Source organism: Myotis myotis, unplaced genomic scaffold, assembly GCF_014108235.1.
Source record: "Myotis myotis isolate mMyoMyo1 unplaced genomic scaffold, mMyoMyo1.p scaffold_m19_p_2, whole genome shotgun sequence".
In the NCBI taxonomy this organism is placed as follows: Eukaryota; Metazoa; Chordata; class Mammalia; order Chiroptera; family Vespertilionidae; genus Myotis; species Myotis myotis.
This window is the reverse complement of record NW_023416324.1, coordinates 66,564,081-66,624,130: the sequence shown is the minus strand read 5'-3', so window position 1 is coordinate 66,624,130 and position 60,050 is coordinate 66,564,081. Positions and strand designations below refer to the sequence as shown.

Sequence of the window (60,050 nt, the reverse complement as noted above, 5' to 3'; positions counted from 1 at the left end):
AAGTGAAATAAGTCAGAACAGAGAAAGATGAATACCATATGATCTCACTTACATGTGGACTCAAAAAACCCAGCCATTTTTTCTTAAAACATATATTATTGATTTTTTACAGAGAGGAAGGCAGAGGGATAGAGAGTTAGAAGCATTGATGAGAGAGAAACATCAATCAGCTGCCTACAGCACACTCCCTACTGGGTATGTGCCCACAACCAAGGTACATGCCCTTAACCGGAATCTAACCTGGGACACTTTAGTCCACAGGTCGATGCTCTATCCACTGAGCTAAACCGGTTAGGGCCCCAGCCAATTTATTAATAGAATAGATTGTGGGTTGCCAGAGGCAGGGGGTAAAGACTAGCAGAAATGTGTAAAGTAAGTCAAAATTTCCCGGCCATCATGGCTCAGCGGTTGAGCATCGGCATATGAACTAGGAGGTCATGGTTTGATTCCTGGCCAGAGTACATGCCTGGGTTGCGGGCTCCATCCCCAGTGTCGGGTGTGCAGAAGGTGGCCAATCAATGATTCTTTCTCATCACTGATGTTTCTATCTCTCTTTCACACTCCCTTCCTCTCTGAAATCAATAAAAATATTTTTAAATGATTTTTAAAAAATAATTCATTAATTCAACAATTTTCAACCTTATTTTCTAAAGAGATACATAAACTAATAACTAAGAGTGCTCTTTTAGTAATTAGTTTATGTGTGCCATGAGAAAAGAAAGATGAAAACCACTGCCTTGCCTCGCTGGTATGACTCAGGGGTTGAGCATTGACCAATGACCAGGAGGACATGGTTTGATTCCAGGTCAGGATACATGCCAGGGTTGTGGGCTCAATTCTCAGTGTGGGCATGCAGGAAGCAGCCAATCAATGATTCTCTTTCTATCTCTTTCTCCTTCTCCCTTTCTCTCTTAAATCGATAAAAATATTTTTTAAATAAATAATAAAATCATTGCCTTAAATCTATCTCGCATACTGAAACTTTATGCCCTTAAATAATACCTCAGTCAACCCACCAGCCCCTGGAAACCACCAATTTAATCTCTACTCCATTGACTTTCATTGTTTCTAATTCCTCATTTAAGTGGTATCATGTAGTATATGCATCTGGCATATTTTATTTAACATAATATGAACCAGGTTCATGTATATTTCCACAAATTGCAGTATTTATTTTTTTTAGGCTGAATTACATTCCATTGTATTTAAATACCAGGTTTTCTTTATCCAGTCATCCTTCAAAAGATGTTGAGGTTACCTCCAAGTCTTGGTCCTTGTGCACAATGCCTCAGCAAACATGGGAGTGCAGATCTCTCTTTGATGTTTTCATTTTCTTATATACATATCAAGAAGTGGGCTCACTGGATCATATGGTAGTTCTATATTTTTTTAATTATTTGTTGGTAAAACTCCATACTGTTTTCTATAGTGACTGCACCAATAATCAATCCCACCAAGAGTGTACAAGGATTTGCTTTTCTCCACATTCTTGCCAGGGTTTGTTTTCTTTTTGTTTTATAATGCATGTCTGGAAAGTGTGAGGTGATATCTCATTGTGGTTTTCATTTGTATTTCCCTGGTGATTACTGATGTTCAATGCCTTTTCACATACCTGTTGGTCATTTGTATGTCTTCTTTGGAGAAATGTCTATTCAGTTACTTTGTTCATTTTTAAAACTGGTATATTTGTTTTTTTGCTATGGAGTTGTAGAAGTTCATGTATTTTGTATATGAACCTTTTATCAGATAAATAGTTTGCAAATACTTTCTCCCATTCCAGAGGCTGCATGTTCATTTATTGACTGTATCTTATCGTGTGAAAAAAACTTTTATTTTTATAATCCTAATTGTCTACTTTGCTTTTGTTGTCTGTGCTATTGCTGTCAGATCCAAAATGGCATTTCCAAGGCCAATTTCAAGAAGCTTTTTCCCTGAGTTTTCTTCTAGCAGTTTTAAGATTCAAATTTTACATTTAAGTATTTGATCCATTTTGGGTAGTTTTGGGGTATGGTGTAAGGTAAGGGTCCAATTTATTCTGTGACATGCAGATATCCAGTTTTCCCAGCACTGTTTGCTGAAGAGGCTACTTTCCCCCATTGTGTATTCTTGACACCCTTGTCAAAGATCAGTAGACCATATATGTATGGATGCATTTCTGGGCTCTCTATTCTGCTCCGTTGGTCTATTTGTCAATTTTCATGCAAGCATCACACTGTTTTGATTACCATCATTTTGTAATATATTTTGAAATCAGTAAGTGTGATGCCTCAAGCATTGTTCTTCTTGCTCAAAGTATCGTTGGCTATTTAGGGTCTTTTGTGGATCTATATGAATTGTAGAATTTCTTTTTATGGCTGTAAAAAAATATCATTAGGATTCTGAGAAAAACTACATCAAATCTTTAGGTTGCTTTGTGTAGTAAGACTATTTTAACAATATTCATTCTTGAACACAAAATGTTCTTTCATTTATTTGTGTCTGCTTTAATTTCTTTCATCAGTGTTTTAGTTTTTATTGTACAAATCTTATATCTCCTTGGTTAAATTTAATTCTAAGTATTTTATTCTTTATGATGCCACTGTAAATGGGATTCTTTGCTTAATTTCTCTTTTGCATAATTTGTTAGTGTATAGATATGTAACTGTGTTTTTTGTATGTCTTTTTTTATTTTATATCCTGAAAAATTAATGAATTCATTTATTAGTTCTAACAATTTTATGTTGAGTTTTTAGGATTTTCTACATATACTGCCATGGGCTTCCATTCTCTTAATTGGTAATTAATATTCACAACTCTCTCTCATGTGCTAGTTCATGATGGACATACTTTGCTGGAATCATATATTCAAAGAAAAACATTTCTCTAACTGAAACATTGTGGGAAACTGTTTATTGCCTTCACTATCTGATAAGCATAGACAGAGAACTCCCTGAAACCCCCCCCCCCCCCCCAAGGCTGGGTGCCTTTGAAGCCCTAGCAAAGCCCGGAGCTAGGCGCCACCTCTGTTTGTCCAGAGAGTGGTAGCTGAAACTACTCCCCCATTTATTATTATGTAAATCCTTGCTGATGGGCTAGTCTGTTTGTTACTAGGGGGTCACCTGCCTAAGGGCTACTCCAGATCAATAAAAGATTGGAGCAGCCTGAGCATGGGTGGAAGTCCCTCTCCTTGAGTTGGACTTGCCCGCCTGGACCTCCAATATTGCAAAATTATCTCGTGTCTTTTTCTCTCATTTGTTGTGCGGCTCCTCTTTCAGGTACAGAACCCTACTCCACGTGGGTCGTGGAAGGAAACACTCAACAAACATGACATCTAAACTACTTGTTCTCCCCAAACAGAAATGCAGGAATGATTCTCATGGTTTCTCTGTTACATTTGAGTGGTTTTCAAGGGCTAGCTGAGACCATGCTGGGTCATTGACTTGTGAAGTCATGGCAAGGTGATTTCTCAATTTGGGGATGACAATGCATTTGAGATAGAGCTGGATATAAAACCTCCTATAACACCCATGTGCCAATGCAAGACAATCCAAAAAGCACTTGTGAGTGTAGTAGATTTTACTGAAGATATAGGAGGCAGAAGATACCATTGTTAGTGCATCTTTGAGGTGAACCACAAGTCATTAACTCCACAGTAACCCAGTCCAGCCTATTTCTACCTTCTCTCTCTTCTCTAGTATTCTATTTTATTTATTTTGTGACAACTTTGCTTTTTAAATCAAACAAAATTTCTTTAACAAATAAATTGAGTGCTTTCTATTGCTTGTGTGTGTGTGTGTGTGTTTGTTTTATAATGTGAAATAAGCTAGTCAGAGAAAGACAAATAACATATGATTTCACTTATATGTGGAATATAATGAACAAAATAACCAAAGAAGAAAATCAAAACAGACACATAGGTACAGAGAATAGACTGACAGTGGACAGTGGGGAGCAGGGAGAAGGGCTGCGTGAAAAAGGTGAAGGGATTCAGCACAAAAAAAGCAAGCTCACAGACATAAACAACAGTATGGTAATTACTAGACGCAAAGAGGGGTGGGGGAAGGAAGAAGATGGTAAAGGGGGAATAGATGGTGATGGAAGGAGACTTGACCTTGGGTAGTGAACACACATTACAATATACAGATGATGTCTTATAGAGCCAGACATTTGAAACCTATATAATTTAATTAACCAACTAGTGTGGCTCTTCCACAAAATACCACATGCGGGCATGCACATACAGTGTGACTGAAACTTCGTGGCCCATGCACAGAAGTCAGTATTTTGTGGAAGAGCCCCACTCAAGGGGCCAAAGAGCCGCATGTGTCTCACAAGCCGCAGTTTGCTGACCACTGAACTAGAGGCATGGTGCACAAAAATTTGTGCACTCAGGGGGGTCCTTCAGCCCGGCTTGTGCCCTTTTGCAGTCTGGGGCTGCTCGGAGGATGTCCACCTGCTTTCTGGGGGATCAGGCCTAAGCTGGCAATCAGACATCCCTCTGCCAGCCTGGGAGCGCTCAGGGGATGTCCACTTGCCAGCGGGGAGCAGGCCTAAGCTGCAGTCAGACATCCTTAGCACTGATGAAGAGGCTGGAGAGACTCCTGCCACCACCGCTGTGCTGGCAGCTGTCAGCCTGGCTTGTGGCTGAGCAGAGCTCCCCTTGTGGGAGCGCACTGACCACCAGGGAGCATCTCCTGCATTAAGCATCTTCCCCCTGGTGGTCAGTGTGTATCATAGTGACCAGTCATTCCCAGTTGTTCTGCTGTTAGGGTCAATTTGCATATTAGCCTTTTACTGTATAGAATAGAGGCCTGGTGCATGGGTGAGGGCCGGCTGGTTTGCCCTGAAGGGTGTCCCGGAACAGGGCGGGGTGCTGCTGGGGTGCCTGGCCAGCCTGGGTGAGGGGCTGATGGCTGTTTGCAGGCTGGCCAAACCCCCCAGCAGGGACCCTCACCCCATGGGGGTGTGGCCTGCCTCAGTGAGGGGATGAGGGCTGTTTTCAGGCTGCACACAGCCCCTTCAGGGTGGGGGGTCCTGCTGGGGTGCCTGGCCAGCCTGGGTGAGGGGCTGAGGGTCGTTTTCAGGCTGGCCATGCCCCCTGGTGACCCAAGCTTCCAGCCCCTCCTTTTTTTCTTTTTTCTTTTTTTTCAGTGCCTCCTTTAGTGGAGGCCAGGCCAGCTGGAAGCAGGTATCTGGGAGTTATTTATCTTCTATAATTGAAACTTTATCGCCTTGAACGGAGCCCAGGGCCAGTCAGGGCAGGCGGGAAGCTTGGCTTCCTCCATCGCCAGGGGCAACCCAAGCCTCCTGCTCGCTCCAGCTCCGTGGCTGCAACGATCTTAGTTGGGTTAATTTGCATACTCACTCCTGATTGGCTGGTGGGCATGGCTTATGGGTGTAGCAGAGTGGTGGAGTGATGGAGTGATGTTTAATTTGCATCTTTCTCTTTTATTAGTGTACATGTCACTTCAATAAGTTCATTATTTTTAAAGAAAACAGACAACATAAATAAATAGTAAGAATGAATAAAAAATTGATCATTTAATTTCACTATAAGTTTTTGCAGAGTCAATTTTAACATTTAAATTATAAATTTGTCAAAGACAACTTTCTGATGAAAGTGTGATTGGTAGTATCAGCTCACATATCAAAGGAAGAAAAGAGGATTCAAAGTTTTCAAAATGAAATTTCATTTTCTGACGTTATTTTATTTAACACATTGTATGCGGGAAACGTATTTATACATTTTACGTTGACTGGTAGTAGAGCGCGGGACACGTATTAATACGTTTTTTATAGACTAGCGGTAGAATGCGGGTAACGTATAAATACGTAAACTAAAGTTATCATAATTTTACTGAACGTTGCCATTTGCACAAAAAATTAGCAAAAATGGCCCATGCCACCTGTTAGCGCGCGATAAAAACTACCCGCAAACAATGTGTTAACAGTCTCCTTTATGTAACATAATATAAATCTATTTTTGTTAGTGTTGTAAAAATTAAGGCTCCATAATCTGTTTTTGGTATTTATCACTGTTATTATCAAAGAGACCATATCACAGAAATATACTGACTAAAATGAAATTGACACTCAAAGAATTGATACAATTATTGTTCTATAGTCAGTACCATGGAATGCTTTTTTTTTTTTTAAGGTAAATAAAAGTTTCCTTGATATTCAACTAAAATATATAAGCCAGCATTCTAGCTCATACCAAAATTCAAATATGGTAAGAGTACCTTAACCGAAAGGAACAACCTGATGAGACTAAATGTTTGTAACATTTGTCAGCTTTATAAAAATATTAATACATCCTTCTGGTCGTTTTTTGGATTTTGTTGTTGTTTTTTAAATATGTTTTTATTGTTTTTTAGAGAGAGACGAAGGGAGCGAGAGAAACATGAATGAGAGAAAAACATTATTGGCTGCCTCCTGCATGCCCCATACTGACGGGCAATCCAAGTATGTGCCCTGACCTGGAATCTAACAAGTGACTTCTAGGTGCTTGGGTCCAAACACTGGGTTGCTGGCCAGACTGAATATTTCCTTTTCATTTGTGTTTTTCTGTTGCTTTATTTGAAACAGACTCTCAAATTATACTGTCCTCACTCCCTCCCCCACCAAATCTGGATCCACCCTTGTATAAGCAAGAAACCAACTATATGTAACAGAAGAATAGTGAGCTCGACTGGGTTATAAAATCAAGAATTTTGTACACAGTGTTTTTTATGTTTTTGCTTGTTGTTGTTGTTGTCTTGCTAATGAAACAAAATTATGTTGAACAAAAATAATTGAACAAGTGAAATATTTTAAGAAAAAGAGATTAAAAAACAAGCCTCTTTCCTCACAAAACTACCCCTGCTGTCCCATGGCTCACATTCAGCCTGCTGTTCTGTATTGCTTGTGGGTTCAGGAAACACAAGCCACCTGAGGTGAGACCAACCTGGAATTCTGAGGACAGGTGTGGAGGAACTTCAACTTTCTTCTCAGGTCACCTGCTCTCCTGCCTCAGTTAAAAAAAAAGGGGGGGGGGGTGAGGTCAGGGAGGGCCAGGGGAGACCCAATGATTCAGTTCTCAAAGAAGCACATGGCCTTTAGATTTGGGTTCTTATCAGCCCAACCCTTAGCTTCTTGGCTGTAACATCTGGCATGACTTTCAGCTTTTAAAGAGAACAGTCAGTATCTGGAAGAGCCAGACGCAGGAGGAACACGCGAGGAAAGAGCTAGGACAGCTGAGAACTTGTCCCCTGTCGGCTGCACAGGAGTCACGGAGACAAGTAAGTTCACCCCTAGACTTGCTCTTCCAGGCCTATATTCCTTAATATCAACAACAGGTGCCTAGATGCACACCCCACACAGGCATCCCGGGCTTGGCACTGAAGGGCAGGGGACAGTGGGAAGCTAGTACTGGGCCTGGCTACCAGCACCTCAGGGTCTCTGTTTGGATCAGAGACCTCTCTGTGAAGCAACCAGCCCCCATCCACCTAGTCTCCAGGGTGAGCTGCCCCTCTGGCATCCTCCCAGGGCTACACAAACAGCCCTTCATGGGGGGGGGGGGGAGGAGGAAAGCATCCTCCCTCAAATGCGAAAAGGGCTTAAATCCTTCCTGGGATGGATGGAGTAAATCCCATCCACTTGCAGAGGCTCCTGGTGTAGTCTCTCTCCATCCATCTCCCTGTCCCTCCTCAGACTGTCCCTGACCACCACCACACCACCTCCCCCGTTCATTCCCCACCTCCAGGCATTGGAGAAACTGAGAGAAATGGTGGTCCTTAATTTACAGACAATTTAAATCTTAAGAGATTGACACAGATTCTTTTTGTATTAGCAATACTTAATATCCCAAAGGTAGCACAAAGCTCTGTTATATAGACTAATTCAATGTCATGCTCACTGATCAACTGTTAGAAATACCTATAAGATCTAATAGTGCTTGTTTACCAGGCACTGTTTCTAACATGTGTGTGGTCCATACAAGAACCATCTCAGAACATCCTGTCACACTTGCTGAGAAGTCAAGGCTTGGGGTAGTTTTCACCATCACTTCAGGTGACTGACTCTCCTGAGGAATAAACTTTGGAAACCAACTAATGCCACACAGGAGACCTATTTCATTTTACTTCTTTATTTGAACTTACCAGCTTTTTGATTGGGTATTCCAGTTTACTTGCATTTAAAAAAATTTTTTTTATGAAGTGATCTATTCTGACCAATTTTTTAAATATTCAGTTCAAGAAATAAATTCTGTAATTCTTCCTGCTTATACCCACTATGATGAAAACAGTAAAGTAGGGACTCACCAGCTGTGGGACTCTGGCAGATTTGGGCACACCGTAAAACATGCTGGCTACTGCCTCTCTTCCTTGTCAGCCTAAAAGTAAAGAATAATGTCCTTTGATTCCAATTAAATGAATTCCTGCACCCATTAATTTATCTGGCTTCTGTAATGCTTTGGCCTATTGTGTGTTTTTTAATCTTTATTGTTGAAAGTATTACATAGGTCCCTCTTTTTCCCCATTGATCCCTTCTAGCGTGCACCTCCCCCTCCCCCAGGCCTTCACCACATGTCTGTGTCTACTGGTTACACATATATGCAGACAAGTTATTTGGTCAATCCTTTCCCATCCACCCACCTCCACCTTCCTCTGATATTCTATAGTTTATTCTGTTTACATGTTTCTGGATATATTTTGTTCATCAGTTTATTATGTTCTTTAGATTCCACATATGAGTGAGATCATGTGATACTTGTCTTTCTCTGTCATATTGTGTGCTTTTAAAATATATTTTTATTGATTTCAGATAGGAAAAGAGAAGGAGAGATAAAAACATCAATGATGAGAGAGAATATTGATTGGGTGCTTCCTGCATGCCCCCACTAGGGATTAAACCCATAACCCAGGCATGTGACATTGACTGGAATCAAACCCAGGACCCTTCAGTCTGCAGGCTGATGCTCTATTTACTGTGCCAAACTGGCTAGGGTTGTCCCATTGTATTTTGAGAAGGAGCCACATTCTTCATCTCTTCCTCTTCCTTTCAATGTCTCCCCTCTTCCAGCCCTCTCCTGCTCTGGGATTCACTAAACCTGTCCTCTTCAAGGTCAAAGATCACATCTATTTCTCTTTCTCAGAGAGGCAGACTTTCCCTGACCACCCTCTATATAAACTCATCTAATATACATATACTATGCATGTTGCTTATTTGCTTTCTGTATTGTCTGTCTCCTTCCACTAGGATAGAGTTTCATGAGGCAGGAATTGGTATCCATTTTGTTCATCACTTGATACTGAGCATATAGACCAGTGCCCAGCATATGGTAGTTACTCAGAGAATATATTCAGTTAACAAGAAAACAAATCACCCTGGAACTCCTGGTATCTTCTCTGGTCACTCCTCATCTCCTGCCATGTCCCATTCTGCCTCAACTTGCTCCCATTATGTTAACCTTCTAAAGGCTCCATCATTAGTGGTTTGTTTTTCTCATTATAATCCTCTTATGCATCACATGGGCAAGGTTGTTTTAAGGTTCATTTATAGATCAATATAATAATGTACATAAGGAATCTGTAGCAGGCCATGACACACTAGGCTAAATACGTATCTTTTAGAAACATACAAAATGTAGGAATCTGATATATACTCTCCAGGAGTGTAAAGATGATATGCAAATGACCTCTGTAACCATTTGATAATGACTTCAGGATCTTGTGTTGTACTGAGTTGTTCCTCTGGGTTACAGCGCACCATGGCCTCTGAATGTATCCTGATGGACCCCATCTGTCTGGTGGAAAATCAGAATAATCAGCTGACAGTAAACCCAATAGCACTGGAGATTCTAGACAAGATCTCTCAGCCTGTGGTGGTGGTGGCTATTGCAGGTCTGTATCGGACAGGAAAATCCTACCTGATGAACCGCCTGGCAGGACAGAACCAGGGTGAGTATTGTTTTGGGGCAGCGCCATTTGCTTGGAGACAGTGATAACAGAGGCTGATCATGCCTCTCTCGTGGTCATCCTTAAAAAAGGCCTAATTCCTCCCAGTGAAGAAAACTTTTAAGTTTAATTGCTAGATTTATAACTTCAACCACATCTGTCCACAAAATGTCACTCGTTTCTTCAGTAATAAAGAGTTCCCTATCAAAGATGCACCCATTAGTCAGCTCAGCTCCAGAAAGTATTCCCTTCCTTTCTCTTACATTACTTCTGCTCTAAACTCTAGCATACAAATATTGTTCAATAGTTGCTTTTTTTAAAAAAGGGATAGGAAGTAAACAAATAGTAGTGTATTCTGTATTCCCATATTTCAATGGGGCTACCATCCAATTGTTTGCTTCATTTCATAGCAAAACTTTGATGAATTAGAGCCTTCTCTCTCTCTTTCTCGCTCTCTCTCTCTCTCTCTCTCTCTGAACTCTCTTTCTTTGTTGACAACTTGTTTTACCTCCCAAAGCTGAGACCAATGACCTCCAATTATACCCTGCCTTTCTTTGCTGGGGTAATGGGAACTTCAGATTACTATGGATTAGTCAGAAAGCAACCAAACACTATCACATGTAGAAGAATGCAGACCACCTCAGGCTTTATATCCTATCTGTCTAGGGAATATAATCTGGATGTAGAAATTGAATGGCTTCAGGCATGCTGACTCAACCTCCCCTAGGTATTTTATTGGTTTATTTCCATTCTTCATTGAAGGAGACATTGGAAGATGGCAGAGGGTCAAATTCCTGGACTGTGGGACAAGATATGTCATCAGTGGGTTCCTTAGCATATACCTCACACCCTCTCCCACTGTGTGTTTAATTTCTGCCTTTGGAAAGAGGATCTAGGAAATCTCACAGGTTCTTTCTATTTTCCCCTCCATTTTGTCATCAAGTGAAGCAGTGAGCAAAGAACTCATCATTTTTTAGAAGAGAAAAAAAAATTGAGGAAAATACAGGGATGAAGGGGAGGTAAAAATCCAATAAAAGCTGCTGTATTATCCAGGTCCTGGCAGGACTCAGATGACTTACTTGGGGGTACTGATGAGCATTTAATGAGGGATGATTTACAACGGCATAACCACAGCACAAAGAACCAATGTGGGATGAGGATGCATACACAGAGTGGCAATAGCAATGGCCAGGTAGACTCTAAAACTACTATTGCAGATGTGGCAAGCAAAAGTGGTTAACAGAATGTGGCAAAGACCAGAGATATGGCATGGAAGGGGGAGTGGCCGAAGGTAAAGGAACAGAGGCACTAGGACACCATGGCTCACTAGGAGGAAATTGAGGAGAACGCATGTCTGACCTCTGATCTCCTTTTGATGCCTCCCACTGGTTGAAATCCACCAGAACCTGAAGGACAAGGGAGCTCTTCAGTGTCAGAAAATAATATAAAAGTCAAGCCATGGCTGGGGGGGGGGGGGGGGGGGGCGCAGTTGGTTGGAGCATTGTCCTGTACACCAAAAGGTCACAGGTTTGATTCTGGGTGAGGGTACATACCTAGGTTGCAGGTTCAGTCCCAGGTTGGAGCGTGTACAAGGGGCAGCAAATCAATGTTTCCCTCTCTCATGTCAAATTTTATCTCTCAATCTATCTACCTGCCTATCTATCTCCCTTCCTCACTCTAAAATCAATAAACATGTCCTTGGATGAAGAATATATATATATCAGTAGAGGTTATATTAATTCTGTAATGTTACATAGCTTGAACTATTACTGATAGTATGAGGTAAATAGAGGACATAAAGTGTTTCTTGAGAAGGTTCTTAATATGTATAAATATTTGGATAGGCTGTTCTTGATGAAATGAAAGCAACCTTTCTCCCAGCCTGGCACTCACATTCTGACAAGTTTAACCAATGTAACCTATGGGCAGCCTGGACTATCTGCTGTTACTCTATACGCTTTCTCCTCTTTCTTTGCAGGTTTTCCTCTGGGCTCCACAGTGCAGTCTGAAACCAAAGGCATCTGGATGTGGTGTGTACCCCACCCTTCCAAGCCCAACCACACTCTGGTCCTTCTGGACACTGAGGGCCTGGGCCATGTGGAAAAGGTAAGGCAAAGAATTTTTTGTTCTTGATACTCCACTTACATTTTAATTTGCCACCTCAACTTTCACGATGTATTTCTCTAAGCTACAAATTCATTTAGGAATAATGAAGCAAACTTCTATTTTGTAGAACTTACTTTCTTGGTAAACTCAATACTTTGATTAAGAATAGATATTTTTATTTTTACACTGGGGCAACAAGTACAAGTTAAATACTTATTGGACAGCTGCATTCAGGGATTTGTGTTATGTACTACATATATGGCAGTGAATGAAGCAAAGACCAAGAGCATAGTTGAGAATTAAGTAATATGCAGTGCTATCAGGGATATAAAAATTGGGATCCTAACCCAGTCATTCCCAGAGGAAACTATAATCCATGGGACCTACTAGTTAAGTTGTAAGAGATTAATGGGGTTGGAGGTAGGACCCATTAAAATGGGTTACAGTGAAATAATCTACTTAAAAATCTCCAGAAAAGCTTCAGCTACCAGGAGTATGTATTCGTTAAAGATGAATTTTGAACTGACTTCTCTAAAAACACGAATTAGACCTACCAAAAGCACTATTATGGGATAATATAAGTATTTTGTATTTATAGTGTGACTTGCAATTCAATATTTTCTCCTTATTTATGTTAGCATGAGTCAAAGTTGAAAGTAGCACTAATGCACCTTTGGTTTCCATTACTGAGAAGGGAAAAAAAAAAGATGTGGAGGGAGAATGAATTTAGAAAATCTAAATTTAAAAAGCCTCTAGTTCTGTGGATAGTTTTCTTTCCTCAAGGGCTAACAGTCCTGCCCCTCTGGTTTACATAAGCATATTTCTAATTTACTATAATTTTATTGGTGAGCTCACTGACTCACTCAGTCCTACAACACTGGGGAAGGCTTGATCCAGTCCATCTTTCATGATGGCTTCTGCAGTTCAGGTAAAAAGCTACAGTGACCACATTTCAAATGTGTTAGCTCTTGCCATCTGGGGTGATTTTCTTGGTGTGATTTACAAAGTGCTGTCAGTAAAGGAGCGCTTGAGTTGAAGAGGAATCTGATTCAAGGACACATCCTGTGTAACTTAAGCTTTGACCAATAAATACTTTATTGATCTCTACTTCCCAGTATAGTAAGTACTTGAGTCCGTCATCCATGTACTGGGAATTAGGTGAGAAAAACCTTTGATTTAAGCTGGCTGGGTTACTAATCTTGGATTGTAAGAGATGGTTTTGAGTGTACAATTTATAATATACAAACCTAACTTTTAAAACAGTTTTTGAACTAGGCAGTTGTAGTTGTAGCTCACTACCCTTGTTCTGTTAATTTTAAAGGAAGTAGTAGACCTGGGGAAATCCAAATTTGATGTATTACTACAGAGTTAGAAGAGGGTACAAGGGCACTCTTTGACACCAAGTTCTTTTGATAAATGAGGTTTTATCACATTTCTTCAAGAACTACAGTTTTCAATTGTGCATTCCAATTCCCCACATACTAAATGCTGAATAGTTTTTAAACAAGCTCTTCACTGACATATTTCTTATGGCCTTCTATGTTCCAGGTTTGCTTATAAATGAGAGCCCTCCTTTGCATTATAAAACAACAATATTTGCCATGTTATTTTCCCAAAGTAATCCAGTGAAACTACAAAATGGTACTGGAAAATATTCAGTAGGTCAAGGAAAAAAATGACAAAAGGTTTTACTCAAATGTTTTAATCACATTTAGCATTGACATCCCTTTGAAGAAACATGAAATTTGTTTTATACCTAAATGATGAAGATTTTTGGTTTTTAAAAAATAGATAATATTTAAAACTAGAGGCCTGGTGCATGAAATGTATGCACTTGGGCGGGGGGAAGGGGGCAGGGTGGTGTTCCTCAGCCTGGCCTGCACCCTCTTGCAGTCTGGGAGCCCTTGGGGGATGTCCAACTGACAGCTTAGACCCAGAAGTGAGCCTAAGCTGGCAGTCAGGCATCCTTAGTGTTGCCATGAAAGTGGGAATGCTCCCGCCACCGCCACTGTGCTCACCAGCCATGAACCCACCTACTGGCTGAGCAACGCTCCCCTTGTTGGAGTGCACTGACCACCAGGGGGCAGCTCCTGCATTGAGCATCTTCCCCCTTGGTGGTCAGTGTGTGTCATAGCAACCGGTCATTCCACTGTTTGGTCGATTTGCATATTAGCCTTTTATTATATAGGATGGCATTATGATAATTCTGTACATGAACTTGTACTTTTAACAGATCTGGATTGTTATCCTTGGCTTACTGTGTAACTAGTATTGTATAGTTCACCTATGACTTTGAATAACTAAGGGTTCCATTAAGTTAGCATTTTATTTGGTTTAAAAAAAATTAGCCAGTCTCTGTTTTTCTTCCATGCTTAATTAGAAGTGAAGGGTAGAGGCCCTCCAGAGTCAGCAGTTCATTTAAAGGTCCCTTTCTTAAAGGATGTCTCATGCTCTCAGGTTTTTCATGCATTTATTTTTAAGTACCTCTCAGTCACTTGAGGTGAAATGCTTGGAGTAGCTTTTCCACATTGGAGTTCCTCAAACTTAAAGTTTTTACTAGTTCCTAGTGTTTGGAACACTAAGGCTGTTGCAGAGAGAGTACAATTCGTACATCGCAAGCCCGAGAAGGCTTCATGGTTTCCGACTGAAACACAAGTCAGCTTTTGTAGCTTAAGGTTTCATTTCCCACCATTGCTCCACTTGTTTTAGATCACTTATTACACTGGGCTCCCTTCCGGTTTTATTTTCGTTGTTGTTTATGTGATGAAAAACATAATCCTGTAATTTGACCTGAGCCATAATCCACAATTTAATATTAGCTCGTCTTATAGCTATCAAGCTTGTTTTGTGGGGAAAAAAAAACAAACAGACAGACTAAAACCTAAGTAAGTCTAGATTTAGCTAGTTTAGGTGTAATTTGAATGTTAATGATGGATTATATTGTAAGATGAGAGATAAATTGGGAAAATGTGCCTGTTGAGGGAAAGATCAGTGCATTTATACACTTAAACTTTTCATTGCTGTGTTTCCATCTTAGAATATAGGCATCATTAACAGTTTGGTTTTGGGAATGTTTCTTTCATTAAGTTTATAGTAAGTGTATTTTTTAAAAGAAAAACACACTAACATTTTTATTTTATTTTTACGTCTTTAAAGTAAAAGTTTTATTAAAATGGTAATTTTTTGCCATGGCTGATGTGACTCAGTGGTTAGAGCATTGGCCTGCACACTGAAGGATTGAGGTCTCAATTTCCTGTCAAGGGCATGTACCTGGGTTGCAAGCTCAATCCCAATGCTGATTAAGGTGGGAGCGGGTGGCAACCAATGGCTCTGTCTCTCTCACATCTGTGTCTCTCTCACATCTATGTCTCTCTCTCTCTCTCTTCCTCTCTCCCTCCTTCCCTCCCTCCATTTCACTCATTCCACTCTCTCTAAAAAATCAATGGGAAAAATATCCTCAAGTGAGCATTAGCCAAAAAAAGGACTTTTTTAATTTTTAGTTTTCATTTTATTTTCTAAAAATCAAAACAAACAAACAAAAACAATCGACACCTAAGTCCCCTACTGTAATGCACTTTCTAGGGCAACCTTAAGAATGACTTGTGGATCTTTGCCCTGGCCGTGCTTCTGAGCAGCATGTTTGTCTACAACAGCATGGGCAGCATCAACCACCAGGCCCTGGAGCAGCTGCAGTATCCTTCCAGGAAACAAACCTCCATGTGCCATGGAGGCTATGGGAAAATAACTGAGACTATTTTTGACATTGTGGTTTCCTCATGTCAATCATCATGGTTGAAGTAAAAAGAACACAGGATTAATAGGAATTTTAATAAAAATTGTTTCTGGGTGAGATCTAGAAATTTTGGTGGGGAACATTTCTCATTCCTTAACTAAGATCCCAGCTATGTGACTGAACTAACAAAGCTAATCAGGACAAAGTCATCTCCTAGCTCTGGTGAAGTAGATGACTCAGCCGAGTTTGCAAGTTTCTTTCCAGACTTTGTTTGGGTTGTACGGGATTTCACGCTGGACTTGAAGTTAGATGGACGCACCATCACTGAAGATGAGTACCTGGAGAATGCCTTGAAGTTGGTTCCAGGTAACAATCAGAGGATGGTCTGAGTGGCAGAGGGTTTAGTGGGAGGTGTGATTAACTGAGCCCTGTTTCTCAGCACTTAAGGTCAATCTTTATTTTTTATCAATTGAAGCCCGTGCTAATGGTGATATGTGTATGACAGGTGGGTATGGTTTCAGTTGTTATTATTACTGAAAAATACTCAAGTGACAAGAATTTAAGCTGGCTGAGAAAGTGTAGAATACATTGTTGGACAAAATGATTTTTTTTTAATTAAATCTTTATTGTTCAGATTATTACATTTGTTCCTCTTTTTTTCCCCCCCATAACTCCCCTCCTCCCAGTTCCCGCCCCACCCTCCACCCTCACTCCCCACCCACTGTCCTCATCCATAGGTGCACAATTTTTGTCCAGTCTCTTCCCGCATCTCCCATACCCCTTTCCCCCCCAGGAATAGTCAGTCCATTCCCTTTCTATGTCCCTGATTCTATTATAATCAACAGTTCATTCTGCTCATCAGATTATTTATTCACTTGATTCTTAGATTCACTTGTTGATAGATGCATATTTGTTGTTCATAATTTGTATCTTTACCTTTTTCTTCCTCTTCCTCTTCCTCTTCTTAAAGGATACCTTTCAGCATTTGATATAATACTGGTTTGGTGGTGATGAACTCCTTTAGCTTTTCCTTATCTGTGAAGCTCTTTATCTGACCTTCAATTCTGAATGATAGCTTTGCTGGATAAAGTAATCTTGGTTGTAGGTTCTTGGTATTCATCACTTTGAATATTTCTTGCCACTCCCTTCTGGCCTGCAAAGTTTCTGTTGAGAAATCAGCTGACAGTCGTATGGGTATTCCCTTGTAGGTAACTGAGTTTCTTTCTCTTGCTGTTTTTAAGATTCTCTCTTTATCTTTTGCTCTTGGCATTTTAATTATGATGTGTCTTGGTGTGGTCCTCTTTGGATTCCTTTTGTTTGGGGTTCTCCGCGCTTCTTGGACCTGTAAGTCCATTTCTTTCACCAGGTGGGGGAAGTTTTCTGTCATTATTTCTTCAAATAGGTTTTCAATATCTTGGTCTCTCTCATCTTCTGGCACCCCTATAATTCTGATGTTGGTACGCTTGAAGCTGTCCCAGAGGCTCCTTACACTATCCTCGCATTTTTGGAATCTTTTTTCATTTTGCTTTTCCGGTTGGGTGTTTTTTGCTTCCTCGCATTTCAAATCATTGACTTGATTCTTGCGCTCCTCTGGTCTGCTGTCGGGAGTCTGTATAATATTCGTTATTTCAGTCCGTGTATGCTTAATTTCTAGTTGGTTCCCCAATATAAGATCGAGGGTCTCATTAGTTTTCTTGTAGATCTCATTAAGTTTATCGGCGGCTTCTAAACAGTTCTTGAGAGACCTTAAAAGTGTGGTTCTGAACTCTATATCTTCCATTGACAATTTTGTCCTGTTTCTTTGTCTCCGCATTTTGTTATGCTTCCTTGGTGCACCCCCTAGTGGTCTTTGTTCGCAGTCTTGTAGTTAAGCCTTGATTGTTGTAGCTAATACCAGGGAGGGTTTGATCTCCAGGCCAAGTGGCTGTGAGAATCAGCTGTGTCTGCAGTGAGAGAACTTCTGTCCTCTAGGGAGGTGCTAATCTAGCCTTTGCCTGAGGCTATCCGGCAAATGCCTGTGTGCAGGGCTTGGGCGGGGCGGGTCGCACAGGATCAACAGGGTGGGCCGGAGAGAGCAGTTATGGCGGCTCTCAGTCCTGTCCCCAGGGGCTCTGCCTCTCTGAGTCCCAGCACCCGCTGCAAAGCTCAGAGAGAAAGCTGCACTCGGTCTGACCGAAGCCAGACAGTCCCGCTTCTCCCGTTTGAGTCTGGGTCCCTAAAGACTCGCCCGGATCTGGAGCTCAGAGTCTGTGACTCCCTCCTGATTGAAAACGCCAACCGCGCCCTTAGCCGCCAGCCCGCTCCGCGCACTCCGCACCTCAGAATTTGACTTTAGCACTGCCTCCTCTGAGTGTCCGTATGCGTTTCTCTTTCCTCCTAGTTGTAGGACTTCCACTCAGCCAGCGTTCCTGTGGTTCTGAGTGATGTCCCTTCCATTTTTTGGTTTCACTTTTGAAGTAGTTGTTCAAGGCAGCAAACTCCGGCGTTAACCTATGCTGCCATCTTGGTTCTCCCCTCTGGACAAAATGATTTTAGAAAAATTGACACCATGAAAAATAACTTAGAGGATTATAACCAGTGCTAAAACTTTTTAAGACTAAAATATTTGTGTTACTTACTAAGTTCAGAGCTCATCTACTAGTATTTCTATTTAGCAAAAAATGCTCATTAGTATGAAAGATTATAAACACAGAATCACAAACATATCAGATGACTTTATTTTTGAAATACATTTCATGTTGTGTATTTTAATAGCTTGCATGATTACATTCTCCATATAAAGGATATTTATATGAATGTTCCCCCCCCCCAAAAAAAATCATTGACATGTCATTTCTATAAGACTTTCAAATCCTTTGTTATTTGTTTTTCATAACATCGCTCTCTTCATTCTATAGCCTCATACAATATTTTGAAATATTAAACTCCTAACACTGAGTACATTTAGCAGGGAGAATAATAGGTAATACTTAAGAACAGATTCATTTTTGCTTATTTAATAATTTATTTATTCATTCAAGAATCATTTATTAAATAGCTGATATATGCCTAGAATAACACTGTGTGACATTGTCACATTCAATATAAACAGATACAGGAAACAGGTGAGGTCTTCAAGTGGCATTAGGTTAACATTACTTTTTGATGATGTCTGCTAAAAAAATCTATGAATGTATCTATATTGCTTGTATTTTTTTTAACTCTTATTTTTAGTAGTTTTTCTTTACTGTTCTGAGTATTGTCTATCCTTCACATGAAACTTTTCCCAGAAGTATCATAAATATCCTTATTTCTACCAGAAAACAATTCACTGTTACTTTTGGGCCCACATTTTATTTCTGGCATGAGGACTATAATACCAAAAGTATTTCTGACCATTTAGGAGATTAATCTATCATTCAAAAATAATAAGCAGTTAAACCATTGGACACCATGGAAGGGCTAAGGAAAATAACCATAAGTTTCTTCACTTGGGATAGATGCCTTCCTCCTGTCTTCTCCAGAAGTACTTTCTATGCTCCTGGCTCTGGAAATAATAAATAAACAAACAAAAAAATAAATAAATAAGTAAATAAATAATAAATAAATGTAAAATTTCTATGCTTTGGTAGATTATTAGCATTAGGGTGATTTGCATGATTAAATAAAAGGAGACTTACAGGAACCAGTGTTACAGTGATGCAAAAATCCCTGGAAATGAATGTTTTCATCTCCTTGCCTGAAGACTGCCTCATCAGTGATTAGTGTTTTTCTTTTTTTAGGCGAGGATCCCCAAACCCAGAAATCCAACATGCCTAGAGAGTATATCAGGAAGTTCTTTCCAAGGCGGAAGTGCTTTGTCTTTGACCAGCCTACAAATGACAAAAAAGTATTACACTATATGGAGGAGATGTCAGAAAGCCAACTAGAATGGAATTTTCAGGAGCAATCCAAAAATTTCTGTCAATATATCCTTACACATGCAAAAACAAAGACTCTAAGAGAAGAAATCATTGTCACTGGAATCGGTGAGTAGGTTGTTACAGCAAGTTTCTCAGCAGTTCAGTGTGTGTGACTGTACTTTGAATTTGTTGGTAATTTTGTTTCCTTCTCTATGTGATGTGGAAAACCAGACATTCATGCCACATATAGACATGCATGTCTTTTCATTAAAGTTACCCTATATGAGGGATTATTAAAGCCTACTGTATCTCATGGAATTAATACCCTAATGACATAAGCACAAGCTACTGTTAAGGAGAGGAATCTGCATGATGATGATAAGACCAATGAGATGGGTGTGTCTTGTTGAGGATACACAAGATATTTTGAGAATTTACACCAGTAAGAAAAAATATATAACAGAGCATAAGCCTCTGAAATCTCATTAGCGTTTGAGGTGAAATTTTTACTATAGCCTTATGTGCAGGCTAGATTCACAGATATGCCAACTGGGCAGACACACAGTGCCCTATGCTGAGATGGTCCCAGGCTTGGTTTAATGTTTGTGTCACTGTCCTGAAATTCTTGATTTTTTTTTAAAGGGGCCCCACATTCAGTTTGAAATAGTGCCCTTTACTTACTTATAACATAAACTCATTTTATAACTTCAATGGGAAATTATTCTAGGAAATTCTTGAATGTGTTGGATGAGATTATTTTCATACTAGAATGTGATGAATCCACAAATCAAAAAAAGAGTGAATAGAATAAACAATAATGTCATTATTAGAAAGTAGACACATAAAAGTAAAAGGAGGAATGTGGGGAGAGAAAAAGAAAAAAGAACCCTTCATCTCAATAAAATTGCTGGGATTTTTAGAATGCTGATCTTGAACGCTTGTAAAACAGTGAGTGAGAATTCATTTTAATTTCTTAAATATAATGTGTCATTCAGGGCTGGGGACTCTGGCAAAAGCCTATGTGGATGCTATCAACAGTGGAGCAGTGCCTTGTTTGGAGAACACAGTGACAACTCTGGCTGAGCAAGAGAACTCAGTGGCTCTACAGATGGCAACCGACCACTACAGTGAGCAGATGGCCCAGAGGGTGAGCTTCCCCACAGACACGCTGCAGGAGCTGCTGGACCTGCACACAACCTCTGAGAGGGAAGCCATTGCAATCTTCATGGAGCACTCCTTCAAGGATGACAACCAGGTGTTCCAGAAGAAGCTTATGGTAAGATATCTTAGCATACATCCTCCCTGAAAACTGCCCTTCTATAGTGATGCCTACATTCCCTTTTTGTGACTCCCGAGTTCACGTGTTTCTAACTGTAGAATGAGCCTGGATTGTTGTGAGTGACTGACCTCTATATAGAATACTGTACACGCTTTTTCTAAAAAATTATTTTTTTATGTTCTATTGTTGCAAAACACATAGTTCTTCAGGTCAGATTCCAGAACAAGATATGGGTGCCCTGATAAGTGTACCACATGCTGAAAACAAGGTTCAAATGGGTTTATATGATCAAATGAAGGTTCTGGGAAACTCCCCCCATCTTCAAGCCAGCAATGATTCATCATATCTTTTTGTATTGTTTCTAATTTCTGTGACTACCTACTCTGCCATCAACTGGAGAAATCTTCTTTTAAAGGGCTCATGTAGTTAGGTAATGCCCACCAGAAATTTTCCATCTTAAAGTCAAGCTGGGCTGTATAACATAATCTAATCATAGGATTAATACTCACCATACCCATGGGTCCAAGGAGTATGTAGGGAGTGGACACCAGGGGAGAGAACTCTTAGAAGACATCAAAATTCTACTCACTATCAGAACCTTCACTGAAAGTTTGTCTTTGAGTGTGCCTTTGACTATTTTATAGGTTACAAAAACCTCTCAGTTCATATAGAATAAAACCAACTTCTTTAAAATGTCAAAGTCCAGCAAATACATTTTCTTTCTATATTTTTGCACGACCAAACCCTCATTGAAAAAAATTTTGAGTTGCTTAAAACTCTGTTCAGAGACTGTTGAACTCATTAGTGGGCAATTTATTTGCGTTGTATATATTTTATCCATAGCAACCCAAGTTTGTAGAGGAAAGTCATATTGAACTCTCCATTGCTCATTGTTGGTCAACCCTACTACTGATAAAGGAACCATGCATAAAACTGGGGTGCATATTTGAATGATAATAAGGAGTAAATCCTACAACTTCACATCCAAAGAAAAATAAATGTTTATAACTATACTAGTGGCCCAGTGCATGAATTTGTGCACATTGAAAGAAAATTAATTAGAAGAAATAAATCAGTATTCGCCCTTTCTCTATAATAGATGTGTCAACCAAATTCATGATCAACAGTGACAGAGCAAAACACACACATGTGATTGATTGGCACCAGCAAGAGCTTTATATGTATCGCACATGTGCAAGTCAACTTGACCATATATATGTATATAGTGTTTAATTAGACCTGCTTTCTGATGTAGCTAAATTTTTTCCAGCCCAGTGAAGCTCCCCAACTTCTCTTTCAGGTAATTGTCAGCAACACAGCAGTAAATATCAACATGAAGTAGATTATTGTTGTAGATTTTGCAGGGAGAACAAAGGGTAAGGAAATGATTTAACTGCAGCAGTGTTCTGTGCAGTGAGAAAACCTGAAGTCATTTTCAAGGTCCACCATTTCTTACTTCTTTTCAGTTGGGTCAAGTTACTAAGCTTTCTAAATTTCCATTTTCTGGCTAATGAAAAGAAAATAGGATTCCACCAAGTCTCCTATCTACCTACTATAGGACTTCTGGGTGGATCAAATTAAATAAAGCATGGGAAAACACTTCACAGACATTTCTTTAAAGTGTAAAATGTTTCCACCTAGCTGTAAAGCCTGGGCTGAAGAAACTGCATGGAGATTAGTCGTTGCTAGGGAGAGGAAGCCGGGTATTGCTAAGTGATGTCGTTACCTGGATGGACACTTAGCATATTAGCCTTTTATATAAATAGATAAAGCGAGGATGTTAATGACTTATTGTGGTGATCACTTCACAATGTATACAAATAATGATTCACTAATTTGCATACCTAAAACTATTATAATGTCATGTGTCAATTATATATCAATTTGGGGGGAAGCCACCATGTCTACTGACTTCATTATTTCACAGGGGTTGTACCTGAGCCAAAGTGAATAAGGGACTTTCCATATGATGCCTGGATTCCAATTCCCAGTCCACCCTGATGCCATCACACTGCTTCTTTTAGTTTTCTTTTTAATTTTTTCAATTACAGTTGACATACATTATATTAGTTTCAGGTATACAATACAGTGATTAGAAATTTATATAACTGACAGAGTTATCACCCCAATAAGTATAGTACCCTTCTAGCACCAAAGTTATTACAGTATTATTGGCTTTATTCCCAATGCTGTACTTTAAATCCCTGCGACTGTTTTTATAACTGATAATTTGTACTTCATAATCCCCTTTCCTATTTCCCCCATCACCCCAAACTGCTTCCCATCTGGCAATCACCAACTTGCTCTCTATATTTATAAGTTTGTTTCCATTATGTTTTTACATTTCCTTTGTTTTTTAGATTCTACATAAAGTGAAATCATATGGTACTTGTCTTTCTCTGTCTGCCTTCTTTCATTTATTATAATACCCTCTCAGTCCATCCATGTTGTCACAAATGGCAACATTTCATTCTTTTATATGGCTGAATAATATTCATTGTATGTATGTACCATTTCTATGCCAATTACCTATTGATAGACACTTAAATTACTTTAATATCTAGGCTACTGTAAATAATCCTGCAATAATGTGGGGTGCATATATCTTTTCAAATTAGTGTTCTGGATGTCTTCAGATAAATTACCAGCAGTTGAATTCCTGGGTCATGCAGAAGTTCTATTTTTAATTGTTTGAAGAGTCTCTGCACTGTTTTCCATGGTGGCTGCACCCACTTAAAATCCTACCAACAGTGCATGATGGTTCCCTTTTCTCCACGTCCTTGCCAACACTTGTTTGTTGATTCATTGATGATAGCCATTCTGACAGGTGTGAGGTGATATCTCATTGGGGTTCTAATTTGCATTTTCCTGATGACTAGTGATATTGAGCATCTTTTTATGTCTTTTGGTCCTCTTTGGAAAAGTGTCTATTCAGGTCCCCTTTCGATATATTAATTGGATGTGTGTGTGTGTGAGTGTGTGTGTGAAATTGTATGAGTTCCTTCAAAATTTTGTGTACTGACCCCTTATCAAATCTATTATGTGTTATTGGCAAATATCTTCTCCTGTTCACTAAGGTGTTTTGTTCATTTTTGTAGATGGTTTTAAACAATTTAGTTTGATGTATACACATTTCTCTTTTTTTTTGTTTTGTTTTCCCTGCTTAAAGAGACATATGCAAAAATACATATATTACTAAGAGTGATGTCAAAGACTTTACTGCCTATGATTTCTTTTAGGTTTCATGTCTTACATTTTAGTCGGTAATCCATTTTGTGTTCATTTTTTTGTATGGATCTGTTCAGTTTTCTTAATACTGTTTACTGAAGAGACTGTCTTTACCCCATTGCATATTCTTGCTTCCTTTTTCATACATTAATTGACCCATATAGGGGGAGGTTTATATCTGGTATCTCTATTTTCTTCCATTGACCTTATGTGTCTGTTTTTATGTCTGTACCATGCTGTTTGGGTTACTATAATTTACTGTATAGTTTCATATCAAGTAGCATGATATGAAACTTTTGTTCTTCTTTCTTAAGATTGCTTTGCCTATTCAGGTCACTGCTTCTACCAGACTTAGAGTTGCTTGGCAAGAGGTACAGGGAATGCCAAGGCCAACCACTGCTTTGTGGGGGTTTCTAGGCCTTTCAAAGATTTTAAGACAGTGTCAGTGTGAGCTAAGGCTGGCCACTTGTGTGGAAAACCTACTGGAAGTAATTGGACCAGGTAAAAACTGGAGTAGTGTCTCAAGAAATTTCCATTGTAATCTGCATATATAAAAGCTCAGTGACTAAAGAGTAGAATGACCATAATGACCAGAACGACTAGTTGCTATGAGTTCCACTGCAGCAGCCAACTGGCCCTATCTAGGACCTGATCAGCCTCCCCAACTGCCTGTGACCACTCTCCCTGGCCACCCTGCCCCTGATCAGGCCCCTCATCACCAATTAGGGGAGGGGCTGTCTGGCCCCATCCTTGATTGCCCCCCCCCAACCCAATCAGGGACCAGGCTGGCCGGCCAACTGCCTGCAGCCCCTTCCCCTGGCTGGCAAACCTCCTGGGGTCCCTCCCCCCAGGGCCAGCCCCTGCTAGGCCTTGATTGCTGGCCAGGCTGAGGAGCCCCACCTGTGTACAAATTCGTGCACTGGGCCTCTAGTATAAATTATGTTAGCCATGTTATTAGAGAGCTCAAATTTGGTGCCCACTTGTGCCTGCCATCTGGGTGGGGAGAGTGCTTATCAAAGGTGCCATGGGCACTTGCCCCCACTTTTCCCCAGAGAGAGCCACCCTGACCTCTGCCCCTGCACAATAGCCCTGACACTAGTCAATTACATTTCTCCCTGTATAGCCCTGGAGCCTTTCAAGGTGCTGCCCTTGCAAGACTAGGGCAAGTGAGTCATTTCCTAAGCCCCTCAAAGGGAACACCTGAGACTCCCAAAGCCCTCCTCATTCATTCACAATCCCTCCAGGTTTTCACAGACAGACATTGGAGGAATTTCTCTTTCTCGTACTGGTTTCTTGAAGTGGGAAACCAAGTGTGGGCTGGGACCCATCATTCCACAGGAGGACACTCAGCCACTGAGATATCCCTCCTATTCTTAATTGCTACACATAAGTGTGAGACCTGCGGGCTCCACATCTCTGGCCTCCTACCAGTTTTATTGTGGTGTCTCTTTATATTTTTCATTACAGAACTTCTTTTCAGCTAGTCTACAGATGGTTCTTGATGGTTGTTCTATAATTTAGTTGTAAATTTAATGTGGTCCTGGAAGAGATGAGCACAGCAGTTACCTACTTCACTATCTTGACCTCAAGTAAGACAGCTTCTTACAAAAAGATCACAGTTGGACCTTCCCTTCTAACAACTTCTCTCCTTTGGGTTTCTCCACATTTCCCTGCCAGGAAACCATAGCCATGAAGAAGGAATATTTCTTGCTGCAGAATGAAGAGGCATCTGGAAAATATTGCCAGGCCCAGCTTAAGCAGCTTTCAGAGCCCTTGATGGAAAGTATTTCAAGAGGGACTTTCACTGTGCCTGATGGATACAAGCTCTACTTAGAAGCAATAGACAAACTTGAACAGTCCTATAACATGGTGCCCAGGAAAGGAGTGAAGGTGAGATATAAAAAGAGGGGAGAAGGGTAGGGTTTTGGTGTCAGAGTGTCTTTGTGGACGCTTTCTTAAAATCTAAGACCCCACCACACCATTTATGGAGAAAAAGCAGAGCATGGAAAACCTACATTTTTGTCTTTTATATCCATAATAAGTTAGAGGCTTTTACATAAACCAGAAATATTTCTTCCTAAATATGGGATTTATTATTATCCCAAATCTAGATGAAATAAAACATTTGTTTTATTTAATAAACAGTGTAATAGTTTTGTGCTAAGTATAGGAGATATATAATTAAAGAAACAACATTCTCAAAAACCTTATGACCTTACTGAAAAGGGACATATAAATATTCAATTGGATATGATGGGATATGGTCATCATACAAGTATATACTGATAGTGATGCTGCTGCTGCTGATGATAATGATAGTGACACCTAACATATATTGAGCACTCACTTTCTATTACACATATCATCTTAGGTGCTATGTTTGGATTATCAATTTATTAGAATAATATCATCTCCATTATACACTTGAGGAATTAGATGCACTGAGAAGCTAATAAGTTACCCAAGAGCAGACAGACAGCAAGTGGTAGAGCTGGTAGACCAGGTCTGTGTACCTGGCAGCCATTCAAATCTCAGAAGGAAGTTTAGCAAAGCTTCCTGGAAGAGGAGGGAGAAGCTACAAGTTGAAGTATCAATACATGCTACCTGAGTAAAGAAAGGGTAGCTGAGCATTCAGTCAGAAGAAAAAGAATGTGCGGACATTGCAAACAATGCAGGATGAGTGTAGAACTGTATATAAGCCTGGATGTCTGTGACCTGGGGTGGATGGTGGCTGGCATATTAGGATAGGAAGCCGGAGAGATAGGAAAGAGGTTGCTATTGAGGGCTTTATTCTAACTGAAGAGGTTTGATTTTTTAATGGCTTTTTTAAAAAAATTTAAGAGAGAGAGACATCAGTTGGTTTCCTCCCACACATGCACGGACTGGGGATAGAACCCACAACCTGGGTATGTGTACTGACTGGGAATCAATCCCACAACCATTTGGAGTAAGAGCCAAAGCTCCAAACAACTGAACCATATGGGCCAGGGCTGGGTTTTTTATTGTGACTGTGGAAGAAAGGGGACCACTGTGGGATCCTAAGAATGATGAAGAATTTACAGGGTCAAGTTTGTAGTTTTATTGAACAAGACTCCTTGCTCCTCCTTTTTTTTTTTTTTTTTTTTTTTTTCAGGCACATGAGGTCCTCCAGAGTTTTATACAATCACAGGCTGCAACAAAGGAATCCATCCTGCAGGCAGACAAAGCTCTCACTGATGGGGAGAAGGCTCTAGCAGGTATAGGACAGGGCTCTGATCACAGAGGGGAGGGGAGGTTCCTGCAGTGCCTGCAACAGGTGTGAGAGCAAAACCCTCCTGAAACAAGGCGCTTCTGGTCCTGTTAAACAAGTCAACTAAACTGAAACTAACCCGGGGGTTCTGGTAGCTCAATCAGCCAATTAATGCCTTTCTATCACATTCTCCTTACCATTTTAAAATCCCTTTAGTCTCTGAGCTCAGGAGGGCACAGCTGACATAAATTATTTTCTTTCCTCTGTGAAACCCACGGGGAACAGCTGAGCATGCCAAGAATTGGGAAGCTGAGAAGGAATAGGAGCTACTAAGACAGAAACAGAAGGAACAGCAGGAAAAAATGAATGCTCAAGATAAAAGCTTCCAGGAACACCTAGTCCAACTGAATGAGAAGATTAGGAGACAAAGTGAAAGCCGCCTGAAGGAGCAGGAAAGGATGCTGGAGCACAAGCAGAAGGTAAGTCCGGGTGCGGTCTGGGCAGTGGATAGAGGACAATCAATAACCTGGGTCCTCGTGAAGGGGAGGACAAAACATTTAACTGAAGTCATAAACCCTGAAGGAAACCCAAAGGCATATGAGTCAGGGAAATGCCAAATTAATCGGGTCATTCTAAAGCCCTAAATCTATGATTCGGCACCTTCTGTGGCATGAGAGTCTGCAGGGTGCAAATGACATGTTCCAGACTCCTGAACTGGCTCATTGTGCCCCCGAGTGAATAGGACCTTAGTCCTGTAGGCTTTAGGATGTTTGCTACAACCATCAAAGAGACTTCATGTAGATCCATCTGGTGGAAGATGTCAGATTGTGCCTGATATGCTAGATAGGATGCAGAAAGCTCTAATGTTTGCTGCATTCGTTTCCAGATCTGCCTGATTTATTCTCTGCACCCAGAGTAAAATGCATGCTCTGTCGTAATCAGGAGTTTGATAAACAGTGTACTATAGAGAGTCAGAAATTCCCATTATGTGTTGCATGTGTTACATGAGTGTAGTCATCCTACTTCAGTGGAATCAAGAAATCATTTGAATTGAACCTCCAACCTTCCCAAAGAACATCCTCAGGGCTGGAACAGTTCTCAAGCATAGTTGTCAGGCCTGACCCAACTCAGCTCTTCCCCACCACAGTGAAATCACCCTGAGGGATCTTAGAAAGGCTTAAAGAATGGATACTCCCACTATGAGGCCCAAATATTTGGAAATTTTTGGTCAAATGTATCAAAGAGCATCTAAGTTAGTAGAAAAATAGAACATGTGCTTAGCTGTTACAGTTGTTAAAAACAAAGTGCTGCTAATTGGGATTTTCAAAAGGGAATTCTCTCCTCTTCTACAGATTCAAGAAGAACTACTTATTGAGGGATTTGAAAACGAATCTGAGAAGATGAGGAAAGAGATAAATCAATTAAAAGAAGAGATTCAAGAAACTGAAAACATCTGGCCTTCAATATTTGTAGAGCTCTTTTATATGGCAGCCAGCGTACTACTCGAGCACTCCCTGGTCCAATGAAGAAAATAGGCCAGTTTTCTTTTTTAGACAGGCTGAGAATGTTTAGGAGAGATATTATACAGGGCTCCTTATGTTATAATAGCATAACACTGTGGCTCATTTTATTAGTATGTGTGCCATGGTAGTTTTGCCCAAGAAAAGTTTACAAATAAAGAGTGATTACCAAAAAATACCAGGGTCTGATGTACAAAACAAAACAAGCTCACTTTTGATTGAATTAATTAATTTAAAGAAATGAGAAACAAGTTAAAGGATGATTTTTTCATAGTAAATGTTTAAGTAAGGCAGAAAGACAAATGGTGTGATGAGGAACATATTGGCAATCTGTATAATTATTATTTCTTTTATTTCTTCAGCTATAATGATCCTTATGAATGTGAGAGCAAAGAGCAACAAAGATATTTTTTAAATGGGCAAAAGTATAAGAAATAAAACATTTAACTTTACTGATTATAAAGATATGCAAAGTAAAAGTAGAAGGTACTTGTGTCATCTGTCAGAAGGACATTTTGATAGGACATTAGGTTGGCAAAGGTTTCGGGAACCTGGCAGTCTCTCCTATTTGCTAGGGACCATGCAAACTGTGGCCAATACGCATCAAAATTTTAAGTGCTCAACAGAAAGAGTGTACTTATTACAGCAAGAAGCAGAAGTTACAAGATGTGCATCTTAACTTTGTTGTCCTTTGGGCCTCACAATAGGTCCTGGAATTTCTCCCTAATTTATGTTCAGATATAAAGTCTACTGGGATGTCCATTGGAATCATCTCCAAGTTTCTGCCCCACATTTATAAAGATGGTGAATTAGAAGGAAAAAATTTTTTCAGGGTCAGCTCAATACTTTAAGAATTCTTTTCAGGGGTGTAGGGCGTAAGACCTTTGTGGTTAGAATGAACTGCTTGTAATTCCACACGCGGTATGTAGTCTCTTGACTCTGGGCCTTTGCACACAGGACACAGACTTCTTAAGGACCCGGCTGCTCATCCTGCTCCCTTTATTTGCCAGCTTCTGTCCCTCCTCACCACTGCTATTTCCTGGTTTCTGGAAATTGCATCAGGTTTCTCCTTTGGGGTAAACATTGTGCTGATCTCCCAGCTACCACAGCACTTTCATATAATTGCAAAATTAAAATGACCTGTTTACAGCTGTCTCCGCTACTACCTCATGATCTCATCTACTTGATAATCTTCATCATTGTATATTTGGCTCCCACCACATACACACCAGGTGTTTAAAAAATAGGAGTTATTCTATGAGCTGACATCCAACAGGGCCCCAAGCATTTTCTTACTATATTTACTGCTCTCTAGGTTCTCAGAATAAAAGACACAGCTTTAGGAACTAGTGAAGTATGGACTTAATGAGGCAGAAAGGATATGCACACCTGTCTGAACTTGCTGCCCTGCTCTCTCTGGGTTCTGGTTTCTTCAAGCTTCTCTCCCATGACAATTACCCAGCAATGAGGTCACCACCTTTGACTCAAAGTGCAATTATGACATTTAAAATAGTAAAGAAAGAGGCAGTATTTTGTAATCTCATTTGCACCATAATTCTTGTGTGCCTTTAAGGTGCTTCTGTTGAAACAAAACTATGCTTTTGTTATGAAGATCAATTTCTCATTGAATATGATGCCCACAGCTGGCAGAGGGATGGAATCTACAAGCACAGCTCTGCTTTCTTGAGGGTTGTGAGATCATGCTCAGTAGCCTTTCATTTTCCCCATTCAAAGCCACTGGAATCAGAAGCCCTGCACTGGATCCAGCTCCCAGACACATTGGTGTCACCATAGGAATGCTCTGAATGCTGCACATCTGGATGGTGGGTAAAAGGATAAGGGGCAGTGATGAGTTCTGCTTCCCGATCAAATCTCCCCAACACACATGACCAACAACACAAATTGTAAACAGTTAACAGGAGAATTGTGATATGAAATAATCCTACTTAGAAAAAGGAAGGATCAGAAGTGAGGTGAAGGACAGCAAAAGCAGAGAAGAAGAAATCTTTAAGCATAAGTCAAAAATTGGCATACCTTGGAATAAGTTTACACAAATCTTAAGAATAGGCTTCAGGGAAAGGCCTCTGCCATACTTGAAAATTAATAAGTAAGTGTTAAGTTATTGAAAAGATCAAAGTGATACCATTGTAATTAACTAGTTATTAATAATAGAAAAGGGGCAAAGGAAAGGGCAGATATTATAGGTATGTTCCCTGCAAAACATTCAGGGAAGGCGACTGAACAAAGGGAAAATGGACACATGCCCAGTGAAGTTAGGATGACATAGGAAAGGTACTTATCTGTCAGTCACACCTGGGAACAAAAGTCATTGGCCAGAATGGATGTGATGGTTGCAAGGGTGCAAAGATTTGGGATATATAACCCCCTAAACCAGAGGTTACTCAACCTGTGGGTCGAGACCCCTTTGGGGCTCGAATGACCCTTTCACAGGGGTAGCCTAAATACATCCTGCATATCAGATATTTACATTACGATTCATAACAGTGTCAAAATTACAGTTATGAAGTAGCAACGAAAATAATTTTATGGTTGGAGGTCACAACATGAGGAACTGTATTAAACAGTCTCGGCATTAGGAAGGTTGAGAACCACTGCTCTAAACAAAGGAGTTCTCTCTCTCTCATTCTCTCTTGGTTGCTCCTGGCACACTTGGCTCACGGCTTATGCTTGGCTTCCCAATATCTACTCACATGCCCCACTGCCAGGTGAACCCGCACACACAGTGGACTAATGGACTGCAGCTAACCTGATGCTGTACCGGGCCCTGCTCCAACATGGAACAGAAACTCTGGACACTGGCTTTGCTTCTAGCATGATGCTGTACTGAAACCCCATGTACACTTCTGACTGGACTAAGGGAAATGGGACTTTAGAAACACATGGATTTAATTCCAAGCAAATCATAATCACTTGTTCTTTGCAAGTCTCAGAAAATTCTTTTTCTCTGTATATCTTAAGAACTCTACCTCCAGCAGCACCCAGTGTGGAAGAGGAGCCCCCACTTGATCAGAAATCAAAAGATCCATACAAGAATGTTTTCAGCAATTTTGGGGGGAAGGCAGTTCACAGCCATGCTTTTCATTGTGAGAAGTGAGCCACTTTGTACATTTCTACATTCCTTTCACTAATTCCTCAGATGTGGCTATAGCCTGCCTCACTAGTGATCTCATCTCCTACTGCTGTTGTCTAGTCCTCACAGCATTTATTTATTATGGTAATTCTTCAGTGGTACAGAGGGGACAAGATGCAGGAACTCTTTAGAAATACAAATAATAATAATAATATCAATTGTAGGAGACTTTTCTCCTACAATATAGGAAAAAGCTTAACAAAGCAGGAGGACTGACAAAACAGTGCCAGATGCCTTCCTTTTCATTGTGTAGTCTCAGGTTAAATGCTGCCAATTATGACTATACTAGAGGCCTGGTGCACAGGATTAATGCATTGGTGGAGGCATTGCCTGTGGGGATTGGCCACTGTGGGAACGCTACTCATCACAGTCAATGGAGTGGCACTCCCCCTGTGGGAGCACACTTACCACCAGGAGGCATGTCACTGCGACCGGTCATTCCGCCATTTGGTCTATTTGCATATTAGGCTTTTATTATATAGGACTAGAGGCCCAGTGCACAAAAATATGTGTACTTGATGGGGGGGCGGCCCTCAGCCTGGCCTGTGCCCTCTTGCAGTCTGGGACTCCTCGGGGGATGTCCACCTGCTGGCTTAGGCCCGCTCCCTGGGGGGGATTGGGCCTAAGCTGGCAGTCAGACATCCCTCTGGCAGCCCAGGAACCCTTGGGGGATGTCCACTTGCCAGCAGGGAGCAGGCCTAAGTTGCAGTTGGACATCCTTAGCACTGATGAGGAGGCGGGAGTGGCTCCCGCCACCACCACTGTACTGGCAGCCATCAGCCTGGCTTGTGGCTGAGCAGAGCTCTCCCTGTGTGAGCACACTGATCACCAGGGGGCAGCTCCTGCATTGAGCGTCCGCCCCCTGGTGGTCAGTGTGTGTCATAGTGACCAGTCATTCCCAGTTGTTCAGCTGTTAGGGTCAATTTGCATATTGCCCTTTTATTATATAGGATAGAGGCCTGGTGCATGGGTGGGGGCTGGCTGGTTTTCCCTGAAGAGTGTCCCAGATCAGGGTGGGGGTCCCCGCTGGGGTGCCTGGCCAGCCTGCGTGAGGGGCTGATGGCTGTTTGCAGGCTGTCCACAGCCCTTTCAGAGTGGGGGTCCCAACTGGGGTGCCTGGCCAGTCTGGGTGAGGGACTAATGGCTGTTTGCAAGCTGGCCAAGCTCCCAATGGAGGCTGGCTGGAAGCAGGTATCTGGGATTTATTTATCTTCTATAATTGAAATTTTGTTGCCTTGAGCAGAGCCTACAGCCGGCCCAGGCAGGTGGGAAGCTTTGCTTCCTCCATCGCCGGGGCAACCAAGCCTCCTGCTTGCTCCAGCTCTGTGGCTTCCGGCCGCCATTTGGTAGGGTTAATTTGCATATAGTCACTCTGTTTGGCTGGTGGGTGTGGCTTGTGAGTATAGCGAAGGTATGGTCAATTTGCATGTTTCTCTTTTATTAGATAAGATTGGATATAACAAAGAGCAAGATCATGTAAACAATGTCTGCAGCCTGGGGATGTTCCTTTCAATAAAACAAAGTGTCACTCATGGTGGATGTAGGAGCATCCATGGCAGGTTCTCTGGCCTTGAACTTATTATATCAGGGGTTAGTTCCTCTCTGGAGTACAGAGAAGCAGGACAATACATGAAAGCCCTGGAACATGCACAACTGGCACAAGCTATGGGGCCTGCCATAAGTATATCTTCTTTATACTAAGGTATTAGGAACAGATCAATTCTCCTAACCCATCACATAGTCTAAGCCCTACTGACTTCATTATTTCAACTGACTCTTATGCCAATTAACAAGCTCTTTGTTATTAATTTAGAATATAATTCCCCCTATACTAAATCACCAAGTGCAAGGTGTTATTCGATATTTGGTCATTTCATATACCTATTCACGCAGGGCTGCAACTAAAGTCAGCATGCAAACATACACAGCACAGTGTTTTTCCTGCATTATTTTAAATGTAACTACTTCCTGGATAAAATAATTTTCTCCAGCTCCATACTGCTATTCTCCTGAGCTTTGTCTCCTTATTTGCTCTACAGGATAAAACACTTTTATTGGACACTGCATCTTTATCAATTGCCCTTGATTTCTGTCCACACCAAGAAAACTACTAAAATTTCTTATTTCAAGCCTCCTTTCCTATCTGTTATACTTTAATCTAATAACTCATCTGTGCACATTGGAACATTAATATATGAAAGACTTTATATATCATCATTGATTACCAAATACTTTCCTAAAAAGATCAATGAACAATAAATGACAATACACAATATGTAACAAAAAATGTTTCCCGATAAATAACTTTTGTGTTGGTTTTTTTCATAAGGTATTTTTATTTTTATTTTTTTATCTTCAATTTCTTTATTGGTTAAGGTATTACAAATGTCTCCTCATTCCCCCAGTAGCCCCCAACCTCCACCCCCCCCCCATGCTCTCATCCCACTGTTGTCTGTGTCCATTGGTTTGGCTTATATGAATGCATACAAGTCCTTTGGTTGATCTCTTCCCCTAACCCCCACCCTCCCCTACTTTCCCTCCAGGAATTGACAGGCTGAACGCTGGATCTGTCCCTGTTCATCAGTCTATGTTGTTCTCTATATTCCACAAATGAATATTTATCTTTCTCTGACTGGCTTATTTCACTTAGCATAATGCTCTCCAGTTCCATCCATGTTGTTGCAAATGGCAAGGATTCCTTTTTTAGCACAGCGTAGCATTCCATTCTGTAGATGTACCACAGTTTTTTAATCCACTCATCTGCTGATGGGCACTTAAGCTGTTTCCAAATCTTAGCTATGGTGAATTGTGCTGCTATGAACATAGGGGTGAATATATCCTTTCAGATTGGTGTTTCTGGCTTCTTGGGATATATTCCTAGAAGTGGGATCACTGGGTCAAATGGGAGTTCCATTTTTCGTTTTTTGAGGAAACTCCATAATGTTCTCCACAGTGGCTGCACCAATCTGCATTCCTACCAGCAGTGCAGAAGGGTTCCTTTTTCTCCACATCCTCTCCAACACTTGTTGTTTGTTGATTTGTTGATGATAGCCATTCTGACAGGTGTGAGATGACACCACATTGTCGTTTTGATTTGCATCTCTCTTATAATTAGTGACTTTGAGCATGTTTTCATATTTCTTTCAGCCTTCTGTATGTCCTCTTTTGAAAAGTGTCTATTTAGGTCCTTTGCCCAGTTTTTGATTGGATTGTTTATCTTCCTTTTGTTAAGTTGTATAAGTTCCCTGTAAATGTTGGAGATTAAACCCTTATTGGTTTAATAACATTGGCAAATATGTTCTCCCATACAGTGAGCTTTCTTGTTTTGTTGATGGTTTCCTTTGCTGTGCAAAAGGTTTTTATTTTGATGTAGTCCCATTTCTTTATTTTCTCTTTAGTTTCCATTGCCCTAGGAGCAGTATCATAGAAGAAATTCCTTCGGCATATGTTTACAATTTCACTGCCTATGGATTCCTCTAGTATTTTGATAGTTTCCCATCTTACGTTTAAGTCTTTTATACATTTTGAGTTTATTTTTGTGTATGGTGTAAGTTGGTGGTCTACTTTCATCTTTTTGCATGTATCCATCCAATTTTCCCAACACCATTTATTGAAGAGACTGTCTTGACTCCATTGTATGCTCTTGCCTCCTTTGTCGAATATGAATTGGGCATAGTGGTTTGAGTCGATTTCTGGGTTCTCTATTCTATTCCATTGATCTATATGGCTGTTCTTGTGCCAGTACCAAACTGTTTTAAGAACAGTGGCTTTAGAACAGTGGCTTTGTTATATAGCTTGATATCTGGTATTAAGACCCCACCTACTTTGCTCTTCTTTCTCAGGATTACTGCACCTATTTGAGGTGTTTTTTTATTCCAGATGAATTTTTGGAACGTTCATTCTAGATCTGTGAAATATGCCATTGGTATTTTAATGGAGATTGCATTGAATCTATAGATTTCTTTGGGTAGTATGGACATTTTAATTATGTTGAATCTACCAATCCATGAACATGGTATGTTCTTCCATCTGTTTATGTCTTCCTCTATCTTTTTTTTTTTCAGTGTCCTGTAGTTTTTCGCATATAAGCTTTTTACCTCCTTAGTTAAGTTTATTCCTAGGTATCTTAATATTTTTGGTGCCATGGTAAATGGGATTGCTTTTTTAGTCTCTCTTTCTGTAAGTTCACTATTGGTGTAAAGAAATGCCTTAGATTTCTTGGCATTAATTTTGTATTCTGCTACATTGCCAAATTCATTTATTAAGTCTAATAGTTTTTTGATGAAGTCTTTAGGGTTTTATATGTATAGTATCATGTCATCTGCAAATAAAGACAGTTTCACTTCTTCTTTTCCAATGTGGATGCCTTTTATTTCTTTTTCTTCTCTGATCGCAATGGCTAGTACTTCCAGTACTATGTTGAACAGGAATCTTGAGAGGGGGCATCCCTGTCTTGTTCCTGTTCTTAGGGGAAATGGTTTTAGTTTTTGCCCATTGAGTATGATGTTGGCTGTGGGTTTGTCATATATGGCTTTTATTATGTTGAGGTATGATCCTTCTATTCCCACCTTGCTGAGACTTTTTATCAAGAAAGGGTGTTGGGATTAGCAACGGCGCTGGCTCAGCGTACAGACATGCCTCTAGCTTTGTTGTTTCTCCAGCGGCGGCAGTTCTCACTACAGCACCAGGACGAGTCCGGTTCGCCTGCCACCGCAGAGATCTCTCTCATCTCCCTTGGATGCGGGAAATCGGGCTGAAGCGGCTGAGTCCGTGATGGAGAGAGAAAAGGAACAGTTCCGTAAACTCTTTATTGGTGGCTTGAGCTTTGAAACCACAGAAGAAAGTTTGAGGAACTACTATGAGCAATGGGGGAAACTAACAGACTGTGTGGTAATGAGAGATCCTGCAAGCAAAAGATCAAGAGGATTTGGTTTTGTACCTTTTTCATCCATGGCTGAGGTTGATGCCGCCATGGCTGCAAGACCTCATTCAATTGATGGAAGAGTGGTTGAGCCAAAACGTGCCGTTGCAAGAGAGGAATCTGGAAAGCCAGGGACTCATGTAACTGTGAAGAAGCTGTTTGTTGGTGGGATTAAAGAAGATACTGAGGAACATCATCTTAGAGATTACTTTGAAGAATATGGAAAAATTGATACCATTGAGATAATTACTGATAGGCAGTCTGGAAAGAAGAGAGGTTTTGGATTTGTTACTTTTGATGACCATGATCCTGTGGATAAGATTGTGTTGCAGAAATACCATACCATCAATGGTCATAATGCAGAAGTAAGAAAGGCTTTGTCTAGACAAGAAATGCAGGAAGTTCAAAATTCTAGAAGTGGAAGAGGAGGCAACTTTGGTTTTGGAGACTCTCGAGGTGGTGGTGGAAATTTTGGACCAGGACCAGGAAGTAATTTTAGAGGAGGATCTGATGGCTATGGAAGTGGTCGTGGATTTGGGGATGGCTATAATGGGTATGGAGGAGGGCCTGGAGGTGGCAATTTTGGAGGTAGCCCTGGTTATGGAGGAGGAAGAGGAGGATATGGTGGTGGAGGACCTGAATATGGCAACCAGGGTGGGGGCTACGGAGGTGGTTATGACAACTATGGAGGAGGAAATTACGGAAGTGGAAATTACAATGATTTTGGAAATTATAACCAGCAACCATCTAACTATGGTCCAATGAAGAGTGGAAATTTTGGTGGTAGCAGGAACATGGGGGGACCATATGGTGGAGGAAACTATGGTCCTGGAGGAAGTGGAGGAAGTGGGGGCTATGGAGGGAGAAGCCGATACTGAGCTTCTTCCTATTTGCCATGGGCTTCACTGTATAAATAGGAGAGGATGAGAGCCCAGAGGTAACAGAACAGCTTCAGGTTATCGAATAACCATGTTAAGGAAACTCTTATCTCAGTCATGCATAAGTATGCAGTGATATGGCAGAAGACACCAGAGCAGATGCAGAGAGCCATTTTGTGAATGGATTGGATTATTTAATAACATTACCTTACTGTGGAGGAAGGATTGTAAAAAAAAAAAAAAAAAAAAAAATGCCTTTGAGACAGTTTCTTAGCTTTTTAATTGTTGTTTATTTCTAGTGGTCTTTGTAAGAGTGTAGAAGCATTCCTTCTTTGTTAATGTTAAATTTGTAAGTTTCAGGTGACATGTGAAACCTTTTTTAAGATTTTTCTCAAAGTTTTGAAAAGCTATTAGCCAGGATCATGGTGTAATAAGACATAACGTTTTTCCTTTAAAAAAATTTAAGTGTGTGTGTAGAGTTAAGAAGCTGTTGTACATTTATGATTTAATAAAATAATTCTAAAGGAAAAAAAAAGGGTGTTGGATTTTGTCAAATGCTTTTTCTAAGTGAATTGATATGACTATGTGATTTTTATCTCTCAATTTGTTTATGTAATGTTTCACGTTTATTGATTTGCTGATATTGTACCATCCTTGCATCCCCAGGATAAATCCTACTTGGTCATGGTGTATGATGTTTCTGATGTATTGCTGGATCCAATTTGCTAGAATTTTGTTGAGTATTTTGGCTTCTATGTTCATGAGGGATATTGGCCTATATTTCTCTGTCATTGTGTTGTCTTTTTCTGATTTTGGTATTAGGGTGATGCTGGCTTCATAGAATGAGCTGGGAAGTGTTCCTTCCTCTTGAATTTTTTGGAATAGTTTGAGGAGGATAGGTTTTAGTTCTTCCTTGAATGTTTGGTAAAAATCCCCTGTGAACCCATCGGGCCCCGGGTTTTTGTTTGCTGGGAGCTTTTTGATGACTGCTTCAATTTCCTCCATAGTTATTGGCCTGTTGATATTTTTAGAATCTTCCAGATTGAGTTTTGGAAGGTTGTATTTTTCTAGGAATATGTACATTTCCTCCAGGTTGTCTAGTTTGTTGGAGGAGAGTTTTTCATAGTATTTTTTTTAACAATTCTTTGAATTGCTGTGGAGTCTGTTGTTATTTTGCCTCTTTCATTTCTGATTTTGTTTATTTGCGTCCTCTCTCTTTGCTTCTTGGTGAGCCTGGCTAGAGGCTCATCCATTTTGTTTATCCTTTCAGAGAACCAGCTCTTGGTTTTATTGATCTTTTGTATTGTTTTTTTGGTCTCTATGTGATTTATTTCTGCTCTAAACTTTATTATCTCCTTCCTTCTGCTCACTCTGGGCTTTTCTTGTTGCTCTCTTTCTAATTCTTTGAGTTGTAGAGTTAGATGATTGACTATCATTTTTTCCTTGTTTTATGAGATAGGCCTGTACAGCTATAAACTTCTTCTCAGGACTGCTTTCATTGTGTCCCATAGATTTTGTATTGTTGTGCTTTTATTCTCATTAGTTTCCAGGGTGTTTTAATTTCTTCTCTGATCTCATTGGTAACCCAATCATTATTTAGTAGCATGCTATTCAGCTTCCAACTGTTTGAGTTTTTTAGATGGTTTTTATTGTAGTTTATTTCTAATATCATGCCATTGTGGTCTGAGAGATGCTTGGTATGATTTCAATCTTCTTGAATTTGGGGAGACTTTGGTTGTGAGCCAATATGTGGTCTATTTTTGAATATGTCCCATGAGCACTTGAGAAGAACGTATATTTTGTGGCTTTGGGGTGAAATGTTCTGAAGATGTCAATTAGGTCCATCTGATCTAGTGAGTCATTTAGGATTGCTGTTTCTTTGCCGATTTTTTTTCTAGAGGATTTATCCAGTGATGTCAATGGTGTATTAAAGTCCCCTACTATGATTGTATTGTTGTTGATATCTCCCTTGATATCTTCCAGGAGTATTTTTATATATTTGGGTGCTCCTGCATTGGGTTCATATGTGTTTTTCAGTGTTATATCCTCTTGTTGTATCGATCCATTTAGTATTATGAAGTGGCCTTCGTATCGCTTGTTATGGCCTTTACTTTGATGTCTATTTTGTCCGATATAAGTATTGCCACCCCAGCTTTTTTTTTCTTTCCATTTGCCTGAAAGATATTTTTCCATCCCTTCACTTTCAGTCTGTGTGAGTCCCTTCTTCTGAAATGGGTCTCTTGTAGACAGCAAATGTATGGGTCATGTTTTTTAATCCATTCAGCCATTCGATGTCTTTTGATTGGAGCATTTAGTCCATTTACATTTAAAGTTATTATTGAAAGGTACTTGCTTATAGCTATTTTTATTTCTGTGCCTGTTTTCTTTCTTAGCTTTTTATTTCTTCTTTTTACAGCATTCCCTTTAGCATTTCTTTCATTGTTGGCTTGGTAGTGATAAACTCCTTTAGCCTTTTTTTTTGTCTGTGAAGCTTCTTATTTCCCCTTCAGTTTTGAATGATAGCCTTTCTTGATAGAGTTTTCTTGGATTCAGTCCTTTGCTTTGCATCACTTTGTAAATTTCCATCCATTCTTTTCTGGCCTGATGTATTTCTTTTGAGAAGTCATTTGATAATCTAATGGTAGATCCCTTGTATGTAACTTTATGTCTTTTTCTTGTAGCCTTTAAGATTCTCTCTTTGTCCTGAACATTTGCCATGGTAATTATGATGTGTCTTGGTGTGGGTCTTTTTGGATTCATCTTGCTTTGGACTCTCTGTGCTTGTGTGACTTTTTTCTTCCCCACCTCAGGGAAGTTTTCTGACATTGTTTCTTCAAATAGATTTTCTAATCCTTGTTCCTCTTCCTGTTGTTCCGGCACCCCTATTATTCGTATGTTGCTTCGTTTCATCTTGTCCCATAGCTCCATTAGGCTCTCCTCCCGTCTTTTAATTTTTTTCTCTAATTGCAGTTCAGTTTGGGTGTGTTTTTCTTCCCTGTCTTCTATTTCACTAATTTGGTCCTCCACTTCTCCTATCCTAATTTTGAAACTTTCCATGGTGTTTTTTATTGCAGCTATATCACTCTTTATTTCTTCTTGATTTCTACATAAGTTATTGATTTTTTCATCCATTTCTTCTTGATTTGTACATACATTGTTGATCTTTTCCTCCAACCAGTTTATGCACTCTAGGACCCTTATTCTGAATTCTTTTTTCTGACATATTGCATGCCCCTGTTTCACTTAACCACCTTTCTGGCAATTCCTCGTTTTCTTTCCTTTGGGGTTTTCTTTGTCTACCCATTTTTGGTCTCAACCACTGATATTGATGTCGAGTCGTGCAGGGGCTGCTCCTTGGGTGGCAGTGGTTCCTTGGGCTGCAGTTGCTGAAATGGTTGCAGTAGTGGCTGCTTCTCGGTTGGCAGCAGCTCCTCTGGTGGGTGCAATTCACAGCAGTGGTGTCTCCTCTGGTTGGCAGATGAGGCTGCTCACACAGCTGCTGTTCCTTGGACAGGGGTGGGCTGATCACGATGCTGCTGCACTTCAGGTCAGGTGGGCTGAGTGTGGTTGCTGCTACTTGGACAGGAGCGGGCTGTTTATGTGGCTTTTTCTCCCTGTATGGGCACAGACTGCTCACGTGGCTGCTGCTCCTTAGATTGGGGCTGGCTGCATGCTGCTGCTAGTCCTCAGATGGGGCGGGATTCTTGTGAGGCTGCCGCACTTTGGGCAGGGGCAGGTTGCTTACAGGGCTACTGCTCCTCTTACGGGTGTGGGCTGCTCGTGCATCTGTTGCTCCTCAGATGGGGGGGAAGGCTACTTGTGTGGCTGCTGCCCCTCGGGTGGGGGAGGGATGCTCACCCAGCTGCTGCTCGTTGGACAGGTGTAGACTGCATTTGGCTGCTGCTCCTTGGACCAGTGTGGGCTGTGCAGGGCTGCCGCTCCTCAGATGTGGTTGGTCTATCTGTTCATGTGGCTGCTACTCCTCTGATGGGGGCAAGCTGCTCAGGCAGCTGCTGCTCCTTGGGCCAGATTGAGCTGCATGTGCAGCTGCTGCACCTCATATGGGGGCTGTCTGCTTGTGTGGCTGTTGCTTCTCGGACAGAGAATGGGCTGCTTGTGTGGCTGCTTCTCTTCAGGCGGGAGTGAGCTGCACATGTGTCTGCTGCTCCTCGGATGGGGGAGCAGGATGCTCACACAGCTGACAGCTGCTGCTCCTTGGACTGGGGCAGGCTGCTCATGTGTCTGCTGCTTGCGTGGTTGCAGTGCCCCAGGCTAAGGCATTGGGCTGGTCAGGGGGGAGCACGCTTCAGAACTCACAGGAGCCTGCACCTGGGTGGCTGAAGATTCGTTGACCGTGAGACCCCAGCTGACGTAGCAGGTCCCTGGCAGGGGTGTCTGTAGAGTCCCTGGTGTTATCTGAGAGCACCCTGGGTGCGGGTGAGGCCTGGCTCCCAGTTACAGCAGCTTTCACCTTAAAAACACTAAGCTTCTGAGGATGAGCCGGCCTCCTGGAACTGCTTACACGGTAGCAGAGGCTGCCTAGTTAGGCGAGCCTGTTTAGCCTGACCCCGAAGGCCCTGCGAGATCTATCTGTGCCTCACTCACATACATACACAGACATCCCACATGACCACACACTCCTCTTTTGGTCCCTCACTGACTCACGCTCTCTCCCTCACTGCTGCCTTCTTCCTGCCTCTGTAGTTGGGTCTGGGGTGTTATTGACCCATTTGTGGATGGAGTTTCCTCTCTAGGTGTCTGGTTATGAGGCTTACTTTTAGCACCTGGCCAGACAGGATGAAATTCACCTCGACAAGACACAACACAAAGGGACCAAAACACGAATGCACTCATGACAATAATAACCCTACTGTAAGTGACCACCTGAGAAAAGAGAATTAGGGGCGAGAAAAGAGAGCATAAATGATATGGAAGGGAGTGGAAAAGATAGGAGAGAAAAGAAGAAGGAAGAAAAGGAGATTATATATATATGGGAAAAACACCACAGAACCAATACATAAACAAACAAACAAAACAAACAAACAAAAAATAATAGTAATAATAAAAATAAAAGTAAAAAATAAAAAAATACAAACACCAAACCCCCAGCAAAGAGGATGGGGCAGAATCTGTAGATGCTGAGCTTATATGTAGAAGATAAAGTTAAAAGTTGGATGAATATGGGGAGGATCTCAGTTCAGTATAGAGGAAGTAGAAAGGGGATGGATGGATAATAGGAAAGAGAACAAGAAAAAATAATAATAAATTTATAAAAAATTTGATTTCAAAAAATATAAAAATAGCAAATAAAAATAAAATAAAATAGAGTGGTGGAAATATAATGTGAAAAGAAATAGAAAATAAAGCAACAAACAAAAACAGGAACAAAAAAAGATAACAAAGTAATAAAAAAATAAAATAAAATAAAAATGAAAAAGTGAAGTGTTCCTTTGGCTGGCTTAAGATCCCAATCTTCTTTACTGTAATGCAGTGATGGTGAACCTATGACACGCGTGTCAGAGGTGACACGCAAACTCATTTTTTTGGTTGATTTTTCTTTGTTAAATGGCATTTAAATATATAAAATAAATATCAAAAATATAAGTCTTTGTTTTACTATAGTTGCAAATATAAAAAAATTTCTATATGTGACACAGCACCAGAGTTAAGTTAGGGTTTTTCAACATGCTGACACGCCGAGCTCAAAAGGTTCGCCATAACTGTTGTAATGTTTCTCTTTAGTCCAGTCCCTTTGTGCTCTCAGGGACTATTTAGTTGTGTTTTTTATTTTTAATCCTTTTTCCTTTTACCATTCAGGGTGGAATCTGGGTGTGGCTGTATTAGTTGCCTGGATACTGGAGGGAGGGGGCTATCCCTTCAGGGCAAAATGGTTGTCCGGGTCCCAGGCTCAGCTATGACTCAGCACCACACTCGCTGCCACTCCTCCTGGATCCCCCCCTCCCCCTAGGATTCCACAATTCTGCACCTTCTCCCACGCTCCAGCCATGGGAAAGTGTCTGTATCCGAAAGGTCCTATGATCAGGGCTCTATGAAGAAAGGCACAAGCCACAGAGGCCGGAGAGGCTGCACCTCTGCGCACTCCTCTCTTGCCAGCACTCTTCAGCCTTTACTGACTGTGGATCCAGCTCTAGAATCCCCTGCAAGGGGGGAAAGGCTGTGCCTCTGTGCTCTAGGAAGTTCCTTTTCTAATTGAGAAAACATTGCTAAAGTCTGTTCTTCCCGTGGACTCGCTAGGAGCAAATCATCCATGTAATGGACAATATAATATTGGGAATATTTTTCCCTTAAAGACTGAATAGCTTGAGCTACATATTTTTGACATAAAGTAGGGCTATTGACCATTCCTTGAGGCAAAACTTTCCATTGATATATTTTCATAGGCTCTATATTATTAATAGATGTCACTGAAAAGGCAAATCTTTGTTTATCTTTTGGTGCCAAGGGAATGGTGAAGAAACAGTCCTTAAGATCTACTACTATAAGAGACCAATCTAGAGGTATTTGTGAAGGCTCTGGGAGTCCAGGCTGTAAAGCTCCCATGGTATGCTTAGTGGCATTAATGGCTCTAAGATCACGTAACAATCGCCATTTTCCTGCCACCTTCTTAGGTATTGTAAATATAGGAGTATTCCCAGGACTACTGGAAGGTTCTATATGACCAGCTTCTACTTGTTCCTGTATTAATTCATGAATATGATTTAATTTCTCCTTGGTTAATGGCCACTGATCCACCCATATAGGTCTATCATCTTTCTGTTGTATAGGCTCAGCATGGGGGTGAGGAGATTGAGCAGTGACCACTCCTAAAAAGGCTGATATTCTAATTCTTGTTTTCCTGTGTTTTCTTTGGCCTGAATGGGTTTTTTAATCTCCTGATTATCTTTTCCTAAACCTTGACCAGCTTGATATCCTATCTGAGTTATTAACTGTTGTCTTTTGCCAGTAATAATACAAGCTTGTAAACCTTTTAAAATGTCTCGTCCCCATAAGTTGACTGCAATTCCAGAGACTATATAAGTCTGAAACCATCCTGTTTGTCCTTCCTCATCTTTCCATTTTAATACTGCAGTGCTGCGTTGTGTGTTATCAGGAATTCCAACACCCGTGATAGAGCCCATAGCTTCTACCATGGACCAACTTGGAGGCCAGAATTCTTGACTGATGACACTAATATCTGCTCCAGTGTCTACTAGACATTTAAACATTTTTCCCTCTATTCTTAGATTAATCATAGGACGGGTCTTGCTAATTTCCTGTATCCAATATATATCTGAGCTTCCAAATCCTTGTGTCCCTCTCTTCCTATTTATAACTACCTTGCTGAATATAGTGTAAAAGCAGGAGCTGAGCAATTCTTTGTCCTGGAATAATTTGCATAATATGTTTGCATTCTAAAATTACTTTGATTTCTCCCTTATATTCTGAATCTATGACTCCAGGAAAAACAGTTAGTTCTTTTAGCGTATTTTTCCTAGGACTAAACCTGACATTCCTGGTGGCACAGGTCCCCAAATTCCTGTAGGAACAACTTGTCTAGCCATATAGGGGGTCAGGGTGATTGTTATTGCGCTATTAAGATCAAAGCAAGCATTTCATTCTGGAGTGACTTGAAGGAGGGGATCTACTGTGAAAAGGGTGAAACTTCCCCTTTTTTAATAATGGGGCTAGGGGGAGCCCCTCCAGCCATTTTCCTGCAGCTGGCCATTTCCTATATTTTGATTTAATGGCTGGCCATTTCTATGAAATTTAGATCTATATTGACTGGCCCAATGATTCCCCTTCTTACATCTGGGACATAGACCTGCATTACTTGAGTTGGGAGGCGGAATATTTATGCCTTCTCCCTGAGCGTCACCTTTTGGTTGCTTACATTCCTTTTTAAAATGTCCTTGTTGTTCACAATTGAAGCATAATTTGTTTCTTGTAATTGCGGCAGCTAGTAAGCTTGCCTGAAAAATGCCTGACCCTACATTCTGACATGGTCGAATCATTTCTGTAATGATACTATTTTTTCTTAGAGACTACCATGCATTTCTTACAATCAGTATTTGCATTTTCATAAGCTAATTGCTGAGTCAAAATGTCTCCTGTTGTCTCATGTTGAATCTGCCTTCTCACTGCTCGAGTGAGGCGAGCTACAAAATCAGAGAATGACTCAGTGGGCCCTGCATGCACTTACTAAAAGGCTCCTTCAGGTTCCCCTTTTGCTGGTAAAGTCCACTAGGCTTTACGTCCACAAAGTCTAATTTGCTCATATGCCTGCTGAACGTATTGGAGCTGATTATGAAAGTCACTAAATTGTCCCTGTCCTGCAAGCATCTCAAAAGTAATGGGAACATTCTGTCTGAGATTTGAAAAAGCTTGCTCTTGACATTTCTCTAAAAATTCTCCTTTCCATAGCAAATAATCTCCTCCATCCAAAGGTGCTAGAGAATACCAGTCATAAGGAGCTAGGAATGCTTCAGAAATGTTAGTTATAATTTCTCCAATAAATGGAGCATTTGCACCATTCTGTATTACATTATCATGCAAGGTCTTTATCATTTAAAAGTCAAATCTTTCATACTGTCTTATTATTTGATTTGGGAATTGTGGATTAGCTACCTGTATAATAGGAAAAGCAAGTCTATCTTCTACTGTCATGTCCTTTAATCCTTTCTGATGTCTTTTTGCATAGGTGATTCTATTAGTGGTGATTTAAATGTTTCAGAATCAGGACATGAAGGCCACTCCTTCAATTTATCTTTCTGCTTCTCTTTAGGAGCAGAGGGTGCAAGGGGAGGAGGTCTTTCTTTTTTGAAAGTCTCTAGCAAATGCAATATCTTTTTCCACAATGAAAAACAATCTGGAGGCAAATTTTTCCCCTGCTGCTGAGCTTCTTTCAAGTTCTGACCTATCCATTCCCAACATTCAATATCCAATGTACCCTCATCAGAAAGCCATGGATTATATTCTATAATAATCTGTAGAAACTGTAAAAGAAGATCTTCTGAAACTGCAACTCCCTTATCCTTTAATAAGCAAGTCAGAAGTCTATAGAAGAGTCTCTCCTCTCTCGACAAATTCTGCCCCGTTTTGATCTGGTTGAAACAAAGGAAATTACTCAAGCACTTAAGGATATGCGGGCTTCTGCAGCTGACACGAGTTTTGCACGCAGTTAAACTTCCACCACCAGGTAAGGTGATATTTTCTGCTCTGGCGAATCCTTTTCCTCCAAGATCCTGTTCAGAGTACCAATTGTGAAAGGCCATGGCCAGCGTGGCTTTCGGGGTTCAAAGGCTTGGAGGAAGAGCTGACGCACAATGACACACAAGATGAAATATTAATTTTGATACCAGGGGAAACCAGAGGAAAACTCGACCATAGCAGTCAAGTTCTCGCTGAGTCTCTGTTCCCAGCTGCTTTTATTTACTAGAAAACACAATTGCCTTTTAGGAATGCAAACAGACATATCAATGGTAATATTTAGTAAACAGTAAGATTGTCAGGTTTGGGGGAGTTTGCTTTAGGCCATTGAGTCAGCAGCAGGTAATAAAATGTAGATATTCACCCTGTGAATATCAAAAGGTGTCCTGGTCAGCCTTCTGCCAGACTCCTCACATTTATATTAATGACTGTTGATCTTGGTTTCCAGCATTTATAACTGGTCTATATTTGGGATTTCTGATTTTGGCCCTGCTATTGTTTTCCAGCAATGCATGGTAGTACATTTCACTGGTGTGTGTAATATAATTGTGAGGCCTGTTGCCTTTGCATATTTAAAGATGAACAAAGTAAGGGTCTCACCTTTGGATAATCTAAACCTTGAAGGAGGTAAATAAAGGGTGTCCCAAAATTCACGCAAGATTTGAATTTTGTGTGAGCATTAACAACAACAACAAAAATTAAAAGCCTAATTTTACTTGGTTTATTGAATCAGATTCTTATATCTGTTGCCCTTTGATTTCAAACCCTTCAATTTGATAAGCATTACCAAGTACCATTTATGGCCCAGGAGCATGGACAATGAAGACCAATGACGACCACGGCTTTGCATATGTGCCAGCAAAGCCATGGAGGCCATTTACCCAATGTGCTATTCCATACATAACCCTATACTGTATACTTTATGAATCAATAAAAATTTAGAATTTTTAGTTATAAACCTAATTTTCTATCAAAATTACTTCTTGCGTGAATTTTGGGACACCCTTTAATAAAATAAAGAAAGAAGTGATTGGTGTTAAGAAATAATGGTAGAAAAAAGTGCTTGTATCTACAAAAGCAACAATTATTTATATTAGGAAGGGTTATGAAGGTTTATAGATGACTTCATAGAAAAGTCTTATTTCTGTTGGGTCTTAAAGAATGACTAACTTTTGAAAAAAGAGTGATAAGAAGAAAGATATTTTAAGGCAAAGGAAGGGAATGATCAAATATACAAAAGTAGGAGGTAAATCCTAGATACCAGCCAAATCCAATGTAGCCAGTATAGCGGGCTCACTAAGAATTAAGTAAAAAAATCAACTGGGACCTGGATCATGGACAATGTTGCACAGGCAGGTGGAGACTTTGATGGTTACTAGGCATGCTCAGAGCCATGTTGGAAATCCATTTTATGGATGAGCCTTGAGAGCATTATGCTAAGTGAAGGAAGCCATCACAAAAATCATGTATTTTAGTGTTCCATTCATATGAAATACCCAAAATAGCCAAATTCGTAGATATGAGAGTAGAGATGGTTGCTTAGGGTTGGGTAAGAGGGTTGGAGGAGCAGGAAGGTAAAAGCTAAAGTGTACTAGGTTTCACTTTCAAGATGATAAAAATGGTCCAAACTTGGAGTGGTGATGGTTGCACATATCTGAACACATGAAAACAACAACAACAACATCAAAAGAACAACTTTTTAAACAGGTGAATTGTATCTCAATTTTTAAAAAAAATCATTTAAGAGACTGGTGCTACAGCTTAGAAGGCATATTACAGCCCCACCACCATAGGCCCAGCTGGTCATTCAGAGATTTCAGGTCCTTCCATTCTGTTGTTCTCTATCCACTAAGGCATTGTACACACCTATAAGGTTTAAGGTTGAGTTACCCACATCTGTTATCTAGACAGTAAATGGAAAAGAATAACTGGTGACTGCTAGGTTTGATCAAGCAATTGAGTTGACACCCCTCCACCAGTAATTGGCTTTTCAGGTCATTTCACTATGGACATTCCCTTTGCTGAAGACCACATTTCACTTGCGGTGACATTTCATTATCTCCCCTCTGGGTATGCATAAAGAAGTCTCTGCCCAGAAAAAAAGCTCACCAAAAGTCCTTTAAAAGCCTCTCACTCCCGTGACTGGGTGTGGAGCCAACCAGGCTCAGCCACCTGGTGTGTGGATAATCAAATAAGTTCATAATCCCTCACCACTCTGGCCTCCTGCATTCCTCCTTTGGGGACCTAACATTTGTTGATGAAACCCGGAAGGGTTACACAGGGATGGGGAACCATCATCCCAGCTTTGGTCACCCCAAGTTTGCTACTCAGAGTAGTAGGCAACGGCAGCTCGTCCTGGGCTTACCTTTGAATCTTACTCAGGTGGCTCGATTGCCAACCTCGATCAGGCCTCCCTCCCTTAAGGGGTCTTCCCCAACCAGCCAAGGAGTACTCTAGACCTGGGATCTCTTCTCCATTGCTGACCCTCCATCCCACACTGGCCAATCTTCTCTAGGTGAATGACATTCCACAATTCCCCTCGTCTCGGGTCTTCTGCTCACTCTCTCTCACTGAATACTTGAAAGTCTCTCTCATCTCAAAAGTCCTAGTGCTAGGCCAGAAGAGCCCTCAGCCATTTGGCTTTGGATCCTTCTTGATTGGGGACAACCAATCCAGAGGGTCACCTCTCATTTCTCATGGTGATTTGTTTATCAGCAGGGATGCCTGCCCCAAACAGTCACCTTTGAATTTGTGGTCTGTCGCTCACCCTTCCTCTCTCGTGGGCCACGCCACACTCCCTCTGCACACTTGCGGGGGAGATCAGGCCCAACCACTTCATTTTACTTTATAACACTGTTTGGCCACAACATAAGCCAGCTAATAAGTCTCAGTGGCCTGAAAACAGGACTTTCAATTTTAACACACTAAGCAATTTAGATAATTGCTGTCACTGCAATGGAAAATGGTCAGAGATTCCCTACTTCCAGGCCTTTTTTCACCCTTCAGTCCCAATCCTCTCTGTCAGTCCTGCTATACCCATCAGATCTTTCTCCTTTACACCAAACATTTTACCCCTAACAACTCTGACTCTGAATCTACTCTTGACTCAGCAGACCACCAACCTCCATCCCCTTATAAATCTCCTCCCTCACCTGCAGTACATTCCCAAAACCCAGACCCTCTTTACCAGAAACTACCTTCTCTCCAGTTCCTGAGAGCCCAAATCCTGAGAACATGAGCTCCAAAACAGCCTTTTTGCATCTAACACTCATACTCAGGCCGCCCAAAGACAGCTTTCTTCAACAGCCTCTTCTAGTCCCACACCCATTCTAACCCTGAGGGAGGCAGAAGAAACTGAGGGCATAGTCTGAGTCCACATCCCATTCTCTATGTCCAGCCTCACACAGATTGAGAGGCATCTCAGGTCTTTTTCTACTGACCGGATCATCTTTACTACAGAATTTGAGTGCCTGACCCAATCCTATGTCCTGACTTGGCATGACATCTATGTCTTCATGTCCTCCTCTACAGAAATTTACCACCTTAGACCCCACCTCCCCAGAGGGAGCCCTTCTTCTGAACACCCATTTTATATACCAATCAGCCCCTGACACACTCCATAAACTTAAAAAAAATAGACACAGCTCCACAAATCCCTCAAAAAGACCGCGTTAACCTGACCTTTAAGGTTTTTAACAATAGAGACGAGGAGACCGAAATCCAAAAACAAAGGCAAGATCAGGTCAAGGCTGAGGCCCAGAAGGAGGCCTTCCAGCTCCTAGCCACCACTTTCATAAACCCCAAACAAAGTGTCCGTCCTCCAACCAAGGGTAAGTCAGGGGCTAAGCCTCCTCCGGGCCCATGCTTCAAATGCAGCAAGGAAAGACACTGAGCCAAGTCCTGCTCAAACCCCAGACTCCATGCCTGGGCCCTGCTCAAGGTGCGGAAAGGAAGGCCACTGGAAATCATACTGTAGTCTGGCCCCTCCAGGTGGGACCTCAGCCAGCCCAGCAAGGCCACCTTCTGGATCTGGTTTGGAGCTCCCAGACCTCCTAGAATTGGCAACTGAAGAAGCTGCCCAGGCCCTCACAGGGCCTCACAGACTTACATCACCAGGACAGAGTCTCAGGTTGCTACAACCTACACAGCAAGGGTTCAGGATCTAAAGGAGAGGCCGAAGCACAAATGAAAATACTATCCTAGAAATATGAATTTAGAAGGCATGGGAGGCCAGGTTGAGACCTCCCTCTTGGAGAGAAATACCAAAACCTGGCCTTACCTGCTTTTTGTTCAGTTTTAGATACATATCTGGCCCTCAGTAAAGCACAGCAAACAGGTAGCACACAGACAGTCTCTAAGGTCAATAAAAATCAGTAAAGCCCTAACCTGTTTGGCCTGTGGAATCAAGGGTCCCAGGTTCGATTCCAGTCAAGGGCATGTATCTTGGTTGCAGGCACATACCTAGTAGGGACGTGCAAGAGGCAGCTGATCAATGTTTCTCTCTCATCGATGTTTCTAACTCTCTATCCCTCTCCCTTACTCTCTGTAAAAAATCAATAAGAGATATTTAAAAAAAAAAAAAAAAAAAAAAGATCAGTAAAGATTAGTAAGGTGCAGTAAACATTTACTTTGAGGCTATTAAGTCAGGAAATTTCTTTGAGCCACCACTATCTCAACACATCCCTTCTAAATCCAAGGTCCATCGGACTTCGTGTTCCATGGTGCATTCTTATGACAGTATTGGGAAAGCAGTGGCTTCCTGAATCTCCCCTTTTTGTTTTCTTAATAAATCTTGAAAAGTGTATGCTGACTGTAGGGCTTGAGTCCTTTTAAGACTCTTCATTCCGCATCTGAAGACTAGAAATAAACATATAAGAACAAGAATGAGACAGACAATAGTGGTTATGCTAAGAGTCAATGTAGAGAGATCCAATGAAATAGATTGAATTCTTTCATGTCCTTTTTAAATTGTTGCCAGGCATCTAAGGAACTAGTTTGTAGTAGGCTCCTTTCTGGGCCATCAGTTCTTCATGGGTCCCCTTCTCAATCACTGTCCCATGTGACATGACAGCAATGATATTCAAGTTCTGGATGGTGGACAAACAACAGGCAATAACAATGCAGGTCTGACCTTCTCTGGCTTTGTTCAAGGCAATCTACAACATCACACAACTGATGACTGCTAGCATGGCAAGACTTCTTTACCATCCCCCAGGTCATTTCTGTACTGTTTCTCCTCTGTTTCTTTCTCCTACCATTACTTATCTTCAGCGTGTTGCTTGGGACTACTGCTATCTGTGGCTGGAGTAGTGGATAGTCTGCAGCTGCAAGTATAGGATGACGCTCCAGGTGCAAGGTCCTCATTAGTCTGGTCAGTTCCTCTCTCAGATCCATGTCAAAGTTTAATAGTCCTTGCAGGAATCCACATGGGCTTGGAGGAGTTTTCTGGAAATACACAAGCATATCCTCGATCAAAGGTTAACAAAGGGACCCTTCCATAAACCAGACTCAGGATCTTTTCATTTAACCAGACCATTTTCCTTTGGCTTATTCTGACACCAGTGTAATTACATAGGTGTCTTGCCATCAGCATTACAAGTGAAAGTAGTTAAGGTTTGTTATAGTCCACGTACAGATTTCACCACTATTCCCCCTTTTTGTTTTTCAAGTGGGGATTTTAGCTGCTGATGTTGGCATTCTATAATTGCCTGTCCTTGGGAATTGCATGGTATTCCCATAATGTGGCAAACTTTCCACCTTTTACAAATTGCTGGAAAGGACAGCTTGTGTATGCAGGTCCATTATCAGTTTTAATAATTTTTGAAATTCCCATGACAGCAAAAGCAATTAGGCAATGATTAATGACCTGTTTTGCCCTTTCCACTGTAGATGCAGTGGCCCTGTAGATGCAGTGGCCCATAGGACCTTTGAAAAAGTGTCTACAGAGACATGTGATGCCCCAAAGCATCTAAAAGGAGTATAGTTTGTTACATCCTTTGCCAGATATGGTCCCTTATCAATTCTTGAGGGTTAATTCCTGTATTAGACCCTTGAGGCAGATGTAACCTGCAAGTGGAACATTCCTTGATAATCTGTTTTGCCTGCTTCAAGTGATTGATAATTGTTTAGACAACATTTTGGCAGACTGATGTAAAAGCTGATGACATTCTGTGGCCTGTTTTAATAAAGCAACCAATTGGTCAGTATATGCATTTCCTTTTGTTAAAAAGCCAGGCAGTGTGATATGAGCTCTGATATAAGTACTATAAAAGGGGTATTGTCTTAGCTGTACAATTTGCTGTACCTGTGTAAATAGTATAAATAAACTTTGGTCACTGAGCCATTTTAATTGAGCAGTCTAAGTTCTATTTACCAGGCCAGCAGTATAGGCAGAATCAGAAATAATATTAAGAGGCTCTTGGAAATCCTGCAATGCTACTTCAATAGCTTCTAATTCAATTCTTTGCACAGAAGTGTGACTAATCTGGATGACTTCATCTGAATTCATTGCATGATAAGCAGCTTTACCATTAGATGAACCCTCAGTAAAAACATTTAATGCTCCAGGAATAGGTTCCTATCTAGTATTTTTTTTTTTTTTTGGTATAAATAATATAAATTTGGATATAATATAAAAATTGTTGTAATTTGTTTTTAGCAGTGACAGCTAAGTTCCCCTGAATATCCACTTAGTCCAATTTGCCAATTCAAATCAGTCTGAAATAACATTTCTAATTGCTTCTCAGTGAGGGGAAGATAGATGCATTTGGGTTCTTCTCCGCTAAGCTGACTGCAGCGCTTTCTGAGTTGAGATATTAATTGAGCAATGAGTTCTATATAAGTAACCACAGTTTTAGAGGACTGATGCCCTAGGTCAGTGATGGCGAACCTTTTGAGCTCGGCGTGCCAGCATTTTGAAAAACGCTAACTTAACTCTGGTGCCGTGTCACATATAGAAATTTTTTTATATTTGCAACCATAGTAAAACAAAGAATATTTTTGATATTTATTTTATATATTTAAATGCCATTTAACAAAGAAAAATCAACCAAAAAAATGAGTTTGCGTGTCACCTCTGACACGCGTGTCATAGGTTCGCCATCACTGCCCTAGGTGGACCCACTCAATAATAGTAGGAGAGTTTTTATTTTGGAAGATGACTCCAGTGGGACTATTTGCAGTAGGATTAATGTGTCTTAATAAAGGCAATTCAGGCTGTACCTGTGTTACTTGGGCTGAGGAGATTGCCTGCTCAGTTCTTAATAACTCCTTCCTAGCTTCATCTGTTAATGTTCGGGGCGAGGAAAGATTGATTAGAGTCAACCCTAAGTATATTGAATAAACTTGTCATTTCTCCGGTGGAGATTTTTAGATAAGGTCTAAACCAACTAATGTCCTCTAATAATTTCTAAAAGTCATTTAAGATTTTAAGTCAATCCTTTCATATTTCTATGTTTTAAGGCCTAATACATTGATTTTTAATTACAGTTCCTAGATATTTGAAGGGCATTCCCCTCTGTATTATTTTTCCAGAGCAATCTCTAAGCCACAGTTAGGGAGTTTCTTTTAAAAGCTCTTACTTTATTTTAAACAGCAATCAACTTGATTGCCTTTCAGAAAAACTGGTAGGAGAAAGACATGCTGGCCAATACTGCAGTGCATACATTTCAAGTAAAAGTAACTTTCTTTTTACTTAGTATGGTGTCTTACTAATGGTGAGATTTAATGCTTGAATAATATTTTTTAGTTTACTTTGTAAATAGTAGCAGGAGAGATTTTAAAATTCTCCTTTTTATTAAGCTTAAATTTACTTTTAAACAGCATTCCTTTTGGCTAGTGCTTATTTGCATATGTATTCAAAGTTTACTTTGGACTTTACTAGAACCAATTGCTCATAAAATATTGGCTTCTCATATAAATGAGTTTTTTAAAAATATATATATTTTATTGATTCTTTTACAGAGAGGAAGGGTGAGGGATAGAGAGTTAGAAACATCGATCAGCTGCCTCCTACACACCTCCCACTGGGGATGTGCCGCAACCAAGGTACATGCCCTTGACCAGAATCGAACCTGGGACCTTTCAGTCCACAGGCCAATGCTCTATCCACTGAGCCAAACTGGCTAGGGGTCATATAAATGAGTTTTATGTGGACTTGATTATATTGTGGATAGCTAACTTATTAAGAAAAGTAGGCATCTTTATTGAATAAGCAAAGTAAGCAACCCTATCATTGGATCTATGAAGAACAGATGCCACCCCACCCCCAGCCAATCTGCTTAAGAAGTATTCAGCAACCTTGTCCTGCCCTGCCTTTCTGTATTAATCATTTACTCTGTCCTAGGCAGGGGTGATAAGGGAGGGGCCTAGCCTTTGTTTAAACTTCTCTGAGATTTTATGACCCTTTTGCAACTTCTGCAAATAGTTAACTTTAGAATTCATTTCTTTCTTTCAACATCACATACACAACCTTCACAATTTTTCCCACTTTCAAATTAGCCTTCAAACCTTTTTTCTATATCCTTCAAAAATGCATAACCATGCCTTAGACCTTCCATTAAGTATTTCCACTCTAATATGCTTTCTTTCTGCCATACATTCAGCAACTTGCACAGACCTTTTTCTTCTTTTTCTTTTAAAATGTATTTCTTGCCTTCTATTATTAAAACCATACAATATTTAAACCTTAATTTTCCAATGATAATTAAAAGCAAATAGCCAGTGTTGTGCCCAGATTTCAAGGTTCCCAGGACCCCCAGGGAGCCCGTCAGTCCGATGCAAAAGCAAAGAGTCCTTCATTTCGAACTAGTTCGGCTCCCCGACCACACTCACCGATACAACAACGGTAAGCCCAGTGGCCGAAAGAGAGCGAGGCCTGATGGGATTGTGGGTTTTATAGTAAGGGCAGGGGAGGGGACTGTGGGCTCCGCCAATTGGCCAGGCGCGAGTTGGGCCTTGTTACACAGGATGTGGTCATCTCTCTGGCACGCACGTCCCTTGATTGTCATTGGTTAGTTTAAAGAAATCCTGGGCATGGCCAGCAGGGGCCTGGGCTTCCGGGAAGAAGGCACTCTCCTGAGCACATGATGGCTGCCCCAAAAATGGAGGACCCAGGGCAAGATGGAGGGCGCAGTCCTCGCCCCCACCAAGGGCGAGCTGAGCCCAGGCTCCAGGGGCCAGTCCGGTTGCCGGCGGTCCAGCAGATCGACCAGTTCCAGCCCAGACAGGAAGTCCACATCCTCCATCTCATTCCGGGGGCGCCAGCGATCGCCTCCTCCTCCATCTCCTCAGGCGAGGGCACGAGCCCTGCCCTGCCGCCGCTGCTGCCACCGGGGGCGGCGGGCGGGTGGCAGCCTGCGCTGGGCTCCCGCTGTGGGCTGGGGAGTCGGTGCCCGAGGCTGCCAGCAGCGTGGTCAGGCCCCGCGACGACTCGCCCTTTCAGCCAGCATTTCTTAGATTGACATCTATGAACCTTCTCACCTTTATGATATATATTTTTAGATTCTCTGTAATAAAAGGTACAACCAGGTGAACTTAAAACTTGTTGGATAATTTAGATGTTTATCATTTAATCCAGCAATGCTCTAAAGTGTTTAAGTTACCAAGGACTTTGGAAAATTATGTATAGGCATAAGAGTCTGGAGAAAAGGCAGGGGGAGGAGGGAGCAGGCCTCTAGCAGCTTGGATTTTAAACTGCTACATTCTTCCTTAGAGATAACATTTAAGGTTACCGCTGCAGCTTCTCTGCCTTTACAGGGAGAAGGGCAACTGGCCCTTCCCTCTAACAGAGAGTACAGTCAGTCTCCTCTTGAGTGACTGAACTTTCATTATTGATATATTTATAATTATTACTGAAAAGCTTTATTATAAATCATTCATTTTAGTTACATCTTTTTATTTATGTTTTTCACAACTTTGAGATTTTAAAGCCAGTTATTATTATCCAAGGCATTTTCTTTGGCAAATTCTGTAACAGAGTGTTAACGTAAAAAAACCATTGAAACCTGTTAAGAATTTTTGTGAGTTTATTTGAGCAAAACTGTCTACATATGCCGGGAAGCAGAACCTCAACGAATTGAGATAGTGCTCCGGAGAATGGCAGGGTTACATCCGTATTTATACATGAAATTCATTGGTGACAGATTTAAGGAGGTGGATTAAGCGAAGGGGGGAAACCTCTGTGATAGGATAAAAAGTAAAATGATGGACACATACTTAGGTGGGTGCAGGAACAATTAACATGATGATGAAGGAATCTGTGGTATCTGACCTGGGACCCAGCACACTTGGTTGTGCCCCAGGGGCTCCATAAAAAGGGAAGTCACAAGTTACCCAGACATTTCAAGGGTATGTTATCATAGATGCAAAAAGACAGATAGGCTCAGTTATGGTAAAGCTGGACCTTGTCAGTGAAGATATCGGCTTAGGATGTAACTGCCCACCATAACTGCTTTTAGTTAAAGTTTAATTTCAGACCATCCTTTGTGGTTACTTTAGGTCTCCAAGTCTGCAAAACTGCGATGCAGGCCTCCCCGAGCTTGTCAGGTCAGCATGTGGCCCCTTTCGTCCACAAGAGATAACTTACTGACTTTCACTGGCTTTAATGTTAAAGTATTATTTTATTTTATTTTCCTTTATAAAAACAGGAGTGCCCCCCCCCCCCAACCTGTGAGGCAACTGTGGAATGTGGTCTATTATTATTATTCAAGAATTACCCATTATAATGATAACCCTAGTCTTGTTGCCCAAATCCAGCCTGTATATTTTCCTTGTGTCATTTTCTCCATCTTTTAAAGAAAAATAGTCTGGGATTTATTCCATAGCACCTGTGAAGAGATGGAGCTTAGGCCATGAGGTCACCCAAAATCGGGTGGGGTGCACTTCCCTCTAAGCTAGTCTTTTTCTCTTCATGGATATAGAAATCCCTGATGCATTCCTAAATTGTGAGAAATGTCTCATCTATCTAAATTTCAAATGATGAACTGGGAAATAAAAACATGGCGAAAATGAGACTTTTAATAACACTCCTGAGAGTGGGCGTCCATTTTATAGGATCACCAAAAGACCTATGAATTAATGGGCTGGGGCCTTTTTTAGTTACCTCCCTTTGTCTAGGGAATTTTCCTAGGACTGGTGTTATTGGCCACATGTACAGCTCATATTCCTTCTCCCCACCCCCACATTCCGTTTGCTCTGGAGAAATTTAGTAATGGCCTGGCCATCTACTGTTTCTTTTCTATTAAAATAAATTAGGGGCATGCTTAACAGAGTAACAATAAACACATTAAACCAACCAAACAAACCAAAAAAAACAGGAAAACAACAATCAACAGAAAAGCGCACATAACACATAGACAAGACTTAATAAATGGGAGTTCTTCTCATGGATCTTTCAGATGTTCTACATTGCCTGGGACTTACAGCCAGATGTGGCATAGATCTCAGCCTGTTGCTCACAGAACTTATCATATTCTGCTCTCCATAGCACTGACTGGCGTCTAAAGTTGTTTTAGCTAAAATCTGCCTGTCCCAAGGCATCATATGGTAATTTTCAGACCAAACATTAAAGAGCTCCCTTTTGTAAAAGGACTGTTAGCCCCATTTTCTCTAGCTGTTGAACCTTTTCATACCAGAGGCAGAGGATCTGGAGCCTTAGGTTTTACAGACTTTTGATCCCCAATATGAAGTGGATATAATGCAGTTTGAACAAGAGCCCACATAGTTAAAGATGACAAGGGCACTCATTTTTCTTGAGCCTGATTTAAGAGAGTACCCTTTGACACCTTAATTCCTTTATCCTTGAGCATTCAATCCAAAATTTACGATGATGTTTTGCCTTTTACTGGAATTCTTCCCCATTATAACCTGGCTGAATCTGTTATGGGTTGGCTCAACGAGATAGACCACGACTCAGAATTTAAATTTAAGAGTCTTTATTAAGCTGGCCAGCTGACCACAGCACCTATCTCCCCCTCTGGGAGCTTCGGAGCATGTGGCCGAGATCAAGGGTGCAGTTTGATTCTTTATAGCAAAACAGTGTTACCTTAGAAGTTCACAGAAAGTTCATAAGCACAAAGGGGAGGTAAACGGAGTCACACCTGGCTGGAACATATTATAACATATTGTTTTTCTAAGACAATCTAGCAATTTTTCTTTCATGGTTCCTAACCCTGACACAATCCTTCTCCATACGTCAGTCCCCTCTCCCAGCACATTCAGTTTCTCATGTTTCATTTCCTTCCCTTAGCACATTCTGTAACATTCTGTAACCCTTCCATGGCTCAGTCTCACACCCTGTAACAAATCAAAAAAACGTTCCTTGTCTGCCGGAAGCTGGTCCATCCTTGCTGCTTGACACAGTCGCTGCAGGAAAGAAACATCTGCACAGCATATGTTTCAAGGGACCTGGCGTATATAGCATACTGTTCTTAATATGTTTGCTCCCCTTAGTGCTATGTGTTTTAACGAAGGTCACCTCTCAGAGAAAGGTTGTTTCCCCAGGTAGGGATTTTTCCCTGAAGTTAGGGAGGGGATAAAACCCCTTAACTAAGTGCCAGGTGGGTAGTTAATCACTTTAACTACAAACAATCACACTTAAGCTACATAATCTTTACTCCCTGGAATGGAGATAAGAAACGCCCTAACCTTTGCAATAGAAATTGACAGGATTAAAATCAACTGGTATAAATACAGATGTAACAAGACAATAAACACCAGAACTTCGCTGGAGATCCTGAACAGAACTTGGCTGGAGATCCAGACCAGAACTTGGCTGGAGATCCTGGCTAGAGATCCTGGCTAGGCTGCTGATCAACTGAACACTGTCTCCGTGCCATTCCTTCTTCGCCGACTCCGTCTACACCTTTGGGAACCCCTGGACCTGCTGGAGTTGGACCCCAGCATCTGGCGCCTGAACAGGGACCCTTAGGTAAGTCCCCCCGTACTTGGGACAGATAGGACTGCACCGTAGGGTGCTGCAGACCCCTCCTATAGAGGATAA

At 41.0% G+C, this 60,050-nt stretch overlaps 2 protein-coding genes and 1 pseudogene across 3 annotated transcripts; 2 read left to right on the top strand and 1 right to left on the bottom strand.

The window, feature by feature from the left end:
• The first annotated feature begins 7,126 nt into the window (after window positions 1-7,126).
• LOC118676657 (guanylate-binding protein 4-like) lies at window positions 7,127-29,099 on the top strand. Its single transcript, XM_036350907.1, has 11 exons — window positions 7,127-7,259; window positions 9,725-9,920; window positions 11,896-12,023; window positions 15,606-15,715; window positions 15,926-16,122; window positions 19,518-19,763; window positions 20,633-20,913; window positions 25,822-26,034; window positions 27,278-27,380; window positions 27,659-27,852; window positions 28,726-29,099. Exons 2-10 carry the CDS (start codon window positions 9,731-9,733, stop codon window positions 27,694-27,696), a joined length of 1,506 nt encoding a protein of 501 aa, XP_036206800.1. The 5' UTR covers window positions 7,127-7,259; window positions 9,725-9,730; the 3' UTR covers window positions 27,697-27,852; window positions 28,726-29,099.
• Window positions 29,100-36,783: 7,684 nt separating this feature from the next.
• Window positions 36,784-38,095, top strand: LOC118676660 (heterogeneous nuclear ribonucleoproteins A2/B1-like). 2 transcript variants are annotated; one of them, XM_036350910.1, is made up of 2 exons: window positions 36,790-37,538; window positions 37,659-38,095. In XM_036350910.1, the coding sequence occupies exons 1-2, from the start codon at window positions 36,818-36,820 to the stop codon at window positions 37,841-37,843; spliced, it is 906 nt and encodes a 301-aa protein (XP_036206803.1). In that variant the 5' UTR covers window positions 36,790-36,817; the 3' UTR covers window positions 37,844-38,095. The 2 variants fall into 2 exon arrangements, with proteins under 2 accessions (XP_036206802.1, XP_036206803.1); XM_036350909.1 differs by having other exon boundaries at window positions 36,784-38,095.
• Window positions 38,096-52,032: 13,937 nt separating this feature from the next.
• Window positions 52,033-52,513, bottom strand: LOC118676663 (annotated as a pseudogene).
• Window positions 52,514-60,050: the final 7,537 nt, after the last annotated feature.

Bases quoted from the DNA above. Each gene is read 5' to 3' on its own strand.
- LOC118676660 (XM_036350909.1), top strand. From the start codon at position 36,818: ATGGAGAGAGAAAAGGAACAGTTCCGTAAACTCTTTATTGGTGGCTTG.
- LOC118676657 (XM_036350907.1), top strand. From the start codon at position 9,731: ATGGCCTCTGAATGTATCCTGATGGACCCCATCTGTCTGGTGGAAAAT. The intron at 19,764-20,632 runs GTGAGTAGGTTG...TGTGTCATTCAG, and splicing joins AATCATTGTCACTGGAATCG to GGCTGGGGACTCTGGCAAAA. The intron at 27,381-27,658 runs GTATAGGACAGG...CACGGGGAACAG, and splicing joins TGGGGAGAAGGCTCTAGCAG to CTGAGCATGCCAAGAATTGG.